Source organism: Gossypium hirsutum, chromosome A06 (assembly GCF_007990345.1).
Source record: "Gossypium hirsutum isolate 1008001.06 chromosome A06, Gossypium_hirsutum_v2.1, whole genome shotgun sequence".
Classification (NCBI taxonomy): domain Eukaryota; kingdom Viridiplantae; phylum Streptophyta; class Magnoliopsida; order Malvales; family Malvaceae; genus Gossypium; species Gossypium hirsutum.
In genome coordinates, this window is record NC_053429.1 from 69,453,491 (window position 1) to 69,525,579 (window position 72,089).

At 35.1% G+C, this 72,089-nt stretch overlaps 1 protein-coding gene and 1 non-coding gene across 2 annotated transcripts; one reads left to right on the top strand and one right to left on the bottom strand.

Moving 5' to 3' along the window:
• Window positions 1-334: 334 nt before the first annotated feature.
• Window positions 335-441, bottom strand: LOC121231094 (small nucleolar RNA R71). The gene has a single exon (XR_005929162.1). It is a non-coding gene; the product is annotated as a small nucleolar RNA R71 (small nucleolar RNA).
• Window positions 442-30,781: 30,340 nt separating this feature from the next.
• On the top strand, window positions 30,782-51,794 carry LOC107963040 (uncharacterized). The gene is made up of 3 exons (XM_016899639.1): window positions 30,782-31,057; window positions 31,189-31,521; window positions 51,483-51,794. Exons 1-3 carry the CDS (start codon window positions 30,782-30,784, stop codon window positions 51,792-51,794), a joined length of 921 nt encoding a protein of 306 aa, XP_016755128.1.
• Window positions 51,795-72,089: the final 20,295 nt, after the last annotated feature.

Sequence of the window (72,089 nt, forward strand, 5' to 3'; positions counted from 1 at the left end):
TAACAGTAACTGAATCTAGCATAGTTAGACCGGCTGTAGCTGTAAATACTTTTGAACTGAAACCTAACACAATTCAAATGATACAACAGTTTGTTCAGTTTGATGGTTTGCAGGATGAACATCCCAACGCTCACTTAGCAAACTTTCTGGAATTTGCGATACATTTAAAACCAATGGCGTTTCTAATGATGCCATTCGTCTTCAGTTATTTCCTTTTTCATTAAGGAACAAAGCTAAACAGTGGTTGAACTCGTTAACACGAGGGTCAATTACTACTTAGGAACAAATGACCAAAAAATTTCTACTAAAATATTATCCGCCGGCTAAAACGGCTAAGTTACGTAATGATATTTCTTCTTTTGTGTGGATGGACTTAGAAACACTTTATGATGCATGAGAGAGATATAAGGATCTATTACGAAATTGCCCTCATCATGGGTTACCGCTTTGGCTTCAAGTACAAACATTCCACAATGGTCTGAATCCCTCGACTCGGTAAATGGTTGACATAGCTGCTGGAGAAACCATTAACAACAAAACACCTGAAGAGGCTTATGAATTCATTGAAGAAATGTCACTGAATAATTATCAGTGGCAAGTCATGAGGACTAAGCCACCAAAAATAGCCAGCGTTTATAACGTCGACTCAGTTACTATACTGTCAAATCAGGTAGAACTTCTCAACAAAAAAGATTGATGGTTTACTTGGTTCTACGCAGGTATATCCAGTAATGAGGTTTGACTCAAGTGGAGGAGGTGTGCATACAGAATATCAATCCTTCAATCCTACAACCAAAGAGGAACAAGTCAATTATATGGGTAACAATAACTTTAGATCTCAAAATAACCCATACAGTAATTGATACGGGGTTGCGCGCGGACCAAGATCGAGTTGCCAAGTCACGGGAAACTCCTACGAAAATCCTAAACAATCAGATCCGAAACGAAACAGAAAATTAAAAGATTAGATTTTTGAATTTTCAGATCTGAAATAAAATCCCCAAAACAGTAAAGAATCAAATAGAGAATAGAAATAAGTGTTAATAAGGAATCTTGAAACCCTAGAAGAGATTGCGATTCTGCCCAATTGAACACCCAGATAGTTTTCCCCAAATTTCGGCAATCTAATTTCTCCCAAAAGAGTATGGATGAATCGGCAAGAACCCTAGAAATTGGGGATTTTTGGGCTAATTCCTTAAGATAGAAAAAGGCTGAAAACACAATAAGAACAGAAAATAAATTAGATAAAGATTCGGCACAAGCAGAAATAAAGAAAGAATTGACAGTAAGAAATTAAAAGATAAGTCCTAAGAAGCCTTGAAATCTTGAAAGATCTCACAACTCCCTTCAAACGGCTCTAATCTCCCCTCCAAAGAATATCAATGGCAAGAAGAAGGTTGAAGATGGCTCCCACAATCAAAAAGATTGTTAAAACAACTTCTAAAGAAAACTCAAGAGAAAATCCTTGAAGAACTCAAAGAAAATTCTGCTCTCAACAAATCTGAAATTTTAATAATAATGATAAGTGTTTAACAAGGTGGATAGCCATGCCTTTAAATAGGCCTTATAACTAGTCCTAATCTAATTAGAAAACTAAAATAAAAAAAACTCCTAATTATTTTAATATGGAAATTCGGTCAAAGGTCATTTTATCTGGGACTCTTGGACTGAATATTGACATAAAAATTTAAACTAAGTAAATAAATAAATAAAAATAAAATAAAACTTTACAACTTGGGCCACTTTGACAATTTGGCCTGATTTTCAACTAAGTATGGATGGATTTCTTGATTGGGCTGGGAATTTGCTTATTGGGCCTCGCCTTCAAGAATTTGGGCTTTTGTGACTCGTATCATTCCCCTTCCTCAAAAAGATTCGTCCTCGAATCTGAAAAATCAAATGAACTCGACTTTCCTCTATCGAACGGGACTAATGGCAATTGAGTCCACTGAGAAGAATAGCCATGAGATAGTAAATAGTAACGAAAATAAGCTTGTAGTCCAATCATAAGCATAATAGAACAGGTATAATGCATGTGAATGGACAGATTCAGATTGCCATGCAAACAATCTAATTTACTCACCACTGCCTCGTCAAATATTTGAAACAAAGATGGAAATGTTTTAAGGCATTCAGTCGTCTCACATTGTTCCCACAAACCATGAATAAATTGCGAGTAATAAATCAAATGGTAAACATAATCGTCACAAGTAGGTATTTGAAAAGATTCACATGGTTCACAGAGTTGCATAATCATACCATGCATTAATCGACGGTCTATAGATTCACTCACACATGCATTATCAAAAACAAGAATCTTTTTATCAACCATCAAAACAGATAGATCATCAATAAATAAAATAGGACAGTCAAGCACGTTTCGATCTAAGTGTTCATCAACACGATCTTTATCACTATCCGAGGAGTACAAAAGTGTTTCAAAGGTTTCAAGCATCTTACCTCGATAAGCAGAAGAATAAGGGTCGATTTTACCTTTTTCATTTAAAACAAACCTTCGCTCATCGGGGGCATAGTGTAATCGAATCTCCGTTGTTGAGTTAACCTTTGTCAAATGGAACTCAAACTTCATGTACAACCACATAAACTGTTTAATGCACGAATATAAATTGAAAACAAATTTGGAAAATTTCGTTACTTTATTCTCCAAAACAGATTTGGACAAATTCAAGGATTTTACACAAGGTAAATCAAGAGAATAACAAATCACGCTTCTTTTCGTAATGACTTTATCAACCACAATCGAAGAGTAACAATTAATCGGATCAAAATGATGGGATCTTTTAAGAACTAAGTCACCAAAAGTTTTATCAATAATTTTCAAATCTGCACTGGACTCGGTTTCTAAAATTTCCTTACCTCGCTTACCTTCGGGATCATGTAGTGTGATTTCATCTTTGCTTAAGTTGATCGTATGAAAGCGTCTTTCATTTGAGAGGTATTGAAGTTGAAAGTTATCTTTCGATCTTTCGGGAACCTGAACAGTAGCAACACAAGAAAAATTCATATCTTGGTTAGTGGAAACATTCCTCACTAGCCTTTCCTCGTCTTTTTCTTTTGTTTCTTTTTCTAACTCATTTTCTCTTCTTTCTTCAACTTCTTTTTCAATTTTCTTTTCTGTTTCACATTCCTTTTCACTCTCAATCTCTTTTTGCTCTTTTTCATTCTCTTTTTCTTTTTCCTCACTTGTTTTAACAGAATTTCTCAGTTTGATTTGGTCCTCATGGACTTGTTCCGGAGTGAGCGGCACTAAGGTAAGTTTCTTTCCTTGATGCTTGAAAGAATACCTATTGGTACGACCATCGTGAGTGACTTTTCGATCCAGTTGCCATGGTTCTCCTAGCAACAAATGGCAGGCTTGAATAGGCATTACGTCGCACACAACTTCGTCTTGATACTTACCGATAGAAAAGGCAATGCGCACTTGTTGAGTGACCCTAAATTGGCCTTCGTTGCTAAGCCCTTGTAGTTGATAAGGTTGTGGATGCTTGGTAGTGGTTAAGCAAAGCTTTTCCACCATCGTCGTGCTGGCTATGTTCGAGCAACTTTCACCATCAATAATAACTCTACAAAGCTTACCTTGTACATGGCAGCGAGTATGAAAGAGATGTTCTCGTTGCTGCTCGCTCCTTGGTTTTGCCAAAGATGATTGTCCACGATCATGAAAATCATCATCCATTCTAGTGACACGTCGAGGGCCGCGCCTTTGGGGTTGGTTATCCCTATCTTCCTTAATTGGATCTCGATATTGATGTTTTTGATTCACTCGTACCTCATTCAAAGTAGTATTCAATGCTTGAAGTGTAGCATTTATTTGTGTGATTGCAGCAGTATGTCCATCTAACTGTTGTTGGACTTTCATAAGTGCATCATTATTATCACCTTTAGACATCTTCAAAACCTGTAAAAAATAAACACTCATCACTCAAAAATAAAAGTTAGCAAACCTCACCATTAATCACTCAAAAAGAAAAATCAAATTCTCAATGAGGTCGAATTCAATCTTGTGAGTTCTTTATCAGAGTTTATATCAACCAATTAGAGAGTGTGAACCAAACTACCAAAGAATCCTAATTTGCACTAGGATGCCAAAAACTGACGAGACACCAATTGATTCGTGTTGCACCGAGGAAGAAGTTGTGCACACGTTTAAATCCTACTAACACAAGAAACAAGAAGGTGTTAGATAACGTAAAGGAAGAATAAAGGTAAACAAATGAAAACCTACAGCTAAGAATCAATAAAAATTGCTGAAAACAGAAAACCCGAAAAACTGCGGAGTAACTTGACAACTTCGTTCGAGGTGTTCCTGATCTCCAAAAATCAAGAAATTAAATCTGGAGTGTCCTTATATATTGAATTTTGATCTGGAAATTTTGGGCACCAAATTCAACCCGCTGAATCTTTTTTTAAAATTTTTATTGAATTTCGTCTTTTTTTATTTTTTTGACTTTTTTGACTGATTTTTTTGCGGGAATAATTTTTTTATATTCAATCACAGTGCCAAAAACATGTATGTAAAATTTCAGATCAATCGGACAACGTTTACCCACTCAAATGATTTTTTTTTGAACAATTTTTCTGGGTAAAACTGCTGTTTATGCTTTAAAAAAAATAGAGATCAGTTTAGAAATCAACCAAGAACACCCAAAACGCCCAAAATCTGATACCAAATGATACGGGGTTGCGCGCGGACCAAGATCGAGTTGCCAAGTCACGGGAAACTCCTACGAAAATCCTAAACAATCAGATCCGAAACGAAACAGAAAATTAAAAGATTAGATTTTTGAATTTTCAGATCTGAAATAAAATCCCCAAAACAGTAAAGAATCAAATAGAGAATAGAAATAAGTGTTAATAAGGAATCTTGAAACCCTAGAAGAGATTGCGATTCTGCCCAATTGAACACCCAGATAGTTTTCCCCAAATTTCGGCAATCTAATTTCTCCCAAAAAGAGTATGGATGAATCGGCAAGAACCCTAGAAATTGGGGATTTTTGGGCTAATTCCTTAAGATAGAAAAAGGCTGAAAACACAATAAGAACAGAAAATAAATTAGATAAAGATTCGGCACAAGCAGAAATAAAGAAAGAATTGACAGTAAGAAATTAAAAGATAAGTCCTAAGAAGCCTTGAAATCTTGAAAGATCTCACAACTCCCTTCAAACGGCTCTAATCTCCCCTCCAAAGAATATCAATGGCAAGAAGAAGGTTGAAGATGGCTCCCACAATCAAAAAGATTGTTAAAACAACTTCTAAAGAAAACTCAAGAGAAAATCCTTGAAGAACTCAAAGAAAATTCTGCTCTCAACAAATCTGAAATTTTAATAATAATGATAAGTGTTTAACAAGGTGGATAGCCATGCCTTTAAATAGGCCTTATAACTAGTCCTAATCTAATTAGAAAACTAAAATAAAAAAACTCCTAATTATTTTAATATGGAAATTCGGTCAAAGGTCATTTTATCTGGGACTCTTGGACTGAATATTGACATAAAAATTTAAACTAAGTAAATAAATAAATAAAAATAAAATAAAACTTTACAACTTGGGCCACTTTGACAATTTGGCCTGATTTTCAACTAAGTATGGATGGATTTCTTGATTGGGCTGGGAATTTGCTTATTGGGCCTCGCCTTCAAGAATTTGGGCTTTTGTGACTTGTATCAGTAATACTTATAATGCAGGTTGGAGGAACCACCCAAATTTCTCCCGGGGTGGTCAAGGGAATCAAAAGCCACAAAATCCTCAGGGTTTTCAACAGCCACCGTATCAACAAGAGAAGAAATCGAACCTTGAAGAGATGCTCTCTAAATTTATCTCGGTATCAGAAACCCATTTCCAAAATACCGAGACAGCACTTAAGAATTAACAAGCATCGATCCAAGGGCTCAAAACTCAGATAGTCCAACTATCCAAACTAATCTCTGAACGACCACAAGGTAGCTTACCAAGCGATACTGAACCTAACCCAAGGGAACACCTCAACACAATTAGTACTTAAGATAAGGAAGGATTCATTGCGCCTGAGCCAGAATTGATGCAAGAAACTGTGGTGAGCAAAGGTAAAAGTGAGGTAAGTCATAACAAAACGGTGAATGAAGAATATAAACCTCATGTCCTATATCCTAACGCGACAAGGAAAGACCGCTCAGATGAACAATTCAGTAAATTCCTTAAACTTTTTAAAAAATTACATATTAACTTACCATTTATTGAAGTTCTGTCGCGGATGCTGAATGCAATGAAATTTTTAAAAGAGCTTTTAGTAAATAAGAGGAAGTTGGATGAAGCATTGCATGTGGAGCAAAACGCAGTCTGCTCAGCTATTCTACAGAATAAGCTACCCCACAAATTGAAAGATCTAGGGAGTTTTACAATTCCCTGCTTAATTGGTAGTCTAGATATAAATCATGCATTAGCTGATTTAGGGGCTAGTATTAACGTTATGCCTTACAAAATATTTTAAGCAACTAGGTCTTGGGAAACCTAAACAAACTAGGATAAGCATTCAATTGGAAGATAAAACTATAAGTTTCTCTAGGGGTATTATTGAAGATATACTAGTGAAAGTAGATAAGTTTATATTTACCGTTGATTTCGTTGTTCTAGACATAGAGGAGGATAATAACACCCCTTTGATTTTTGGGAGGCCTTTTTAGCAACTGCTAAAACAATTATTGATGTTGGCACAGGTGAGCTTACACTTCGTGTGGGAGACGACACGATCACCCTTCAAGCTCATAATTCTGGCATCACATCGAACATTGAAGGTAATAGTCCACACCAATCTACTAAAACTGACAATATGACTTTGCAGAAATTGAGCTTCAAAGAAGTTCACGAGCTATGTTCCAGAAATGATAGAGGACACACTCATGAAGAAAGAAGGCTACAGATAGAGGAGCTGGACGAATGGCGAGCACACAAACTGAGAACACATGATAAACCAAAACTACGTCAAAACAAGGCCGATACCTCTCCAAATCAACTTAAGGTTGGAGATAAAGTCTTACTAGATGATGCAGATCCTCACATTGTCACTACCACACCGAATGAGGAAATCCCTCTTACGATACTTAGTATTTTTCCATTCGGTACGGTGGAGGTGAGCCACTCCAAGTTCGGCACTTTTAAGGTAAACAACACCCGATTAAAACCCTATTTTGATGAGGTTGATAGCAGGAATGAGGAGTATAAACTCCTCGAACCACCCTGACCATTCACTAGAGAGGTAAGTTGAGCTTAGACTATAAATAAGCGCTTCTCGGGAGGCAACCCGAGCACTAACATATTTTGATTTCTTTATTTTTAATTTCTAACACTTTAAATCATTAACTTTATCTTTGAATTGCAAAGTTTTTCAACACACATGGCCAGGCACACGGGCGTACCTAAAGTCGTGGCCAAACAGGGAAAGAGACACGACCGTGTGGAAGCAAGACATGATTTCCCTAAAACACGGGCTGCGATAAAACGCCACGGCCGTGTGAAATGGCCGTGGTCGAATCTGTCTCATGCCCGTGTCTAGCACCCGTGGACAACACTATGAAATAACACTGGCGTGCGAAAACCTACACGACCGTGGAAGAAGCAAATCACGCCAGACACGGCCGTACGATACGGTCACGTTGTGACACAGCCTAGACACACGGGCGTGCAATAAGATGGTGTGGCGACATCTTAATTTGCGACAAACACGGCCGAGCCACGGCCCACACGGGCGTGTGCTATGACCGTGCCACTTAAAAAAATTAGATTTTTATTTTATTTTGTTTTATTTTTATTTTATTAAGTTTTTAAGATTCATTCGTTTTTAAGATTCATTTGTTCTCCTTTTCAAAAAAAAATGGCTTACCTTTAGAATCCAGCTTGCCATCCAAAGTATCTCCAATACTCGATCTCGCCAATCCAAGGATATCATCCGTTCTTATCACCCTCCCCTTATCTTATTTTTATACTCTAAACATTCAATCACATGCATAACGTCCCTTACACGAGCTACTGAGGCTCTAAACATGCATTAAAGGTGGTTTGGAACTAAATCGAGAACTTTAGAAAGTTTTGGGGAAACTTAGAAAAATTTTCCTGAAATAGGGTCACACACTCGTGTGGACACAGGGACACGCCCGTGTCCTCAGGTCGTGTAACTCTTTGTTTATGACATCAGCAAAACAAATTTAACCACACGGCCAGGCCACACGCCCGTGTGCTAGGCCGTGTCTTCTAAACGGTTGAGACACATGGTCGTGTCTCTGCTCGTGTGACTAGTACTTAGGCTATTTTCCAAGCCTTTTGTTACCATTAATCCCTCACATCTTTACACACATCAAAGATATACATCATTGCATCATTTTAATGATTTAACATACTTCACTAAGGTATATTCTTATCTTTAACATGCTATCATTCACTTATTACTCGTACTCATATAATATCAAATCTAGACACAACAATTCTATATTCATTGTCCTTATCATTTGATGACCATTTTTACCAAAATTTCATAACCATCAATTTATCAAGTAGCTTCAATCAACATCAAGTATTCATGTTCAAACATTATCAACTTATTTCTATATTATACATTTACCACGTGGCTATGATCATTTCGATCAGTCAAGGAGCACCCATCATGCATATATGTCATAATACCAACCATACATATCCCACAAGCATAAACACATCATCGTATCACAAGCATTAGAAATTATCATGGATAATTAGGCTTACAAACCAGAATCATTACAAGCCACACCTCATGGCTATATACAATGAATCAATATATACAATACATATGGCTAATCATAACAGCATCTATCATAAAACTAAGTCCCTATACATGCCAATCACTTGAAAACATTAAGATTTCATCAATACTCCAAATGAGGTAGCTTGATAGTGTGAGGTTGCCTCCGACGATCTCCAACCCTGAGCTAACCTGTCAACACTAAAGAAATGAAAAGGAGGGAGTAAGCTTAAAGCTTAGTAAGTCCATATGAAAATAATAAGCAAATTATCAACATGATTCCATGGAAATAAAATCATAACTACACTTTTACTTATTTTATGGTCATGTTGTTTTCTCGAGTCATAGTTACTAAATTATTTATATCTAGAGCTACAGAACTCCAAATTAAGATCCATAAAATTTTCCTGAAACTAGACTCGTATATCTTTTTACCATAAAATTTCCAAAATTTTTGGTCTATCCAATAAGTACATTTTATTCTTTAAAGTTACACCTATTTCACTATCTGATAGTTCCGACCTTTCTTTACTAAAAATTGATTATCTCATAGTACGGGTTTTGATTAATGTTCCCGTCTATTTCTTTTTAAAATAGACTCATTAAGGATTTAGTCATATAAATCCTAGCCCATAATCATTTTTTTACAAGTTTTAGTGATTTTCCAAATTTGAGACAGGGGTGCCCGAAATCACTCTAACTCTGTCTCACGAAAGTTCAAATATCTCATAATATGAAACTCTTTTGCTTACACCGTTTCTTCTATGTGAAACTAAATTCAATTTCCACAATTTCTGGTAGATTTTCAAAGTTACACAATTGCTACTGTCCAAAACTGTTTTATTACAAATTTCACTCTTAAATAATTTCACTTACTCCATTCCATCTTACCGAAAGTTCGCTCAACTATCAAGCACATTGCTCATAAATTTCCACAAACATATACCTAGACTTATTCATCACATGGTCATGTTCACATGTATTTTCACTTAGTTGATTTCCCGTTGAATTTATCAGAATAATAGCAGATACACAGTTGCCTGCACATATTACCACCCTTATAACCGAAGCTATTTGGTACGCATAGTAGCCTGCACTTAGTACTACACATGCGACCAACAATCCGGTACACTTAGTAGCCTGCACTTAGTACTACACACGTGACCTAACCATCTGATACACGTAGTAGCCTACACTTAGTACTACACACGTTATCGAAGTTGTCGGGTATGCATAGTAGCCTGCACTTAGTACTACACATGCGACCTAACTATCTGGTACACGTAGTAGCCTGCACTTAGTATTACACACGCGACCTAAAACTATCTTAAACACATAGTAGCCTGCACATAGTACTACACATGTGTTCTCACAATGGATCATTCGTATCATTTTTATTTGAAGGTTCAATTGGGAAATTCCTCACTTTTCAACAGTTAACAAATTCATTCATAGTCTATTTCGATTCGTAATTTACATCAAATGATCATTCTATAGGAAGCCACATCTCATATAATAAGAAATATAATAACATAAAAAGAATCGATATATTATTTACATACAAACTTACCTCGAATGCGAGCACAACTATTTATTCCGATTTAGTCCATAATCTCATTCATTTCCAATCTATGCCCGAATCTCATTTACCTTTATCTATAATATCACATTTAGCTTACTAAATAGTCACATTATTCATATGGGTCCAAAAATCATATTTTTACAAATTTGCATTTCGACCCCTAAACTTTCACATATTTTCACTTTTGCCCCAAGGCTCGTAAAATGAGTTTTATCCAATTTTCTTGCATTTTAAGCCTAGCAAAATCATTTTCATGACTATAGCAGCCCCTAATTTCCACTAAATTACACTTTTATGACAAATTTTGTAACTTTTGCAAAACAGTCATTTTTAATAATTTCACCGAAAATCACTTAGTAAAAGTCGTTTATTACACACCAAGCATTCATTTTCTACCATTAGACATCAAAACACGTGCATTTAATCCATGGGTAAATTTTTAAACACAAACCCTAGCTCAAAATATGGGTAGAAATGAGTAGATCTTGTTACGAGGATTTCAAAAACGTAAAAATCATTAAAAATGGGGCTAGAACAGACTTACAATCGAGCTTGGAAGCTTGAAAAACCCTAGCTATGTCTTTTCCATGCAAGTTTTGGCCATGGGGTAGAAGATGGACAAAAATTAGGTTTTAATTTTGTTTTTAATTCATTTTAATTACTAGATTACCAAAATGCCCCTAACTTAAAAATATTCTATGTCACCCATTTCATGTCCGTTTTTGCCCAAAAATTATCCAATGGTCTAATTACCATTTAAGGGCCTTCAATTTAAAATTTCATAATAATTAGACACCTATAACATGTAGAACTCAACTTTTGCACTTTTTACAATTTAGTCCTTTTGACCAAATTGAATGCCCAAACATCAAAATTTTCGAATGAAATTTTCACAAAATTATCCCGTGAAATTGTAGACCATAAAAATATAATAAAAACAAATTTTACTGTATCGAATTTGTGGTCCCGATACCACTGTTCTAACTAGGCCCTAATTCGGGATGTTACACACACATACACCATAATACCATCACAAAGCACCCTATACGTGCCATTATAAACCTTATTCACTTTACTCAAAAACCACCGAATTGTCCATTGGATAGTGTTATAGATCTCCGACGAACTTCCAACCGATTGAGCTTCCAATAATCTTTAAAGTAAAGGAAAATAACTACATAAGCAATGAATGCTTAGTAAGCTCATATAAACTTTAAACATAATATACCATTTCAGTAATTAACTTTATAAAATAATTATAAACCTTTACCAATGCCATAAGATTAATAAAGCCTATATAACACCATCAAACTCCCAAGTTAGCATACTTGTTCATGGTACATTTGAAATCAACCATATATATAATCATAACATTTAATTCATCATCGTTACTATATGATCGTGTTTCATTCCATTAGCTTACTTACTATTTCCAAATGCTTAGTATAAGCCTAAACAACATCATCAAATCACAAGTTAGTGCACTTGTCTATAATATAAATATGTACATCCATAACATAGGTAGATTTCCCATATATAAGTACATCATTTAATTCATCAATCGTTTTATAAAGTCATGTTACATTTCAATTGTGAACTTACCATTTCACTCCCTTTTCAATTGTGCCTTTACATATAACCATAACCTTTCCTTTACATCAATGCTCACACGAGCTGTGAAATGGGTCTGCTCACATGAGCTGTGGGTCGAAACGTAAGCTACACGATACTACTCACACGAGCTATGGAGAATTCGCAACAAATACAGGACCTCAGTCATCGGTAGGACATTCAAGACTAGCAACCAAAACATGAAATCCCTAATGACATGTCATTTGTATCCTAAGAATTCTTAAGGTTCAATCATTACTCAATATCCATCAAATCGTCATAATATAGATACATTCTGTAACACCCCGAACCCGAGTCCGACACCGGAGTCGAACACGAGGTGTTAACAAACTTTGAAAAATTTCCAGACACTGCCCAATCTGTGTACTAGTCGCTTTAAAAATCATATCTTGAGCTTCACAACTCGAAAATAAGTTTTGTGATTTTTCCCTGAAACTAGACTCATATGCCCATCTACATATTTTTTTCTAGAATTTTTGATCGGGCCAATTAGTACAGTTTATTAGTTAAAGTCTCCCATGTTACAGGAATCGACTACCCTGACCTTTGCGCATTACGACTTGGATATCTCCTTGTACAGGGATCCAATACTGATGCTGTTTGTTTCTATAGAAACTAGACTCAGAGAGGAATCTATACATATATGTTATGACTCCTAATTATCTCTGGTTAATTTATAATCAATTTCCAAAGTCGGAACAAGGAACCCAGAACCCGTTCTGACCCTGTCTCACGAGAACCTTAATATCTCTTAACATACTGTCCGTATGATTGTTTCGTTACTTTCCTATGTAAGTAGATTCTTCAAGGTTTGTTTATATAATTTATTCACTATTTAATTCCATTCCTACTATTTTTAGTGATTTTCCAAATATACATCACTGATGCTGTCAGCATCTACCTTTAAGGTAGGCTTTACCTATTTCATGGTTCAACTAGCCCTTTTTGCATACATAGCACAATTTATGAAAGTGATTAACCATCCCCGTGGCCAATCCTTGTCAAGCATATCCACACTAAACGATTATAACATTATACTTAAACACATATAAGCCATTTTCACATGGCTATCCAAAACTTATACATCACATAAAGTACTCGAAAAACAACAATGGGTCGTCCTAAACATGCCATATCAAAATTCAACCAAAAGAGTACCCAAAAGAGCCTTTGATAGTGTGGGCGACTTCGACTTCAAGATCCCGAGTCCGATAGCTGGAGAACCAAAAATCTATAAAACAGAGGAGCAATGGAACGAAGTAAGCAATTTATGCTTAGTAAGTTTTGAGCAAGGAATTCCAGCATAACGAAAGAATAGCACACATTTAGCTAAACGGAATATTTCATAATACACAATTTTCCGATATCAAACTTACTTCACAACGTTAACCCTTATGTACATACACAAAAGACCAACTTAGCCGAAGGTCGGTAGCTCGTTCATCAACTGAGCGAATATTTATTTGTAAGGGCTCGATTAAATTCAACACATACGTAACATATCCCAATATTGGGATGTTTTTCGAGTATTAGCAGAAATTTTACAGCAAGCTCATTCATTACCAAAATCACGTACCTTCGGAATTTAACCGGATATAGCTCCTCGTTCAAGTGCCTTCGGGACATAGCCCGGTTATAGTAACTCATACAATGCCTTCGGGACTTAACCCGGATTTTAAAACTCGCACGAATGCCTTCGGGACTTAACCCGGAATTAGTATCTCGCACAAAGGCCTTCGGGACTTAACCCGGAATTAATAACTCGCACAAATGCCTTCGGATCTTAGTCCGGATATAGTCACTTAGCACAAAGCCTTCGGGACTTAGCCCGGACAGCATTCAATTAATCATGCACATCTAACAATAATTCATGGCACATTCGTATTTCATTTTCATTTGCAAAACTCAAACACAAGGCACATATCATCCTTGCACATTCGGCTCAATAGCCACACATAGAGCATGATTTTCATTTGCTTAAAACATGATTTAATCACATCGTAATTTAAGCTCTCTTACTCAAGAACTTACCTCGGGTGTTGTCGAACGATTCCGCTAACTATTCGACCACTTTTTCCTTCCCTTTATCGGATCTATTTCCCCTTTGCTCTTGAGCTTAATTAAACAAATAAATTGATTTCATCATTTAGGCATCGAAAAGATGAACACAAGGCACTTAGCCCATATTTATACATTAGACATTAAAGTCACATACATGTGAAATCATGCATCAACACAACATATTAGCTAATTTTCCCCCCTTGGCCGAATATGCATGTCTATTTTTGGGGTCGATTTCAACACTTAATACACACATATACACACTAGTAAAGCATCCTCCCCCTTTCCATCAATTTAACACATGCATTGCTCATTAACATGCAAAGTTACATTCGGCCTTAGCACACAACTTGCTAGCCGATTCTTCTCCATTTAGCAACCAATGCACATATGTGCTCACACAAAAATGCTAAAAAGGAGGTTCAAGAATCATCAAGTCATCATCACATGCATCATTAACAAACTTCATATTTAGCATGCAATGGCATTAACACAACCTCCACCTAGGCCGAATTTTAACTCATCCTCTTGCCTCATCACCACCACATCAAACATCAACCAAGAATGATGCATCCATGGTCAAATGTCATTTCCATCACATAGCAAGATTTAGACCATGGGCTAGGTAGAACTCAAGCTAACAACTAAAACATGCATGCATCTCATGGAACATCATCAAACATACCTTAGCCTAGCTACATGCATGGCCGAACCTCTTCACCTTTCTTCTTCCTTCCTCCTTAAAATTATTGGCCAAGGATGAACCAAAGGATGAGAAATTTTTTTTTCTTTGTTTTTCTTTCTAGTTTCGGCAAGTATGAAGATGAGAAAAGGATGAACAAAATTCTCTCCTTTCTTTTCTTTAGCTCACGGCAATGGGGGGGGGACAAACAACTACACACACATTTTTTTTTTTGTATTCACCATACTCCTTTTCATTATTTTATGCCCATGCCCCTTATTTTATTTGTTTTATCCCAACATTTTATGACACAAATTAACATATTTTATTTGTGCCATACTTATGCCACAATTTCCATAAAAAAAAATTGCACAATTGCTCATCATGCCCATCATGGCCGGCCACCTTGTTTTAAGGTGGGAAATTTGACATGCAAATCCACCTATTTCATACTATAAGTTATTTGGCCACTACAAATTAGCCTATAGCATTTGCAAAAATTTTCACATGAGTCACATTTCAAAATTTCACTCACAATTGGCAAAATCAAAGCATGAAATTTTCACACATGCACTTTCACATGAAATAAACATAGGATATAACATCTAATTATTATTGTGACTCGGTTTAGCGGTCCCGAAACCACTTCCCGACTAGGGTCAATTTTGGGCTGTCACACATTCACATATATATATTGATTCATTTACATTAAAAAAAACATAGTAAACATTTAATTTAATTAACATTGTAATGATTACAGTTCATACGAACTTATCTGACTAAATTGCAATAATGACTAAGTATAGGGGTTATATGGTAATTTTCTCTTCTTCTCGATTTTCCACTCATTCTTGATCTAAAATAATAATTTCATTCAATTCACTAATTCTAACAGAAAAATCAATTCATTTTATGCAATTAAGTCCTTCTTAACATTTTACAAAATTACCCTCAACATTTTACTTTTATACAATTTAGTCCCTAAGCACAAAACATGCAAATTAGCAATTTTTATTCAATTAATCCCATTACAAAATTTAAAATAATTAATTTAGCTTATAACCTATAATAATGAAAATTTTAAAAATTACCCTCATAGTATACCTTTTTTTACAATTTAGTCCCTAAACCCAAAACTTGCAATTTCATCACTTTTAATCATAAATCATGCTAGCCGATTTTTACCCAATCTTATAATAGCCCATATTTATCCATAATTTACAATATTTTCCTTAAATTTTACCATTTGCATAAATCAATCCCTAAACTTGAAAATCATCAATATTACTTAACAAAATACTTATATTTAACAACCAACCTTAATAATCTATCATAAAATTTCAAGAACACTTCAATATCATCCATGGCAAGATTCTAACCATTTAACAATTTAACAAATTGACCCCCGGGTTAACTAGATTAAGTTAATACGATAACATAAACATAAAAACAATTAAAAATAGATGCAAAATGGACTTACATGCATACATTGAAGTTTGGCTGAAATGTAAGAAGTACAAAAATGGTGTTTTATTCAACACAATGGTGATAAAGGCATTGAAGATGATAACTCATTTATCATCTTTTTATTAATTTTAATTTATTTATTAATTAACCATTAGAACCTTTATAACTTACCTAAAATTGTTTAAATTTGCGCCTTGAAACTGTCCACTAATATAAACAAGGTATATTTATCTTTTAAAACCCTTAATTTATGGTTATTTAGCCAATTAATACAATTAAGCTAATAGCGATTGACTTTTGTATCTTTTACAAATTAGTCCTTTTTATTAACTATCTAAACATTAAAATTTCTTAACCAAAATTTAATACGACCTTAATAACATTTCATAAATATTTAATAAAATATTTATAACACAGTTTATAGAAACGAGGTCCCGATACATCATTTTCTAAAACCACTTAACTATAGGGTCATACCACTTGAACCTAATTAGTCATTCAAATAGCATAAATTGCCAATTCAAAATTTATTTTAATACCATATTTGACTCGTAAATATTAAATAATAACATTTACGAACTTACTCGCAGAATTTATGGCCCTACTATTTCTGACACCACTGAAAATGGGTTGTTACAAAATGACTTTAATCAAACTTATCTTTGGCATTGTCGTTTGAGTCATATAAGTGAGAAGTGCATATCAAAGCTCTATAAAGATGAATTTTTAGATTCTTTTGTTTTCGGACAATTTGATATATGTGACTTTGCTTGTTAGGTAAAATGACTAAAGCTCCTTTTAATAGCAAAAGTGAGGGAGCTAGTGATTTATTGGGCTTAATACATAGTGATGTGTATGGGCCAATGAATACACAAGCAAGAGGGGGTTTTCAATACTTCATTACTTTCACTGATGACTTTAGTAGATATGGGTATATTTATCTTATACGCCGTAAATCTGAAGCCCTTGAAAAGTTCAAGGAATTTAATAATGAAGTACAAAACCAACTAGGCAAAAGTATTAAGCCACTTCGATCAGATCGAGGAGGAGAATACTTAAGCTTAGAGTTTGATGAGCTTTTGAAGGAGTGTGGGATTGTCTTAGAAATTACATCTCCCAGTAAATACAATTAGACACAGTTCATATGCTATTTGATTCAGGGTTACCAAGGTATAAATAGGGCACGTATGTGCATTCGGGGGTACCAAAGTACAAAAAAGGGCATATATGTGCACTCAGGGGTACCGAAGTACAAACAGGGCCACGTATGTGCATTCAGGGGCATTGAAGTACAAACATGGGCACGTATGTGCATTCAGTAATAGTTATTTATAAACATATTAACTAAAGAACAATAATATAAGATTACAAGTTGAACTTTATTGACCTATTGAAATACTATGGACTTACCTATGATTTAACTCTGATCAACACGCATGGACTATTCCGCTATTTTCCCTTTTCCTCGATTATTGTCTTTTTTCTTCAAATCTTGATCTATATAATAATAAAACACAATATGACCCTTAATTTTTTATTAATTACACATTTTCCCTAAGCTTTTATAGATTTTGTAATTTAGTCCCCTAACCCAAAAATAATCAAATTGACCATTTTCTAGGAATCAAATTACAACCAAATATTCTAGGCCCTTTAACAGTCCCTATTATACATCAAATTCACTATCAAACCTTGAAATTTTAACATTTTAACAATTCAATTCTTAAATCAAAATCTAACAAAAATCACTTCACAAAACAACCAAATACCACAATCAAAGTTTCAAACACATAGTTATCATAAAAAACACTCAAGATTCATCAATGACAACTTCTAAAATTTTTAGCAAATTCAAAAATGATCTCAAAAACATAAAAATTATAAGAAATAGATGAGAATTTAGCTCACATGCAAAAGGAGAATGCAACCGAAGCTTGAAGCTCTTTCAATGGTGATTTCGACACCCAAAATGAAAAAAATTATGAAGAAAATGTTTTTCTTCCTTTAATTTTGTTTTAATTTTGCTTTTTTTACAATTTTGCCATTAAATCACATGTTATTTTTTTCATTTTCACTCTAATGATCGTTCAACACTAATGACTAAGGGTTAATTGCTACATAGGTCCTTCCTTATTTAATAATTAAGTTATTTGATCACCTAATGCAATGATTACTAAGTTTTGCACCTTTTAAAATTTAGTCCTTTTCTTTAATTAGTTATCTAAACGCTAAAATTTCTTAAACAAATTTTAATACGTCTCTAAGGACCCCGTATATATTCTATAAATAATATTTACAAGTCGACATGATAGAAATTTGTGGTCTCAAAACCACTATTCCGTCACCACTAAAAAATAGGCTGTTACAATTCTCCCCATTATGAAATTTTATCCTCGAAATTGTTACTTGAGAATAGATCCGAATATTGTAATTTCATCAATTCCTTGGTTACCCAGGTAGCTTCCTCGGTACCATGCCAATGCCACAAGACTTTCACCAACGGTACTTGTTTATTCTGAAGTTCTTTGACTTCTCGTGCCATAATTTTCACCGGTTCTTCAGAATACGTCAAATCTATCTATAATTCAATTTTACTATAAGGAATCACGTGTGAAGGATCAGATTTGTACCGTCTTAACATTGAAACGTGGAAAACATTATGAATTTTCTCAAGTTCAGGAGGTAAAACTAATTTGTAAGCTATAGGACCAATTCTTTCAGTAATCTTGTATGGCCCGATAAATCTCAGACTAACTTTCCTTTTCTGCCGAATTGTAGCACTTTCTTCCACGGAGAAACTTTTAAAGATACCTGATTGCAAATAGGAAATTTTATACCTTTTCTTTTCAAATCCGCGTATGACTTCTAACGATCAGATGCAACTTTCAAACAATCTCGAATAATTCAAACCTTTTTTCAATTTCTCGAATCAAATCAATTCCTACCATTTTGGACTCGCTCAGCTCGGACCAATACAACTGCATTTTACATTTTCTTTCATATAAAGCTTCAAACGATGCCATTTTAATACTAGATTGATAATTTTTATTATAAGCGAACTCAGCTAACGGTAGATATTTTTCCCAGCTAGCCTCGAACTCAAGTATACAACATAGTAGCATGTCTTCTAGAATCTGTATTACTCATTCTGACTGCCCATCCGTCTGAAGATGAAACGCTATACTGAAATTAAGTTTAATGCCCAAAGCCTTGTGGATTTTACTCCAAAATTTAGATGTAAACCCCATACCACGATCAGAAATAATAGATGTCAAAACTTTGTGCAATCTCACAATCTCTGACACATATAATTCTGCTAGCCTCCCAAGTAAGTAATCAGTTCTGACTGAAATAAAATGGGCTGACTTAGTCAATCTATTGTCAACAATCACCCAGATTGAATCTTTCTTATTTGAAGTTAAAGGCAAACCAGATACAAAATCTATCGTGACTCGCTCCCACTTTTACTCAGGAATCATAATAGGCCGTAATAATCCTGACAGTAATTTTGTCTCTGATGATGCCACAACTTGAGCCGTAAATTTTGTGGACAAACAATTAATTCCCGATCATGGATTCGATTTTTCCACCCAATTATTTCATGATCTGATCATAACCAGGTTTGATCGCTTAAGGTGGTCCCAATGTTGTCGACAACATCTAAAACTGGTTGTGATATCGATTGTATAAGAATTCTAAGCGAATTTCCTAGAGGCACAAGACAACAAAGTCTTTTTGTGAAGCATTTTTGTAGATGCCTCCTCAGCCACAACTGAAACATTTCATGGGACACCTCACTATGCCGTAGACTTTTACAAAAAATTACAAGATAGTGAAGTGGACTATGATAAAATAATAAACTTTTTAACCATAGGTAGAGGTACTTAAGTTTGGGAAGAAGTGACTAGAGAACCTCTAAGGTTCCAACAGTTAATTATGAATCCAGAAGCCAAATTGTGGATGCCCTTTATTAGCTCTAAATTCTTTCCCACTCAATACATCACGAAAGTTACCGGTAATTGAGCCCTGCTCTTGTAAGATATTTTGTAGGGTTGGCAGATAAATGTGGGAGACCAGATTCTCTACAACATGCAAAAATGTGCCGGAGAGCACAAACGAGGACTCTCATATCTGCACCTAGTTATGAAGATGTGTAAAAGGGTCGATGTAGAAATTGATCCCAAAGAATTGAATTTCCCACCAAAAGGAGAGTTAAATGACATTATTTACGAGCATTTCTGTAACTAACATGTTGATTGGGTAGAGAGGCAAAATGAATAGGTGGCTTCACATAGGAAGTACTCTAGAGTTGACGAGCTCTCGGAACTGATGGAAGTGCCCCAACCCATACCACCACTGGTACACCAAACTTAGGGGATTCTAGTGAATCCAATGAATAAGGAAATTCTAATTCAACCTGAAACCTCCTAAACCCAACGTAAATGTTAGGGCCGAATCTTGAAGATTACATAGGCCATTATGTTGGCACGAAAAACATTTAATTTCTTTCTTTTAAAATTAATACGCGTTGTGATTTGTTTGGAAAAGAAACTAATAATAATCTTGTTGAACTTCTTTGGAGTAATAAGATCAAAATTGAATATCTTTGAAAAGACTAAGTTTCAACATTTTGAAGAAAATATCTTGATTTAAAAATATCACAGCAGAAATTTGATAAAAATAATTATTTATTATATTCCATTAAAATATCACTTATTTGAATAAAATAGATTTAAGTCTTGTAAAAAATGTACTCTTAAATTTATAATCAAGTTATTATGTTACATTTATATTGGCGTTGAAAAAAATAGTTTTTCACATTAAATCTCTAAATCATTTTAACACTTGTTTTAAACTTTACATCAAGCAAAGTTAACCAAAATTCTGAAATTAGTGTCCCATGCCATAGTCCAAAAAGTAATAATTAAACAGTCCAAATACCAAAATAACAGAGAATAAAACATTTATTGAGAATTCATCTGAGTACATCTCCAATAGTCGCATCCATGTCCTCACCTCGAGGGTTATCTTAAATGTCAAAAATATTATAGAGTGAGCTATTTAAGCCCAATGTGAGTACTAACTAAAGTAAAAAAATAATTGAAGTAATACATTTCATAAAATTTGCAGAAATCATATATCAACACAATTTCATAGATGAAAGCATGCATGATGATGTCAATGCAAACCTTTTTAGAAATCAATGCAAAGTTTTCAGAAAACGTTCCTACCCAACTCCACTACACAACATAAAAGAGTTCCCTATAACTTATCCATCCAATAACACAAAAAAATGTGGACAAGCCACCAGATAATGCAGACAAGCTGCCAGATACAGATATATGTGTACAAGTCACCAGAATTACAGATAAACTGCTAAAAGATATGGTTAAACCACTAGAATGTGCAAATCATTAAACTACCAGAACCTTCCTCCATAAAATATTATTCCAACCTCATACACGTGTAATGGTATACAGAAACAAATATTTTAGTGGGTATGTTTAATGTGCGAATCAGATTTTTACTACGAAACAGTACAATGGGCATGGTTAACATGTGGACTAGATCTTTCATTAACATAAACGGTGGCACAATTTATTATTCATGCTTATCAGATAATGTCATTAAATCACATAACATAAGTGTCATAAACATTAACATACTACCTCAGCCCTTAATAAAAAGAATGGGAAAGAAGTGATGATCTACCCAAATCATCATATACTTATGTTAATAAGATTAGATTAGAAGGATCGAAGATTCACCAGAGTCTTGATTCAAAGAGGGAGTGGAAACTATGGAAAAATCATCATTAAAAATAAAAGGATGAATTGAGGATTTAATAACGATTTAAGAAAAATAAGAAAAGAAGAGTAGAATTTCGATTATAACCAGAAAGTTAAAAGAAAATGGAAAACAAATAAGAATGGTGACTAACGACGGTGGTGGTGTGATAACGGTGGCAATGACGGTGGAGGTCTAGCGGTGGTGTGGTAGTGGTGCAGTCAACTATCGGTGGTGGAAAAGTGGAAAAAAATGGAGCAAAAGAGGTGTTTTAAGGCTAAAAATGAAAGAAAAGGATGATAAATGGAGGATCAAGGAGGAGGAATGACCAAAAAGGGAGGAGGAGAAAAAAATGAAAGAAAAAAGTGAATAGTGGTTACTTTTGGTGGGATGGATGGTTTAAGCTAGAAAATTGAGAGGAAATGGAAGTTTTGGGGGACAAAGGCTTCAAAACTAGATCATGAGGGACATGTGGAGTGAAAAGGGGGTTAAAGATGGAAGATTTATTCTCAAAAGGAGGAAAAAATCTCTTCCTATATGGAAACCATAGGGAATAGCGACATATGGGGAGTTGACCAAGGTTTTATAATCCATTTTTTTAAAATGAAATATAAGGGTGTAGGAAATTGAACATAGGACCTTAGGAAACTAATCAAGCTCTTAACCACTAGGCTACTTCACTTACCTATTCAAAATATAATAGAAATTAAATATAAATTATGGGGTGTGACAACTCTACCCTCTTTAAAAGAAATTTCGTCCTCAAAATGTACCTTACCAAAAAGATGGGGATATTGTCATCACATCGAGTCTTTGGGTTCCTAATTGGTTTCCTTAGTTCCATGATTTCACTATAAGACTTTAACTAGTGGAATCTCCTTTTTAAACTTACCTCAATCTCTTTAATAAGAGCCACATGAGATGGGTTGATCGATATTGCCTCAGCATAGAAACATGAAAACGCCGTGGATACAGTCTAATTCCAGAGGCAATTCCAACGTATAGGCCATTGGTCCAATCCTTTTAAGGATCCTAAAAAGTCCAATAAATCTCAGGCTTAGCTTACCCTTACAATCAAATCTCAGTATCTTCTTCCACGGTGATATCTTAAGAAATACCTGGTTCCCAACACTAAACACTATATCTTTCGTCCTCAAATCAACATTGGATTTCTATCAATTCGTTGATGCTTTGAAATGACCTTGAATTAGCTTAACAGTGTTCTCGAACTCCTATATTAAATCCAAGCCCAATACCTTCTTTTCCTCCAAGTCTGTCCAACACAGAGGTGTTCAACATTTGTGACCATACAGTGCTTCGTAAGGAGCCTTCTGAATGCTCCACTAAAAATTTTTGCTACACACAAACTGTACTAGTGGCAAATGCTCTTCCTAGCTACATCAAAAGTCAATTACACAACCCCTCCACATGTCCTCGAGAATTTTAATAACTCGCTCTAACTACCCATCAGATTGTGGATGAAAAGTCGTGCTAAAATTCAACCGAATACCTAGAGCCTAATGTAATTTTTCAAAAACCAATATGTAAATTGAGGATCTCGATAAAAAATGATAGATACCGAAACTCCATGACGTCTCACTTTCTCAGATATGTACAACTTTGCTAACTTCTGCAATGAATAATACGTACAGACAAGTAGAAAATGGGTTGACTTAGTCCATTTATCCACAATCACCCAGACTGAATCCTTCTCAATAGGTGTCAAACCCAACCCACTAACGAAGTCCATAGTCACACGTTCCCACTTCCACTGAGGAATCTGAATAGGTTGCAACCAGCTATAAGGAAATCAATGCTCAACCTTAACTTGTTGTCATGTCAAGCATTTTACCACAAACTCAGTTACCTCATGCTTAAGGCCCAACCACTAAGATGGTTCCCTCAGATCTCAGTACATCGTACTCCCTCCAAGATGTATAGCATAAGGGCTACTATGTGCTTCCAAAAGGATGGACTATCTCAAATCTCTATCATCATGAACACAATATCTCCCATGATAACACAAGACTCCTTTGGAATGAAACCCAAAGTTTATAGTCTTACCCTTTTCAATTAGTCCAAATCAAGGCACAAGAGATGCATTAAGAGATTGCTTCAACTTAATCTCATCCACTAAGGTAGGCCTCACTTGCAACTCCGCAAGCAAACCTCCATCTAAAGACAAACTCAACTTAGTGAATAGTGCTCTCAAATCGGTCATCGACCTCCTACTCAATGCATCAACTGTGATATTCACTTTTCACACGTGGTACTCAATGGTACAATCATAATCCTTAAGTAACTCTATCCATCTTTATTGCCTTAAGTTTAACTTCTTTTGGGTAAGAAGATAGTGTAAACTCTAAAATAAATAGATTTTTATAGCTATTTATATCACATTTTTACTTCAAATTTATGCTAATCCCGAGTATTTATATAAAATTGGATGATTTCTATTCATATCGAGACAATAGGCATAATTTTAGTAAAGTATGCAATTTTATAATTTTTTTGTATTAATTTTGCATAGTTTCACTACTTTATTTTACATATTAATTTATATATATTTTATTTGTTGTAGTAGGACCATTGAATTAATAAGTAGGGAAGCTTATTCAATTCATGCATGGATATTAGTTGAATTCCACCTCATTTGGATGGAAAAGACAACAAATTGAGCATTCAATTTTATCCAGTTGGAGTTGTCTTGATTAAGAAGAACAAGCCTGATTAATTGGATCACAAAATCATCCAAGTAAGGGGAGAAGAGCCCAAATTTAGCTAAGGTATGAAGAGGAACCCATAATTAGCTTTGCGATAATTAATTTGGAGGTCCCTAAACTTGTAAACAAATCAAAAATCAACTCTCAACTTTTACCTAAAAAATTGTCCACCTCCTTGAATGATTCATGCATGAAATCAAGCATGAATCAAGCAACCATAAACTCCTTCCTCCACAATTTATGGTTGGCCAAGCAAAGGAGAAACCCAAGGGACATTCAAGTTATTTTTAGTAAATTCTTTAGTCATCCCTTAACTATAAATACCACCCCTTACTTTGCATTTATGCATCATCATCAATAAATAAATCATTCTTCATTCTTCACTTGTTCATTTCCTCTCATCATTCACGCATAAATCTATTCATTCTCCCCATTTCCCTTGCTAGCAATTCCTTTAAAAAATTCTCTCTTACTCGGCCACCTTGAGGAGTACTTTGCGAAGGAGGGAACACAATGATCGAAGGATGCCTCTACAACTGATTTTCTTAGGACTATGAAAATCATTCAAATTTTTTTTCTTTCTTATCTTTAATTTGTTCTTAGTAATTCAACATGTTCGCAAATTTTTTTACTATTTTTTTCATTAACAATGATAGCTTATTTTTTTCGGCTAGAATGATTACATTAATTTGACAAAGTTCATTTGATTCATGTTTATGATGTTTGTGCCTCAGTCGTTCATGCTTTCAATTAGACTCATGCATGTATTTCATTCACTAAAATGTGATTGAATGCAATAGAATTAGTTGGTAAATTCTAGCTAGATAACGATTAATGGACGCAATAATTGAAAGGTGCATGCTTAATTTATATCCTAACCCGATTAAATTAAAGGTTCGTAATAACTTGAGAGGGCTCTATTACCTTGTATAACTTTTAGATTTTTGTGATTAAATTATTTCAAACCTAATATGTTATTGTTACTTCACATAAACTCTAAGAAACCTAATCTTAATTATTCATCACACTTATGTTAATTTGCATTTAGGATAATTTTGCATCAAGTTATTTATTTTTATCAATAACTCAAAATTATTGTTTTTCTCACCAATTTGTAAAATTTTAATTTTGCAAAATATTGATTAACATATACAGTCCTTGTGGAGATGATAACTCTTATTCTTACTTTTTATTTGATAATGACTATGTACACTTCAAGAAACCCCAGTGTTACAAGTTTTTGGTGTCGTTGCTGGGAACTGTTAATTTAATCATTATTTTTTAAATTATTTGTTGCAATTTTTTTATTTATTTTTATTTTTAATTAATTTTTTATTTGTTATTCTTTATTTTTTGTGATTTTCTTTTCAGGTCTTCATGAGCATAAATCGAATCATCAATTTACTCCCTATAGAATCATCAGTTTACTCCCTATAGACCTTGAAATTGAGAAGGCATTTAGACAAAGAAGATGAGAAAGATTTGCCCAAAGACAAGCCGCAGAAATGAACGTTGAGAATCAAAATGATGTTCAAGGGAATGGAGTCGCTAATGTTTGTAATCCAACCCTTATTGCTAATAATAGGGATCGTGCTATAAGGCAATATGCTATGCCACTTTTTAATGAGTTAAATCCAAGAAATAGGAGACCAGAGATTGAGACACCATAGTTTGAATTAAAGATTGTGATGTTTCAGATGCTTCGAACAATAGGCGAATTTAGTGGAATGCACAGAGAAGATCCACATCTTCACCTTCGATTATTTATATGCTTGTAAATAACTAATGCAATTGTGCAAGTGTACACGTCATTCAAGTAATAAAGTGATAAGTAAGTATCGTCCCCATAGGGATAAAAAATTGGTAAGAAATTGATTTAAGTTATTATAATCCTATTAAATATACTAAATAGCAGGAAATACTATTAAACTGAATAAAAAGTGGATATAATGTAATTTACTGCTAATATACTAAATAGCAGGAAATGCTATTAAGCTGAATAAGAAGTTGATATAATGAATTAATGTAATTTAATGCTAAAAACTGAAAATTGATATGGTAAATAAAATGTAGTGGCAAATTACAGAGAAAAGCAAGAGTAATTTTGTTGTTGAATGAACAAGGCTAGAATTATTCAGGTGAAATGCTTATATCAAAATAATGTCATGGAAAAATATTGTCTAATCAGCTGCTTAGAGAATTACTACTGTAACCTGCCTCTTTCGGTAGCTAGATTTAAGCTAGAAATCTAAGTTACAATATGTCTACAGAACTCTAGATTAATAACTACAATGAATGATTTTCTCTACACAATTCGTAACATCAATGTCTAGAGTGCTACGAGTATTCTATCGAATATTCTCTTACAGCACATTATTCTAGATCTAGTATATTTAACCTTTTCAAAATTGAAAAAAACATTTATGAACAAAACATACAATCAGCTATGTCTAGAGCTTGCATGCATGTATTTAAAATAGGCATAAATTGAAAAAAAATGTCATTGACATATAAGACCAGAAATGCAACTACGCTCTCACTAATTTTCTTGTAAACAAAAGGTTCATTTTCATTTTTGATAAATCCAAACTCTTTGACTGATTCATCAAAATGAAGATTCCAACTACGTGAAGCCTACTTCAAACCATAAATGGATCATTGAAGCTTGCATACTTTACCAGAACTCTATAATTATACAAAACCCTCGGGTTGTGTCATGTACACATCCTCAAGTAAGTTTTCATTAAGAAACATAGTTGATAGTACTAGAAAGAATATCTGTTTTCTCCTTACTTATTGCTTAATTTTCCCCATTTAGTTATCTTTAGCACATATTTTAGCATTTTCAATTTAGTAAATTGCATTTTATAACTCAGTGGATCTTAACCTATTTATCCTTAATTTCATCATGTTTTGGTACTAATGTCGTTGCATGAGTATTTCCATATTGCGCCCAGAATTGTCGCTGCACCTGACAGTTGTCCGGATAAAAACAAAAAGGTGTGGGCTAGCCAGTTTGGTACAACCAACTTGTATGTACAGAGGCAGCATGATTTTGATGAAAAGACACATATGCTATTTGAATAAATATGAATATTCATAAAAAGAAAAGGGGAGAGGTTTTTTTTAAGGAGATTATCTTCTTCAAACTATCTTTTGAAGTTTTTCAGCTATGGTGGCTTAAACCTCCTATGGGTGAACCAATGTGAAAGGGATGCAGATTAGCTCTTACGAGGAGCCCTGAATGTGACACAATAGGGAGTTGAGGGATCAAGTTGAGATTTTCTAGGAATAGTACTCTCCACTTGTTTCTTTTATATTTCTTTTCTAAACACTGGTGATTACTTTCTATTTCATGTTTGTACGAAAGTATACATGATTTCTAAGTTAAACGTTATTTTATTCAATCTTGCTTCTACTATTTAATCTTTTGGTTTGAATGTTTTTAGCATGGAAGTGTTATTGCAGTCACTAACACTGGAAAGTGCAGCGATAATTCAAGCTAACAAGCCTGACAATGGAAGTTGCTTAAGGATTAGAGGAATTTAATCCACTTGTTCTTAATCGTGTTCCATTGCCATCATCAGAATGTGTGGCTAATGTGCATGTTTAAGTCTTAAATTAAATATAGAAGTTAAGCTTGGTAAAATATTCATTGCAATTTAATGCATCGATAATCACCTATCTTGTTATACCTTGTGAGCACTTAGTATTCTATTGAATATTCATGTTGGGGATCCCAGTTTATCATTATCATATTTTATCTTATTGTTTTCAAGTTAGTGCTTCGAGAACTACTTTCAACTCATTTCTATATATTTATTGCACTCACTTGATAGATAAAAGACAACCATCCTTGTGGGATAGATATCCGACAAACTCATATCTATCTACTATACTTGCATCCATAGTGTATGCTTGCACATTATTGCTGTGATGTTAAACAGCTGATCAAGTTTTGGCTCCGTTATCGGGGATGGCGTTTGTTTGGTGTTTGTTTTTATTTCATAATATTTAGCTGTTACTAACTTGTTTTCTTTTTGTCTCTATTTTCACATTTTATTTTAGGTGTTGTATGACCTGAAGCAATTCAGAGTTTATTGTCGATTTTGACCCAAAAATTGAAAGAAACGTTTGGAGGAGACTTCGAGAACAAAGGAATATGGCTTTACTAATAAACTATGAAGTCATACCCTCGATGCAGCACCAAAATGCTAATGAACCATCGTTACTGCAAGATGCTCAAATACAAAACAGGACTATGCGAGATTTTGTAGTACCTGTCTTAGATGACTTACAATCGGGAGTTGTTAGTCCAACAATCTAAGCTGGAAATTTTGAACTCAGGCCAATAATGTTTCAAATGTTGAATTCTAATGGGCACTATGCTGGACTACCACATGAAGATGCATGAGAACATCTTAAATTATTTTTACTAATTTATGCTTCATTTAGTCAACAAGGCATTCCTGATGACGCTTTGAAAATACAGTTATTTCCTTATTCCTTGCAGGGAAGAGCTCGTACTTAGTTCCTTGGGCTACCTGTTGAATCAATTACTTCTTGGAATGCCTAGGAACACAGTTTTTTTTGCAATTTAACCCGCCGACAATGAATGCTTGTCTCCGAAATAATATTACAGCTTATCATCAGTTGGATGATGAGAATCTTCACACCACATAGGAACGATATAAATCTTTACTTTGACGTTGTCCCATACATGACATTCAATAGGAAACACAAATTGAGATTTTCTATAATGGGCTGAATTCACACACAAGGAATCTTATCGATGCATCAACCCATGGTCCTTTGTTGGATTGTGCTTATAATGATGCTATTGGAATTCTTGAGAGAATTGCTCAGAATGATTATCAATATCATATCTCTAGAGTTGCACAAGCAAAAGCTACTCCGGGAGTTATTGAATTGGACGCAATATCTGCACTTAGTGCTCAAGTTTTTTCTCTTGCAAATATGATAAAAGTATGCAAGGGACTAGTGTCGTTCCAGCTATACAACTCGCTCAACAAGTTGATGTTCCTACATTATGTTGTGAGATTTACAGTGACAACCACAGCTATGAAGATTGTCCACCACATGCAGAGAATGCCTTTTATGTCAGTAACATCTACAAAAATTCTTATGGCACCTCTTATAATAATTCTGCATGCAATCAACAGTCTTGAGGAACTAAGAATACTGGACAAAATGTTGCAACATTTCGATATGGAAATATATCTACTCAAGGCAATTGTAATTCAAGACAAGGGAATTACAATCAACAACAACAGACTACAATCAGCACAACAGATGCATCCACAACAAAGCCAGATGCATCCACACCAGAATCAGATACAGCCACAACACTCTTAAATGTCGAATCAGCATGTTCCAAAACATCAATGACAACAGTACACGAAAGCTTCTCCTTCTAACCCATTATCAGCTCTTGAAGCTTTAATGCTGGAGCATATGACTATCATAGAAGCTATTGTGCAAGGGAATTTATCATCTATTCAGGTGTTGGAGGCACAATTAGGGGAACTTGCTTCAAATATGAATACTCGATCGTCGGGCACACTACTTAGTGATACGAAAAATCTCAGACCGAGGAGGAAAGAACACTGCATGGTTATCACTCTCAAGAGTGGTAACAAATTAGCGAGCCAATTACAGGCTCTACTATAGCACCGCAAGATACTAGTGAAGTGATCCCTAGTGAGAAGGTTGAATCTGAAGAGCTTGCCGATGTACCAGACAAAAAAGTTCCACAAATTGTTACTCATATGCCTAATGTCTGACCCTCGAAACTGTTGGCAGAATCAGATGTATCTCCACCTTTACCTTTTCCACAAAGATTTAGAGAGAATGAGCAGGATCAGTAGTACAAATAGTTCCTGAACACACTAAAGCAATTTTAGGTTAATATTCCTTTAGTAGACACTCTTGTGCAAATTCTGAATTATAGGAAATTTATGAATGAGCTCTTTCCCAAAAAGATGAAGCTCAGTGATATAGAAACTATTGCACTCACAGAAGGCTGTAGTGCTATTTTGAAAAATAAGTTGCCACCCACAATGAAAGATCCTGAGAGCTTTACTATCCCATGTTCAATTGACAACCATTATTTGGGCAAGGCTTTATTCAACTTGGGAGCTAACATCAACTTAATGCTACTATCTACTTTCATAAAGTTGGGAATTGGTCACATGAAACCTACTGCAGTGACATTGCAACTAGTTGATCAGTCCTTAGCTCAACCTGAAGGGAAAATTAAAGATATCTTAGTTCATGTGGATAAATTCATTTTTCTGACTAATTTTATCATACTTGACTGTGAGGCAGACAAGGAGGTACCCATAATCTTCGGACGACCATTTTTAGCCACTAGATGAACTCTTATTGATGTTCACAAAGGTGAACTGACCATGCAACTTAATGATAAGCACGTTACCATCAGTATTTTCGAATCTATTTAATGTAGGATAAAGAAGAATGTCATACTGTCGATGTGCTAGATGATCTAATTAAGGAAGAATTCAATTACCGAAGCACAATACTTTCTGAGGAGTTTGCAATGACATCTAATGATGAATTCTTAGATAATTGTGAGAGCATGATTGAAGCTAATAATATTGAACTCAGGAATGGATGGCAGATTGAATCTTTAGACTTAGCCAACAGAACAGCTCCAATTTTCAAGCCATCTATTGATAAAGCTCTTGCTCTGGAATTGAAACCACTATCTATTCATTTTAAATACGTCTTTCTTGGTGCTAACAATACTCTCCTAGTTATTGTCTCCACAACACTAGATGTAACTCAAGAAGAGAAATTGGTCCATATTCTTAAGCAACATAAACAAGCTATTTCTTCGAGTATTGTTGATATTCGAGGCATTAGTCCATCTTTTTGTGTGCACAAGATCAAGTTGGAATATGAAGGCAAGCAATCAATTAAGCAACAAAGAAGATTAAACGAGAAGATGAAGGAAGTTGTTAAGAAAGAAATTATAAATTGGCTTGATGCTGGAACTATTTACCCTATTTTTCATAGCAATTGGGTGAGTCCAGTGTAATGCATTCCTAAAAAGAGTGGCATCACTATGGTTAGCAACGATAGAGATGAATTAATTCCAACACGCATTCCTACTAGATGGTGAGTCTGTATGGATTATCGCAAACTTAATGCTACCACAAGGAAGGACCACTTCCCACTTCCTTTCATTGATTAAATGTTGGACAAGCTTGCTGGAAGAGCCTATTACTGCTTCTTAGACGGCTATTTTGGGTACAATCAAATTGCTATTGCACCAAAGGATCAAGAGAAAACAACTTTCACCTGTCCCTTTAGTACTTTTGCTTTTCTTCGTATGCCTTTTGGTCTTTGCAACGCACCAGCCACATTTCAAAGGTGCACGATGGCAATATTCTGAAATATGATTGAAGATTCTTTAGAGGTTTTTATGGATGATTTCTCAGTCTATGTGAATGATTTTGATAATTGCGATGACAATTTGGATAAAGTATTGTAGCTATGTGAAGACATACATCTTGTTCAAAATTGGGGAAAATGCCATTTCATGGCAACTGAAGGTGTTGTGTTAGGCCATCGCATCTCTAGTTTAGGTGTAATATCCCAAAATTAGGCCTAGTTGGAATAATGGTTTCGGGACCACAAATCTGACATTAAAATATTTTTTTATGATTATTATGAGGTCTAGGATATGAAAGTAAGCATGTGTTAAAGTTTCATGAAGAAATTTTAAGTATAAGGTGTCCAATTGGAAATTAGGGACCAAATTGAATAAATTGCAAAACTTGGGTTCTAGAAGAAATTAATATGAAATTGCTATGGATTATTAATTAGGAGGCCTTAAATAGAAATTTACCTAATTTCTAAGTTTTTAGACAAAAATGGGTATGCATGGAAAATTTTGAAAGGTTATTATTAAGGAAAGACATTTTGGTCATTTCGTAATAAATGAAATAAAAAGGGAAAAAGATAGCTAAAATCAGCCATCATCTTTCTTGTGGTTGTTAAAATTCTCTATAGCCATAGCTAGGGTTTTGGTTCAACATTTCAAGCTTGATAGCAAGTATTCTCTAGCCCCGTTTTTATGTTCTTTATGTTTTTGAGATCCTCGTAACATGTTTTCTCTATTTCTACCCATATTTTGAGCTAGGGTTCATGTTAAAAAATTTACCAATGCATGAGATGCTTGTGTTTTGATGATTTATGGAGGAATATGAGAGTTTAAAGGATAGTAAACAACTTTTACTAAGTAGTTTTTCATGGAAATCACTTAAGGGACCATTTTGTAAAAGTTGTGCAAATGGGTAGAAAAATGTGAAATGAAAGAAAATGTGGGATACTATAAGCAAGAAAAATATTCAGTGCTTGGGTAACTTAGAAATTTCATGAATTTCAGTATACGAGCCTTAGGACTAAATTGTAAAAAGTGTGAAAGGTTAGGGGCAAATTGGTCATTTTGCCCGAGGGTCAGTCTTAAGCCGAAAATGAACAATATGAGGTATTAATAATTTATTTTTACTGATATAGACACCGAGGAACCAATTCTGGAAGTCGGCCGTGGAAAACAAAAGGTTTCAGAATATCCGAAATACGAACCCGAAGCAATTACTAGGTAAGTTCGTGTAACTCGAAGTAAACTCTTAATATACACAAAATGTATATATTTGAATGTATGACAATTTAGACATTCATTGCATGATAATCCATGAAATGTCGTAGTATAGATTAAAAGAGAATTGAAGTTTCTCGATTGAAATAAAAGGATATCTGATGGATTTCTGGAAATGAATTGACGGTAAAAAGGATCTAGCCCGAACAGGTGTTCCTTTAGTGATCGAGCCTCCCGAAAAATAAGTGTGCTGAAATGGATTTAGCCTAGACGGGCAATCCTATTAGGGTCTGAATTTAGCCTGGACTAGTAATTCTAATCTGAGCTCATTAAAGTACATGTCATTGTAAGGGATTTAGCCTAGACTGGTAATCCCGACATTACTCTATTAGTTTACATTTCAGGGGATTTAGGTTAGACTGGTAATCTCGCCGTAAAAGCAAGGTTCACGGGAGTGCATATTTAAAATGACCACTCACACGATTTGACGGTAAATGAGTTATCCATTGAGATTCTGAGAAGTTCAATGGGATGAAATTGAGGAACGAAAATAAAAATGCTTGGAAATGATGAGCTCATCTAAGATTAATGCTTAAATGTATTGACATGAGACTAACATTATAACACCCCTAACCCGTATCCGTCGCCAGATTGAGATTACAAGGTATTACTTGAACAAAATATCTTTTAGTTTTAAAAAATATATATATACATGCACACACTTGGACTAACTTTTAAACCAAACAATTTATTAATATCACATAGTCGATTGAAACTTAGACACATTCTAGTATAATATTAAAACATATAAATTTTATAAGTCAATATCTAAAATTATATTACACAAAAAGTACACACCGAATATACCTCATATAATAACATGCATTTATATTTATTAGTGCATAACATTTTATATCACAAAACACATCGTTATTTAATATATAACCGAAATACATTATCATAAACCATTTCCTCATATACATAAGATTTATATAAGTAAATATTGAATCGTAGATTTACCATACCCACTCCACATAGATTTATCTTATATCCGAATCTATAGTATATGATTATGTAACTTTCAAACAATCTCACATTACAATTTATACTTCATAAGGGTATGTCCTTAACTACTAACATATATATATTCGAAAACATGAATCACCCATACCAAGCCGTGAACATGTTAAAACAAACATATACATGTTCGGATATAACTAAACTACTTTCAATGCCATATCACATATAACACATTAACCAATACAACAATCGAAATTCAAATAATCCATTCAATATGCAAAACAAAAATCGAATCAACCCACTTCACATATTCAAAATCATTAAACAAATTTGACACTCATAATAAATATCAAATACACCACTCCCCCATAACACATTGCCAATTAACCACAAAGAACTTAATCATAATCCAACAAAATCGAATTTAAGCATGAAAGTTAAGCCATTTTCTCATGGCCTTTATGTACAATACTATCAAAACAACAAAATCTACCAAAATGCTATCCTATACATGCCATAATGTTAACTTAGAATTAACTAAGAAGGGATACCAAAACATTGCAGGTAGGTGTGATGACTTCGAGGATGGTCCCGAGCATGAAACGGATCAAAAAGAAATCTAAATAAGAGACAAGCAAACAGACCAAATGAGTTTTCAACCCAGTAAGTCGTAAGCCATGTAATGCAAACAATTAACTGAATATGTCGATCTAGAAACTAGAAAGTTCCTTAGATTATCGAAATTATCAATTCAACTACTAGTCAAGTCATACTATTAACTCAAAGTATCATATAATCGGATACCTTAATTCCTTCCTAGAATATTTAACAATGATGAAATAGATGCATTCATGTACCTATGTTTCAATTTTCATGTCTCCAATTTTTTATTCGGACAATAGTTTTTGCCCTTCATTTAGTTCCTGCATTTATTTTATCAACAACCAATTTCGCACACGTAGTGCTCAAGCAAGGAAATTCGCACCCATAGTGCCATGTTAACCCACACACATAGTGCCTTAGTAATTCACATACATATTGACATTCAAATCCGCACACATAGTGCCATATAAATCTGCACAGATAGTGCCATACAAATTCGCACACATAGTGCCTTAGTAATTCACATACATATTGACATTCAAATCCGCACACATAGTGCCATATAAACCCGCACATATAGTGCCATACAAATTCGCACACATAGTGCCTTAGTAATTCACATACATATTGACATTCAAATCTGCACACATAGTGCCATACAAATTCGCACACATAGTACCATTCAAATTAGCACACATAGTGCCAAAGTCATTTCATTTTAACAAAGTGATTTATTTAATTAACTAAGTATAATCGGTCACATGCCTTTCAATCAAAAGAATACATGAACGAGAGAAATTTCTTCACGATATGCATACACCAATTATGTATAGAATAACCAAGCTTAGTTGCTTATAGACTTACTTTGTGTTGGATGAAATAGTTCCAATTGGCTACTCGATATTCTTTGCTTTGCCCTTGCTTGATTCCCCTCCTTTGGGTTCTTGAGCTAAAATAAATAAATTAACTAATTTAATCACCTTGCTAGTTATTTATATCCCATAATATTAATGATTTTTTATCACAAGAACCACACGGTAAAATGTGATCTTTCTACCTTATGTGTTTAAGCTATTCGGCTATTGACCACCTAGGATCACGTTACTATTATTAATCCAATCATTACTTCAAATAAACACACATATATATAAACACATATATATTTTTGTACATACGGCAACCACCCTTGCTCATTTCTCACATATATAATTTAATGATTTCCACTACATCTTACAACCATCATTGTTCAAGACATTAGAACTTTAACAAATGTTTATCTAATGCCTCAAGGCCGAATACATTATCACTATCAAAATAGAAATTACTCACCATTTTTCATTTAACACATAGTTTCATCTCATGAACACTTTGACCAAATTTTTCTAAACTAGCATAAGTTTCACATCTATTCATAACATCATCTAATTTCACATATATCCATTTATCTAGCTCATTTTTCACCTTTCTACTATTTCTATCTAAAACATCAAAAACACCATCCTCCTAGCATTCATCCAATTTAACCGTATGCTCATTTTGTCACCTAATTAAGTAAAATATCAACATATGTGTTATAATAAAACATGGACTACTAACTATATTTTTATTTAATTTAATGGAATTAACATGAAACCCTACCTTAATCAACCCTTAGGATGGCTGAATGTCCTTAAGAGTTTCCCTCCTATTTCATTTAAGTTACGGCTTGCAAGAGGAAGAAGATGAATACTCTCTCTCTCCTTTCTTCTTTTATTCATCTTTTCCTATTAATTCATTTTTTATTTAGATTATTTTAACCATTTGCCAACATAAAATTATAATAAATTTAACTTAGTGGGAGAAACATCATTACTTGGCCGGCCATTAATGAATTTTGGGCATTTTGACATGCAAACCCAAGCTTTCCCACTTTGCAATTATTTGATCCTTACAATTTACCTATCATATTTTCTAAGTTTCTCAACTAAGTCTTTCAAGTAAAATTCACATTCATAAGACTAAATTAAAACATCAAATTTTCACACATGCACTATCACACATAGAAGATATGCAAATATATTTTAAATAAATTTTATGACTCAGTTTTGGGGTCCCGAGACCACATTCCGACTGGGGTCAAATTAGGGCTGTCACAAACATGATGATTGACTGTATATGATAAGGAAATTATACTATGCAAATAGGCATTATGGTTGTATGCTAAACAGCCAGTAAGTTTACCTTCTTGTTATCTGGACTTACTAAACATGTAAATGCTTACCCCCTCTCTTTTTCCTTGTCTTACAGAGCTCGCAGACTCGTGAAGGTTGGAAGACAGTTGGAGTATCGATCACACTATCAACTTGTCTTGTCTTGGTATATAGAAACTTTTATTTTGTTATAATGGCATGTATAGGATTTTTGGTCATTTTTTATATGTGTCATTTGGCTATCCAATGTAAGGGCTTAAATGATATGCTTATTCATTTTATATATGGCCATGAGATATGGCTCATGTTGATGTAGGTTGTAAACCTACTAATTGTGCATGTTTATGCTTGAATGTTTCATGAGATGGTTAATGTGATATACCATGAATGGATATGTATAATGTGGCCAAATCACTTGAAGATGGCTTAGGTCATAATTGGCATGATGTATAAAATGAGCTAAGTATATAATATGATTTGTAAAACGGTAACCCTAAAATAAATAGGGTAATACCAATATAGGTTAAGAAGATTCTTGAAGCAACATGCATGACCTTGGCTAAAAAGGTTTTAAGGGTACATTTATACCATGATAGACGTCCAAGGAACATATCAGTGTGTATGGATGTTTGAGGGTGACCAAAAGCTTGGAATATAGCCTACAAAAAGGTCCATATGGGTAGACACACAGTCATGTGCCTAGGCCATGTGTGACACACGGTTAGTCCATATGGGCGTGTTGTATGGCCGTGTGTCCGCTGCACTTAAAGTTTTAGGTCAGTATGCATGGTAGTAAACACACAGGCAGAGACATGGCCATGTGTCTCAACTGTGTGGAGGACACGGCCTAGCACATGGGCGTATGCCTTAGCCGTGTGCCCTTAAATGAATGATGACATCATAAACAGAATGTCTAGGTTTTTGTACACGGGTTGTGACACAGGCGTGTCGTGGCTGTGTTGGGGACACGGGCGTGTGCTCGATCATGTGAAAACCCCTGTAGGTTCAAAATGAAAAATAATTCAACACAGGTATGAGACACGAGTGTGTCTCAATGCACACTGGCGTGTACATTGCCTCCACACGGGCATGTGCATTGCCTCCACACGGGTGTGTGAGGCTTAAACCTAGAATTTCTCTAAAGTTTCATTCTTATCTTGTCGGTGCAAAGGTTACCGTATTTACTGATTACTTGGCATTGAGATATCTTTTTGTGAAGAAGGATGCAAAACCAAGACTGGTACATTGGATCTTAATGTTGCAAGAATTTAACATCGAGATAAAAGGCCACAAGGGTTCAGAGAGTCAAGTTGTAGACCATCTATCTCGATTGGAAGTTGGCAATGAAGATGGAAACATACTTTAAATTGTCGACAAATTCCCAGATGAGAAGTTATTTGCGGTAGATACAAGCCATTGGTATGTAGATTTTGTTAATTATCTAGTGTGTAGAAAACTCCCATTGGGTGTCACAAGCCATTAAAAAGAAAGGTTTCTTCGTGAAGTAGTGAAGTATCATTGCAACAAGCCGTATTTATTCAAGGTATGCAATGACAACATTATTTGGCGTTGTGTTCTGAAAGTGTAACGCCCTAAATTTTGGCCTAGAAGGAATGGGCCTTAAGTGTGGGAACGCATAAAAGTTTAGGGGTGCAAGAAATATAACATGTGTAGCTTTAATGGCTAAGTATTTGGGCATATTTGGGAGTGCTTGAGAAGCCTGGGTTCAAGTCTGGGTGTTTGCACAATTTTAATTTTTGGGCTCTTAAGTGAACCTGGATGTTAGCTTATAGGATTTATAATAATTAGTGTTTGTTTTATGACACAAAGAGAGAAGGGATCTAGTGGCAAGGTGGCACTACATGTGTGGCAAAGAGTTTGAGGTTCGAGGCATGGCGTGCGCAATTGTATGTTTATTTTGCTGCTTGAGCTGGGGAGGTGTTAGAACTAGACTGGAACTCTATGGTTGAATTGGTTATAAGAATTTGAATTGAATTTGAATGGGGAGTTGGAGTAAATCAAGGAGAAAATTCGATGGAGGGATTGGTGGAGCTTTTGAAGGATTTTGAAATGGGAGAAGTTAGAGTAGTTTTCCATTTTGTTTCCGGAGCATTTCTTTTGGAGTTTTGTCATTCTTGTTACTGTGTGTTTTGTGTTTTGACCATTCGGGTCTTTCCCCTTCTCTAGTTAGTAATCTTAAAATTTCCATTTGTCACTTTGCCAAAACCCAAGTCATAAGGTAACGATTTCCTTTCCTCCTTGTTCTCAATATTGCTTCTCTCGTTAATTTATTCTTTCCTAGCCAAATTGTCTTTCTTTTCGTGCACTTCTTCTTATTTTCTTCCTTTACCTAAACTGGTTTCTTCCCATTGGTTTTCATTATTCTCTTCTCCCTATTTCCTATTCTTCTTAATGTGAGCTGAATTCAACCTCCTTTCTCTGCCTTCATTCTTTTTTTTCCCTTTTCTATCGATCAAACATTTCGACCTACAAGCTTTTTGATGAATCGGTATTACTGAAGATTGAAGGGCACAGAATGTTCTCGAAGCATCGAAGCCCGGTCTTCCAATATTTGGTTAAGGTAATTTCGATACCTTGTTGGTTTCGGTATAGATCGATTACTCTTAGTTCCTTAAGTATTATCTTTATGGGTTTTAGGCTATTTCTTAACGGGTTCTATCTATTAATCTTTTATGCGTGCAGTTAAGTATCAGGGTATGTGTGATCAGCTTTAACCAATCTAGGTGTAGTTAGCCACACTCCTTCCGGTCAAGGCTTTAGGTGTGAGCAGTTCCCTCGACTTCACGAAGAGGTGTGTGACCGTATGCCTTGTTTTGATAATTGGCTGAAAAGCCGAAAATGTGTGTGTTGTTTACTCTGCTATGACTGTAGATCGGTAAAATACCGAAAAGCCAGAAATATGGCATATAATGCCACACGAGTGTACGATCGTGCGTGTAGTGAACCGAGCTCACGGAACGTGGGCGTACGAAGATGAAGGCCACCATGAGCGAATTCGTGGGCTTAAGCCGTAGTAGGCCACTTGGGCCACGAAATAGGCCCGTGGGCTCGCTTGTGTCAAATTAGTTACTAGGTGGAATATGGTTGGGCTTGTCATCTCGTGTACATGGCATAGGCCATTCTGGGCCACGTTGGGTCAGACTGGGCCGTGTGGGCCGAATGGGCTTATGGGCCTACAAGGATAAAATGTATGTTATGTGGTAAGTTTTGGACTGGGTTATGTCGTTCGTACAACTGTGAATAGTTCTAGGTTAAATGGGTCGTATGGGCCCAATTGGCCTGTGGGCCCGTGTAGGTAAATTTCGCTGTTAAGCGGGAAGTAGATAGACTGGTCATGTCGCGCACATGACTTAGGTTGTTTTAGTCCTCGATGGGCCAAAATGGGCCATTTGGGCCCAATAAGCTCGTGGCCCCACACAAATAAAATTTGCAGTAATTGACTATTAATGAACCGTGCTATGGCACACACATAGCCGTATCTAAAATTGGGCTAAATGGGCCACACGAGCGTGTGGGCCCACTTGGGTCGAGTAATAGGCCTTAGGCCCACTTGCACCGTTATGTCTGTTTAGGTTATTTAGGTCGCTCAAGGTGACAACGGACCCTCGTTTGGGTCATTAAGACCCCCCGATTTGTAAAATTACTGAAATACCCCCGGCTTGTAAAATTATTGAAATACCCTCGATATGTAAAATTACCGAAATACCCCCAATTTGTAAGGTTATTAAAATAGCCCCGGGTTATAAAATTATCGAAATACCCTCGATTTGTAAAATTACTAAAATACCCCTATAGGGTAGGATTATCGAAATACCCTTATAGGGTAAAATGACCATTTTGCCCTAAAGAGTAAAATGATTATTTTGCCCTTGTAGGTAAATGACGGACTTGGGCTATAATTGATTTGACTGTGAATGTATGACTGCGTTTTAATTGATTTGGCTGTGGTTGTATGACTGATATGCTTTTAATATATTTTTAAATGGCTGTTACTGAGTATGGCCATTCTGCATACATGTGTGATGATTAAGCATGACATACATGTCATATTGCATGGGGTTGAGACATTGATATGGAGGAAGTTCTGTTCTAATAGGGTCACACGGGTCGCACGAGACAACTATGGACCCAATATTGATCTGTTAAGCTCGTACGGGTCGCACAAGATGACTATGGACTAACGGACGACTTAAAGCTGCGTAATCTGATTATGGCTCTGTGCCAACCTAAAAATGGCTTTGTGCCAAATGTATTTACCCATAGCAATGTGCCTAACATAATTATTGATGACTCTGTGTCGATCATATTTACCCAAGGCTGTGTGTCGATTATATTACCGTTGCTGATGGCTATGTGCCAAACATAATACAGTTACCGATGGCTTTGTGCTAATTATAATACCGCTACTGAAGGCTTAGAGCCGCATATATACTAGCAGCTTTGCTGCGATTTCGATTAGTGTCGCAACCGGTGCTAACATTGGTGTGCTGGTTGGGTGGGTCCATTTTATCCCCACGTAAGTGTAGGGTTGGTACGGGTGGTGTGTTGGCTAGATCGAGGTGGGATACATCATCATACTTTGCATATCTGTTTAGGAGATCTGTCACTGTATTGGGCTTAGGCCCACTTGTTCTGTTATTGGTTTGGGCTAGGCCCAATTGATTCTATTATGGGTTGTGACCCAAATGATATAGTAGTGGGCTTTGGCCCACGTATGCTCTGAACTGGACTGTACTGTTACTGTTAAAATGGCTTTGGCCTAGACTGTTCCAGTTTTTATTTCTGTATACTAACTGCTACTCTAGTAAGGGGATTACACACTGAGTTTTCATAAGCTCACCCGTTTATTAACTATGCAGGTGATCCCCAGCATTAGGAGGATCGGTGCTATGAGGGACTCGGAGATGGCCACATGACTGCCTTTGGACTTTATTTATGTTTTAGATTCCGTTTTGGGTTTTCAAATTTTGTAATAAAGCCTCTTAAAGTTTCTGGATTTTAACTTTGGGTTTTATTTACTTTGATTTATAACTATTTTTAAACAACATTACGTTTCTGCAACATTCTCGGAACGATTTCACAACTTAGTTTTTAACATCATGTTTTCATAAATCATTTACTTTTAAAATTAGCTTATGTAACTTAAAAGAAATTTTGAGAATAGAATTAATAACATTTCAATGTTCCACTTTATAAAATAAACTAATGTAAATGGGATTTTACTCAAGTTTTCAAATAAGAAGGGTTTTCAATGAAAACATGGTTTTCAAAAAACACTTTAATGTGACACGTCAGACTCGAGCCTAACTTTTAGGTTTGGTTTGGGGTTTACATTTAGTGGTATCAAAGACAGGTTGTAAAACTCGACTGTGGATTGCGAAATTGAATTGTCGAAAGAATTGTTTCAAAGAATTTGAAAAGATTTGGTGTATTCAAAATATTTTTCTGAATGTTTTCCTAAAAGTGTGGCACACCGAGTCTCCGGCACCGAATCTGTAAGTTTCTAAAACTATTGTTTATTTCATTAAAAAGTAGTAGATAGAAATACTATGATTTCTTAGATATTAGACAGTATTGCTGCACGTAAAGCTAGAGTTTGTATTTTTCTATATATGTTCTAGAAATGGTATGCATGTGTTATTTATCCGCTCCGATAGATAGATGGTTTGGTGCGTGCTTGTATTGTTAGTATCAGTGTGTGCTTGTATTGCTAGGTTGTGCGACTATTCTAATAGTTGGAAATTTCGAGGACGAAATTTCTTTAAGGGGGTAAAGTGTAACACCCCAAATTTGGGGAACGGATAAAAGTTTAGGCGTGCGAGAAATATCACAAATTATGTGTAGCTTTAGTTGCTAAGTATTTGGGCATATTTGAGAGTGCTTGAGAAGCCTAGGTTCAAGTTTGGGTGTTTGCAAAATTTTAATTTTTGGGCTCTTAAGTGTACCTGGATGTTAGCTTGTAGGACTTATAATAATTAGTGTTTATTTTATGACACAAAGAGAGAAGGGATCTAGTGGCAAGGTGGCACTACATGTGTGGCAAGGGGTCTAAGGTTTGAGGCATGGCATGCGCAATTGTATGTTTATTTTACTGATTGAGCTGGAGAGGTGTTGGAACTAGACTGGAACTCTGTGGTTGAATTGGTCATAAGAATTTGAATTGAATTTGAATGGAGAGTTGGAGTAAATCAGGGAGAAAATTCGGTGGAAGGATTGGTGGAGCTTTTGAAAGATTTTGAAATGGGAGAAGTTAGAGTAGTTTTCCATTTCATTTCCAGAGCATTTCTTTTGGGGTTTTGTCATTCTTGTTATTGTGTATTTTGCATTTTGACCATCCAGGTCTTTCTCCTTCTCTGGTTAGTAATCTTTAAATTTCCATTGGTCACTTTGCCGAAACCCAAGTCATAAGGTGCCAATTTCCTTTCCTCTTTGTTCTCAATATTGCTTCTCTCGTTGCTTTATTCTTGCCTAGCCGAATTGTCTTTCTTTTCGTGCACTTCTTCTTCTTTTCTTCCTTTACCTAAACTGATTTCTTCCTATTGGTTTTCTTTATTCTCTTCTCCTTGTTTCCTATTCTTCTTAATGTGAGCCGAATTCAACCTCTCTTTCTCTACCTTCATTCTTTTTTTCCCTTTTCTATCGATCAAACGTTCCTACTTACAAGCGTTCTGAAGAATCGGTATTACTGAGGAGTGAAGGGCACAGAACGTTCCCGAAGCATCGAAACTCGGTCTTCCAATATTAGGTTAAGGTAATTTCGATACCTTGTTGGTTTGGGTATAGGTCGATTACTCTTAGTTTGTTGAGTATTATCTTTATGGGTTTTAGGCTATTTCTTAACAAGTTCTATCTATTAATCTCTTATGTGTGCAATTAAGTGTCAGGGTACATGTGATCAACTTCAAGAAATCTAGGTGTAGTTAGCCACACTTCTTCTGGTCAAGGCTTTAGGTGTAAGCAGTTCCCTCGACTTTACAAAGAGGTGTGTAACCATATGCTTGTTTTGATAATCGACTGAAAAGCCAAAAATGTGTGTGTTGTTTACTCTGCTATGACTGTAGATCGGTAAAATGCCGAAAAGCTGTAAATATGGCGTATGATGCCACACGAGCATGCGATCGCACGTGTGATGAACCAAGCTCACGGAACGTAGGTGTACAACGAGGAAGGCCACTATGAGCTAATACGTGGGCTTAGGCACTTGGGCCACAAAATGGGCGAATAGGCCCAATGGGCTCATGGGCCCGCTTGTTTCAAATCAGTTACAAGGTGGAATATGGTTGGGCTTGTCCTGTCCCGTACATGGAATAGGCCATTTTGGGCCACGTTGGGCCAAACTGGGCTGTGTGGGCCAAATTGGCTTGTGGGCCCACACGGATAAAATGTATGTTGTGGTAAGTTTTGGACTAGGCTACGTCATTCGTACAGCTGTGAATAGTTCTTGGTTAAATGGGCCGTATGGCGTGGGCCTTCGTGGGTAAATTTTGGAGTAAGCGGGAAGTAGATAGACTTGTCATGTCGCGCACATGACTTAAGTTTTTTTGGGCCTCGATGGGCCAAAATGGGTCGTGTGGGCCTACTGGGATCGTGGGCCGACACAGATAAAATTTGCGATAAGTGACTATTAATGAATCGGGCTATGGTTCACACATAGTGGTATCTAAAATTGGACTAAATTGGCCACACAAGTGTGTGGCCCACTTGAGTCGAGTAATGGGCCTTAGGCCCACTTACACCGTTATGTTTGTTTAAGTTACTTAGGTCTCTCGAGGCGATAATGGACCTCAATTGGGTCGTTAAGACCCATGATCTGTAAAATTACTTAAATACCTTCGGCTTGTAAAATTACAGAAATCCCCCAATTTGTAAAATTACCAAAATACCCTTGATTTGTAAAATTATTGAAATACCCTTAGGTTGTAAAATTACTGAAATACCCTCGATTTATGAAATTACCGAATACCTCTATAGGGTAGGATTACCAAAATACCCTTGTAGGGTAAAATAACCGTTTTTCCTTAAAGAGTAAAATGATTTTTTTGCTCTTGTGGGTAAATGACTGACTTGGGCTATGAATGACTTGACTGTGAATGTATGGCTGCGTTTTAATTGACTTGACTATGGTTGTATGATTTATATGCTTTTAATATATGTTTAAATGACTGTTACTAAGTATAGCCATTCTGCATACACGTGTGATGATTAAGCATGACATACAAGACATATTACATGGGGTTGGGACATTGGTATGGAGGATGTTCTGTTCTGATAGGGTCGCACGGGTCACACGAGACAACTGTGGACCTAGTATTGATCTGTTAAGCTTACACGAGTCACACAAGATGACTGTGGACTAACAGACGGCTTAAAGCCGCGTAATCTAATTATGGCTCTATGCCAACCTAAATATGGTTTTGTGCCAAACATATTTACCTGTGGCTATGTGCCTAACAGACTTATTGATGACTCTATGTCAATCATATTTACCCAAGGCTGTGTGCCAATTATTTTACCGTCGCTGATGCCTATGTACCAAACATAATACAGTTACCAATGGATTTGTGCTAATTATAACACTGCTACTGAAGGCTTAGAGCTGCATATATACTAGCAGCTTTGCTGCGATTTTGGTTAGTGCCACAACTAGTGCTAACATTGGTGTCCTGGCTGGGTGGGTCGATTTTATCCCCACGTAAGTGTAGGGTTGGTACAGGTAGTGTGTTAGCTGTATCGGGGTGGGATGCATCATCATATTGTTGCATATATGTTTATGAGATTTGTCACTGTATTAGGCTTAGGCCAACTTGTTCTATTATTGGTTTGGGTTAGGCCCAATTGATTCTATTATGGGCTGTGACCCAAATGATATAGTAGTGGCCTTCGGCCCACGTATGTTCTGAACTGGACTGTACTGTTACTGTTAAAAGGGCTTTGGCCCAGACTGTTCCGGTTTCTATTTCTGTATACTAACTGCTACTCTAGTAAGGGGATTACACACTGAGTTTATGAAAACTCACCCTGTTTGTTAACATGCAGGTAATCCCCAGCATTAGGAGGATCGGTGCTGCAAGGGACTCGGAGATGGCCACACGACTGCCTTTGGACTTTATTTATGTTTTAAATTCCATTTTGGGTTTTCAACTTTTGTAATAAGGCCACTTAAAGTTTCTGGATTTTAACTTTGGGTTTTATTTACTTCGATTTATAACTATTTTTAAACAACACTACGTTTCCTTAACCTTCTCGGAATGGTTTCGTAACTTAATTTTTAACATCACGTTTTTGTAAATCAAATACTTTTAAAATTAGCTTCTGCAACTTAAAAGAAATTTTGAGAATAGAATTAAAACTTTTCAATGTACCACTTTATAAAATAAACTAACATAACTGGGATTTTACTTAAGTTTTCAAATAGGAAGGATTTTCAATGAAAACATGGTTTTCAAAAAACACTTTAATATGACACGTCAAACTCAGGCCTAACTTTTAGGCCGGGTTTAGGTGTTATATTTAGTGGTATCAAAGCCAGGTTGCAAAACTCGGCTGTGGATTGGGTTTTAAAATTGAATTGACGAAAGAATTGTTTCAAAGGATTTGAAAAGATTTGGTGCATTCAAAATATTTTTTAAAATGTTTTCCTGAAAATGTGGCACACCGAGTCTCCGGCACGAATCTGTAAGTTTCTAAAACTGTAGTTTATTTCATTGAAAAGTAGTAGATAGAAATACTGCGATTTCTTAGATATTAGACCGTATTGTTGTACGTAAATCTAGATTTTCTATTTTTCTGTGTATGTTCTGGAAATGGTATGCATGTGTTATTTATCCGCTCTGATGGATATATGGTTTGGTGCATGCTTGTATTGCTAGGATCAGAGTGTGCAGCGAGAGCGTAGTGTGGTAGGCTAGGTTGTGTGACTATTCTGATAGTTGGAAATTTCGAGGACGAAATTTCTTTAAGGGGTAGAGTTGTAACGCCTCGAATTTAGGCCTAGAAGGAATGGGCCTTAAGTGTGGGAACGCATAAAAGTTTAGGCATGCGAGAAATATCACAAATTATGTGTAGCTTTAGTGGCTAAGTAATTGGGCATATTTGGGAGTGCTTGAGAAGCCTGGGTTCAAGTCTGGGTGTTTGCAAAATTTTAATTTTTGGGCTCTTAAGTGAACCTGGATGTTAGCTTATAGGACTTATAATAATTAGTGTTTATTTTATGACACAAAGAGAGAAGGGATCTAGTGGCAAGGTGGCGCTACATGTGTGGCAAGAGGTCTAAGGTTCGAGGCATGGCGTGCTCAATGGTATGTTTATTTTGCTGTTTGAGCTGGGGAGGTGTTGGAACTGGACTGGAACTCTGTGGTTGTATTGGTCATAAGAATTTGAATTGAATTTGAATGGGGAGTTGGAGTAAATCAAGGAGAAAATTCAGTGGAGAGATTGGTGGAGCTTTTAAAGGATTTTGAAATGGGAGAAGTTGGAGTAGTTTTCCATTTTGTTTTCAAAACATTTCTTTCGGAGTTTTTTCATTCTTGTTATTGTGTGTTTTGCGTTTTGACCATTCAGGTCTTTCTCCTTCTTTGGTTAGTAATCTTCAAATTTCCTTTGGTCACTTTGCCAAAACCCAAGTCATAAGGTGTCGATTTCCTTTCCTCCTTGTTCTCAATATTGCTTCTCTCGTTACTTTATTCTTGCCTAGTGGAATTGTATTTCTTTTCGTGCACTTCTTCTTCTTTTCTTCCTTTACCTAAACCTATTTCTTCCTATTGGTTTTCTTTATTCTCTTCTCCTTGTTTCCTATTCTTCTTAATGTGAGCCGAATTCAACCTCTCTTTCTCTGCCTTCGTTCTTTTTTTCCCTTTTCTATCGATCAAACATTTCTACCTACAAGAGTTCTGACGAATCGATATTACTGAGGAGTGAAGGGCACAGAATGTTCTCGAAGCATCGAAACTCGATCTTTCAATATTGGGTTAAGGTAATTTTGATACCTTGTTGGTTTGGGTATAGGCCGATTACTCTTAGTTCTTTAAGTATTATCTTTATGGGTTTTAGGCTATTGCTTAACGGTTTCGATCTATTAATCTCTTATGTGTGCAGTTAAGTGTTAGGGTACGTGTGATTGGCTTTAAGAAATCTAGGTGTAGTTAGCCACACTCCTTCCGATCAAGGCTTTAGGTGTGAGCAGTTCCCTTGACTTCACAAAAAGGTGTGTAATCGTATGCCTTGTTCTGGCAATCGGTTGAAAAGCTGAAAATGTGTGTGTTGTTTACTCTGCTATGACTGTAGATTAGCAAAATGCCAAAAAGTCGAAAATATGGCGTATGATGCCACACGAGTATGCGATCGTGCGTGTGGTGAACTGAGCTCATGGAACATGGGCGTACGACAAGGAAGGCCACCATGAGCGAATTCATGAGCTTAGGCAGTAGTGGGCCACTTGGGCCACGAAATGGGTCAAATAGGCCCAATAGGCCCGTGGGCCCGCTTGTGTCAAATCAATTACTAGGTGGAATATGGTTGGGCTTGTCATGTCGCGTACATGGCAGAGGCCGTTCTGGGCCATGTTGGGTCGGATTGGGCCGTGTGGGCCTCATGGGCTTATGGGCCAACACAGATAAAATGTATGTTATGTGGTAACTTTTGGACTGGGCTATGTCATTCGTACAGCCATGAATAGTTCTGGGTTAAATAGGCTGTATGGGCCCAATGGGCCTGTGGGCCTGCATGGGTAAATTTCGCTGTTAAGTGGGAAGTAGATAGACTTGTCATGTCGCGCACATAACTTAGGTTGTTTTGAGCCTCGATGGGCCGAAATGGGTCGTGTAGGCCCAATGGGCTCTTGAGCCCATACGGATAAAATCTACGATAAGTGACTATTAATGAACCGGGCTATGGCGTACACATAGTCGTATCTAAAATTGGGCTAAATGGGCCACATGAGTGTGTGGGCCTGCTTGGGTCGAGTAATGGGCCTTAGGCCCACTTACACCGTTATGTTTTTTTAAGTTACTTAGGTCGCTTGAGGCAACAATGGACCCTCGATTGGGTCATTAAGACCCCCGATTTACTGAAATACCCCTGACTTGTAAAATTACTAAAATACCCCCAATTTGTAAAATTACTGAAATACCCCCAATTTGAAAAAATACTAAAACACCCTCAGGTTATAAAATTAATGAAATACCCTCAATTTGTGAAATTACCAAAATACCTTTATAGTGTAAAATGATCGTTTTGTCTGTTTTGCCCTTATGGGTAAATGACTGACTTAGGCTATGACTGATTTGACTGTGAATGTATAACTGCGTTTTAATTGACTTGATTGTGGTTGTATGACTGATATGCTTTTAATATATGTTTAAATGACTGTTACTGAGTATGGCCATTTTGCATACACGTGTGATGATTGAGCATGACATATATGACATATTGCATGGGGTTGGGACATTGATATGGAGGAAGTTTTGTTCTAATAGGGTCGCACATGTCGTACGAGACGACTGTAGACCCTGTATTGATCTATTAAGCTCGCACGGGTTGCACAAGATGACTATGGACCGATGAACGGCTTAAAGCTGCGTAATCTAATTATGGCTCTGTGCCAACCTAAAAATGGCTCTGTGCCATCTTGACTATGGCTTTGTGGCAAACATATTTACTCGTGGCTATGTGCCTAACATACATACTGATGACTCTGTGTCGATCATATTTACCCAAGGCTGTGTGTTGATTATATTAGCGTCGTTGATGGCTATGTGTCAAACATAATACAATTACCAATGGCTTTATGCCAATTATAATACCGCTACTGAAGGCTTAGAGCCGCATATATACTAGCAGCTTTGCTGCGATTTTGGTTAGTGCCACAACCGGTGCTAACATTGGTGTGCTGACTTGGTGGGTCGATTTTATCCCCGCGTAAGTGTAGGGTTGGCACGGGTGGTGTGTTAACTGGATCGAGGTGGGATACATCCTCATACTGTTGCATATCTGTTTATGAGATTTGTCACTGTATTGGGCTTAAGCCCACTTGTTCTATTATTGGTTTGGGCTAGGCCCAATTGATTCTGTTATGGGTGTGACCCAAATGATATAGTAGTGGGCTTTGGCCCACGTATGCTCTTAACTGGACTATACTTTACTATTAAAAGGGCTTTGGCCCAGACTATTTCGGTTTCTGTTTCTGTATACTAACTGCTACTCTAGTAAGGGGATTACACACTGAGTTTTCATAAACTCACCCCATTTATTAAATATGCAGGTAATCTCCAACATTAGGAGGATTGGTGCTGCGAGGGACTCGGAGATGGCCACACGACTGCCTTTGGACTTTATTTATGTTTTAGATTCCGTTTTAGGTTTTTAACTTTTGTAATAAGGCCTCTTAAAGTTTCTGGATTTTAACTTTGGGTTTTATTTACTTTGATTTATAATTGTTTTTAAACAACACTACGTTTTCGCAACATTCTCGGAATTGTTTCACAACTTAGTTTTTAACATTACATTTTCGTTAATTAGTTACTTTTAAAATTAACTTTCGCAACTTAAAAGAAATTTTGGGAATAGAATTACTAACTTTTCAATGTACCACTTTATAAAGTAAACTAACGTAACTGGGATTTTACTTAAGTTTTCAAATAAGAGGGGTTTTCAATGAAAACATGGTTTTCGAAAAACACTTCAATGTGTCACATCAAATTCGGGCCTATCATGATGCTCCTTATGGAGGTCATTTTGGTGGCTTGCGAAATGCTACTAAGGTTCTCCAATTAGGATTCTACTAGCCTTCATTATTCAAAGATGCCCACCATTTTGTGAATCAATGTGATAGGTGTCAGCGCACTGGTTCTATATCCGACGCAATGAAATGTTGTAGCAGCCAATTTTAGAGGTTGAATTGTTCGATGTTCGGGGTATGGATTTTATGGGACTATTTCCAAGTTCATTTGGAAATCTTTATATATTAGTAGTTGTTGATTACGTCTTGAAGTGGATTGAAGCTATTGCAGTCTCAAAGGATAATGCAAAGACTGTGCTTAAATATTTTCACAATCATATTCTCACCCTATTTGGCACACCAAAGGCATTGATTAGTTATTAGGGTACATACTTTCATTGCAACCAAGTGGCAGCCACACTGAAGAGATATGGAGTTAATCATAGAATGGCTACTACTTATCATTCGCAAACTAATGGACAAGCCGAAGTATCAAATTGACAAATTAAAAACATGCTTAGAAGGTTATGAACCCTTCGAGGAAAGATTGGTCTTTCAGACTGGATGATGCTTTATGGGCATTACAGATAGCATACAAAACTCAATTAGGGATTTCGCCGTATCCATTGGTTTTTGGGAAAGCATGTCACTTTCCAGTTGAATTGGAGCACAAAGCAATATGGGCAATTAAGCAAGTGAACATGGACTATGAAGCTGCTAGAAAGAAAAGGCTATTGGATATCACTGAACTAGAGGAGATTAGGCAAAATGCCTATGACAATGCTGCAATTTACAAGGAAAAGACCAAACAAGGGCATGATAGAATTATTTGCAGCGATAATTTATTGCGGTCAACAAGTTTTATTATTCAAATCGAGACTAAAATTGCACCCGGGTAAATTGCGCTCATGTTGGTCTAGACCTTTCAAAGTTGTCGAAGTATTTCCTCATGGTGCAGTCACAATTAGAGATTTACATGATGGACAACAGTCCAAAGTGAATGGACAGTAGTTGAAACACTATTTTGGGAATATTAATCAAAAGCAGGCAAAGACCATTAAATTGGTCGAAAAATTGTAAGTTTTATTAAATTTATCATTATGTGATTTTATTTTATTTTTTCAAGCTTGTTCTACTTTTTTTTTACAGAATAATTAGGTACCATTGTCAACGCACTTGGGCTTTATTGTCAACACATTTTGTACTATTGTACTATCACGTATAACTCACCACGAATGAATGGCAGATCAAAATTTTCAAATCCCACCGTTTGATCAAAAGTGAACTAGCCGTCTGATTTGTCTGAATGGGCGCAATTCCTATTGGACACATTTATTCCTGCTAGCTTTATATCTCTTCACATTAAAAAATCATGCATTTCCATCTTCTTCTTTCACTCGCTATAAACCTCCTTCACTGTGCCGACTGTAATACATACAAAGTAGCCATTTTTATTCACTTTCTCTTCCCCAAGCTCGTACCGTTACAAATTTAAACCATATTCACTCCACAAAACAAACAAAATACGGCAAGAATGAGAGGATCAGTTAAGAGAGCCACCAAGCCTATTGAAGAACACTTATCCTCTGCAACTGCAATTCATGAATCGGAATCCTCCATGCCAATAGAGAAAAAGGAGCAAGTGATCTTTTTAACGAAAGCGGCCAAGCCAGTTTCAAGACAACATTTTGAAGTGAAACTTTCACCCAGAATAGGGGATTCTCCTTTTGCTATAGCAAGACTTAGGCAAACAAGTATACAAAACCATCTCTAAGCTAAAGTGGGAGACTTTCTGCACTCATCCTGGAAGTTACTCTCCTTCCTTGGTACGTGAGTTTTACACTAACCTTTATGACCATGAGTTATAGTTTAGCTTTGTTCGAGAAGGCTTAATCCCATGGGATGTTAAAAAAATAATAAGTTGTACAACACTAAAGTAGATGTAGATGAACACTCCAAGTTTATTGAGGATAACACAGACTACAAAAGGGACCTGTTGATAAAGGATTTATGTGTCGAAGGAGCATTTTGGACGGGTTCACATCAAAAGAATTATATGATGCACCTCCACTTCCTGACACTACAAAAAAAAATCTGGTTTCATTTTGTCAACTGCAGGCTACTACCCTCTACTCACAGCACCACAGTCAACCTCGATAGAATGTGTCTGATACATTCAATTGTCAAGGGTAGAAAGATTGATGTTAGTGCAATACCCCACCAGGAAATTGCTGACTGGGCTGCAAGGCGAACTGGAATTTTGGTTTTCCCATCATTGGTGATACTACTATGCCAGTAAAAAGGGATCATGCCCTGTGATGATGAAGAGGTCCTAGAGAATAAAGGCCCGACAAATGAAGTCTCTATTGAAAGAATGACTCGTGGTAAAGATACACTGACAATGAAAGAGGCAGATACCAGCAAAACAAGGAAGGGTAAAACCAAGGTAGAAAGTAAGGGAACAAACCTGACTGCAAAGACATCATTGTTGCACAAAATGTAGGATATTGAGAAGTTGGCCAATTCCATCAGCAATAAGTAGATCAGTCTTGCTGCTAAAATAGAGGATATGGACAGATCACAAAATTTGTTCTATGCTTATACCAAGGCCTGTAACAACTCTATTCTAGCCGCATTAAGTTAGTTAAGCCCTGCCCCACTCCTAGAATTTCTAGTGTTCCCACTGATCATCCAAGATTATGAACCCTCATCCGAGGAAGATGAATTAGGAGACCGAGAAAGATCGGTGGAATCCCCTCTCATTGTGCATGTAACAGCCCGATTTTGGGCCTAGTCGGAATAGTGGTTTTGGGACCACTATTCTGAGGCCGGAGAAAATTTTTTTTAGTATTATTTTATTTTTATAATATAATTTTATAACTGCATGTAAATTTTAGTAAGTTAATTTTAGCGATTTCGAGTCCAATTTCGAAAAAAGGACTAAATCGCGTAAAAGATAAAAGTTGTATTTTGATGCCTAAAGGTGTTAAGTTGCTTTGTATCTTAAATTGAGGGTCTTTAAAGTGAAATTATGTCATTGAAAGTGTGATGGGCGGCCAAGGGAGACAAATTGGTCAAAAAAGCCAAAATTTGTGTCTTTTAGGTGACTAATTTGACTAAAAATAGAATAAAATAAAGAAAAGAAAGATATCATCTTTTCTTCATCTTCTCTCCATCGAAAATGACAGAAAAGAAAGGGTTTAGAAGCTGGAAATTTTCAGCAAAAAAACTCCCATGCTAGTAAGTGATTTTGAATGTCTTTCTTAATGATTTTTTCATTTTTAGAACCCCTAAAGCTTAAGCTTTCAAATGAGGGGTCTAGTTTGCAAAATGTTAAAGAGTCTAGGGTTTTGCCATGAAATCATATGTGCTGTTTGCTGAGTTTTTATGGAAGAATATGAGTTGTAGGTGTCTAATAAATAACTTTTGTGAAGGAAATTTGCATGAAAATATCTTAAAAAGGTTATTATGCAAAGTTGTAAAATGGGTTGTTAATGTGTGTAGTAATGATTTTTGTGAGTTTCCATAGTTATGAAAATGGTTTATCTAGGCTTAAGGAGTAAAGAAATTGAATAAATATCTTGTTTCGAGCCTAGGGGCAATTTGGTAATTTTGGCAAAATAGAGGGCAAATTTGTAAATTTTTCCAAAGTGTGTCAATGGACTAATTTGATTAGTACATTGTTTTAATTAGCTAAATGTGATGTTTTAGATGTTGAAAAATCCGATTTGGGCCTAGAACGAGGAAAATCGATTTATGGACGATTACGTCTTTTTCACCTTTGTGGTATCGAGGTAAGTTCGTATGTAAACAATACCATGCTATACATGTATTTAAATGTTATCATCACATGAAATGTACGAATATTAATGTGTATGTGATTAATATAAATATGATAAGACAAAGCCTTGATAGGCGAGGAAAAATCCTGTTTGAACCTTAGGAATAAAATAGGATACGAGTGACATGTCACTAGGAATTATGAGTCTAGATGACTAGCTCGAGAGTGAGCATTTAAATGTCATGTGATATGAGGTAGCTTTAGCTACAATTTAGGCACTTATGTGCAAAGGTTTTCCCAGTATCCAATTAGTATTCCAAGTGTTCAACTGGTAATCCGAGGAAAGAGTTGATGATGGTCCCATTAGGGTAAGTCTTTGGTGAGTATGCACTTGAGTTATGTTACGAGTTGTGCAAGTGTGTACACTAAGCTTATGAGAATTCCTTGATATGTGATGATCTATGATGTATAAATATGTGTTCTTACCATGATGGATGAAATGATGTTATATTAATTTTGTGAACAATGATCATGAATGAGTAACTTAGCCTTGACATATTTGGATTACTGCAGTAGTGTAACTTTGAAAACACACTAAAAATAGTGGAAAATGAGTTAGAGGCTGAATAAAATATGGAATTAAATCTTATTGAGTCTAGTTTCTTACCAAATAACTCGTGTAATCAAAATAATTTCCTGTAATGAGATATTTGAATTTGTGTGAGATAGAGTCAGAATGACTCTGAAATCCCCTGTTCTGATTTGATAAAATCATTATAAATTGTAAAAAAATATCTATAGGTTATAATTTATATATTTATAATCTTTAATGAGTCTAGTTTCAAGAAAAATAGACAAAAACATTATTCAAGTCCTGTGCTATGAGATAATTGAACTTTAGTCCAGAAGGGTTGGGACTGTCAGACAGTGAATCAAGGGTAACTTTGAGGAATAAACTGTACTAATTTGCAAAACCAAAAATTTTGTAAATTTTATGGTAGAAAGGTACATGATTATAGTTTCAAGGAAAATTAACGGAACTTAATTTGGAGTTTCATAGCTTCATATATAAATAATTCAGTGACTATTGCTCAGGAAGATAGCTTGTCATGAACTTGAGAATATGTTGTAGACATTGATAAAACATGTTAATAAGTTACTTATTGTTTTCATATGAACTTACTAAGCATAAAGCTTACCCCCCTTTCTTTCTTATGTTCCCTAGGGTTTCCAAGTTAGCTCGGGTTGGAGGCCGTCAGAGATATTATCACACTGTCGAGTTAACGCTATTGACGTAAGTAAATCCTAGTGTTTTGAGTCTATGGCATGTATAGGGTTTTAATTTTGAGTATGTGATATTATGATTTAGCCAAAGGCATTGGCTTGTTATTAAGGTGCTACCAGATATAAAACCAGGCCGTAAAAAAATTTTTGATCAATTTTTAACTTTTCGTACACACGTATATTATCCTATAATCGGGCTTACAAGGCCCCAAAACATTCATGAGGCATTATTAAATATTTACCAATATCTTAGTCTTATATCATTTACTTACTCAACAATAAATCACAATTCAAAATTCTAAATATACATGCTATAAATCACATCATAGGAGATAATAACATACAAGCATATGAATAATCAAACTACCTTAATAACAAGCCAAAGTCTTTGGCTTAATCATAATATTACATACTCAACTTTACAACCCTATACATGCCATAGACTCGAAACACTAAGATTTACTCACGCCATAGCGTAGACTCAACAATGTGATGATATCTCTGACGGCCTCCAACCCGAGCTAACTGGCAACTCTAGGGAATATGGGAAAGAAAATGGGAGTAAGCTTTACCCTTAGTAAGTTCATAAGAAAACAATAAGCAACTCATTAACAAGTTTTATCAATGTTTACAACATAATCACAAATTCACTACAAGTTGTCTTCCTGAGCAACAGTCACTAAATTATTTATAACTGGAGCTACGAAATTCCAAATCAATTGCCGTTAATTTTCCCTAAAAATAGACTCATATATCCATCCATAAAATTTTCAGAATTTTTGGTTTGGCCAATCAATACCAGATTTTTCTTAAAGTTTCCCCTTTTTCACTGTTTGACTAATCTAACCACTTTTCACTACAAATCAAATTTCTCATTGTACAGATTCAAAATATGTTCTCGTTGATTTCATTTGAAACTAGACTCATTAAGGAGTCTAAACATATAAATTTTATCTTATAACCATTTTTGTACAAATTATAATGATTTTCTAAAAACAGAACAGGGGACCCCGAAGTCATTTGACTCTGTCCCCCGCCACTTCAAAATCTCATTATCAGCAATTCTTTTGCTTACAGGTTTCTTTTATAAGAAACTAGACTCATTAAGCTTTAATTACATAATTTATTCAGCTTCTAACTCAACTCCCACAATTTATGGTGATTTTCCAAAATCACGTTACTGCTGCTGTCCCAAGCAGATTTATTACAAATTTACTCTTTCACACATTCTTTGCATTCACATTATTTAAACATGTATATCACCAACCAATTTCATCACATATCTATAATTTCACTTAAGCATAATCTCAATACAATACATCATGCTCAATGGTTCACACACAACCATTCAAATTAGCAATTATAATATGGTTCCGCACATAGCCCACCCTTATCGATAATTTACGATGGTTTTACCCTTACTCATATATATGACATAGGCATTTAAATACTTCAGTGTCACCTTTAATTCAACCGAATTCAACCATTGTACCATTTCGTAACCACAGTTACTTTCGTCATTCATATCTAAATGGTATTTCACATAATTCATATAACCTTTCACCATGACCGAATACACACATACACAATGACATCTTCACCTATGCTTCTCATTTCACATTCATGATTCAATTCCAATCGATCTAACATGCATAAGCATATATCACATACCTGGCCAACTTAATGTATTGAACGAATTCAATTGCCGATTTAACAGAAGGTCTCATAGTCTTAGACTTTTATCAAATCACCGGCATTTAGCCTGCTAGGTTTTAAACCTGAATCCATCACCGGCACGAAGCCTGCTAGACTTTAAGTCTAAACTCATTCACCGACATTTCGCCTGCTAGGCTTGAAGCCCGATATCATTTCATCGGCAATATAGCCTGCTAGGCCCGAAGCCCGATAATATTATTCACCAACTTAAAGCTTGCAGGCCGAGGCCCAAATATCACATTTCGATAAATAATTCACCTGTTCTTTCATACTTTCATAACTTATACTTCAATTACGTATAACTGAAATACATATCTATGAACAAAGATTTTCATTCTTTCAACCACATAGGGTTTAATTTTCACATTGGAACACATATCTTACTACATCATTTAATAGTATCAAAGTCGACTAGATATGCTAGTCACATACGGCTCATAACTTTAATTTACTATTCATTCAACACAAAGAACATATGTATATATATACAATCAAACATCTTCTTAATTATGATTATTCAAGCATATAACATGATCAAACACAAACACTTAAGAACTTACCTTGGATTTAATCGAATAACTACGGATTGACTAATCGACTAGTTTCGCTTTCCCTTTATCCAAAATTGGCTCCTTATGCTCTTAAGCTTGGATTAAACAAATTTAACTTATTGTTAATCAACTAATCAAGCATTGTATTATGAGTATATTCGGCTTTCACACATATTAAACATAGTAATAATCATGCACATTATAATCAAAGTGCAATTAATCCCATACACAAAAATATACGACACTTCATTTCCATCTACTTATATACACATATCACATAAGACCATTTCATACTTTCTATCACCTAAATAAACAACAAATTTTCCAATTAATTTCTTAAGTCCATATTCAGCATCTATATCCACAATAACACATTAGCCGATTACTATAAATCATCTAATTCAACTTTCAATAATCTCACTTTGCAAACAATCACTCATTTCATTCACCAAAATGTCATTCGGTAATTATTCAAACAGAATTATCATTTAAACATTTTTCACCTAAATCACACATACATATCATACTAGCACATAACACCAATACCCGAATAACATTTTAAACACTTATTCAATTCGTTAACTATTTGGTCATTCGGCAATTATATCTCCCATTCAAGCCTTATTTTAAACTACCATGTACAATTCTTGCATTATACTCTAATAGTCGATTACCATCTATCTATCTAACCACAACTATCCTTATTCATCAAGCTCAGCTCATCTATCATCACATTTAATACCAAAAACATCAAACACCTTCAAAGACACTCACACAACCCATATATTTCACAATTTCACATTTTAACCACTAAATTTCCACATTTCACAATTTAATCCAAAATTGACATTTTTGCCAAAATTCACTTAACAAAACTTATTAATCTAACATCAAAGATTTTTTTCTATCATTAAACATCAAGATACTCAAACATGGCATCATCTAAATACTGTAACAATTTTAAAATTAGAGGTATGGGCTAGCTAGATTACGAAATAACAATCTCAAAAACGTAAAAATCACTAAAAACCGAGTCAAAATAGACTTACCAATTTAACATGCAATGGCCGAATACTTTGAAGCTTCAATGGCTTCTTTTTCTTTTAACTTTCGGCAATAGATGATAAGAATGAAGCCAAATTTTTATTTTGTTTTATTTATTAAAACACTTATTAGCTATTTTACAATATTAACCTTCAAAAACATTTAAAACTACTCCAACTACTCTTCCACTATCATCCATTAACTCAAAAATGGTCTAATATTCTTATAAAGACTTTCACTTTAATAAACCATAGCTATTAGACACCTTAATTAATAGCACACAAATTTTAAACTTTACGCGATTTAGTCCTTTTTGCTTAATTTACTATCGAAATGATAAAATTTTTCAACGAAACTTTAATACCATCTTATTGCCACTCTGTAAATATTTATAAAAATATTTACGACTCGGTTTATAGAAACGAGGTTCTGATACCTCATTTTCTAAACCCACTTGACCTTAAGGTCATACCACTTGAACTTAATAAATCGCTTATAAAACAAAAATCACAATATCAAAAACATTTTTAAAATCACAATTAACTCGTAAATATTAAATATAATATTTACAAACCTACTCGTCGGATTTAGTGGCCCCGAAACCACTGTTCTGATTAACCTTAAAAACAGGCTGTTACAACTCTCCCCCCTTAGGGATTTTCGTCCTCGAAAATCTTACCAGGAAATAAATTAGATTACTTTCACAAGCCTCATCAATTTCTCACCTAGCCTCAGATTTCTCAACTTTTCAATCTCATAAGCTAAGATTATGATATGCTCTTTGCTATACATCATAACAAGCTGAGTTTCTACTTCTGTAAAAGATATTATAGATAAAGGATCTTATTTGTATCATCACATCATATATATATAAGAAACACATTACGGGTCTTCTCAAGTTCTGATAATAATCTCATTCAATCCGATGAATTGCGAACTCAACTTCTCTTTATAGCTAAATCGAAAAATTCTATTCCCACTATAATACTTTCACAAATACTAAATTTTCTAATTGAAAATTCAATGCTTTTGCACATCAAGCCCACATATATTTTTTGCCAATCTGAAACTGCTTTTAGACGGTCACGAATTACTTTCATTTCCCCTCACTCTTTCCAATCACATCAACCCCGGAATTCTTTTTATCAAAATTCAATTCAATACAACAAATTAAGTTCAGTAATTGCAACCATACCTCTCTCATACAATGCTATTTGAACATTCATCTCATAACCATTATTATTATACGGAAACTTAACCAACAATAAATGTCTTTCTCAGTTGCTTTTAAGTTCTAGAACACAATGTGACAAAGTAACTCCATACCCAAAGCTCACAGTAGTTTATTTTAGTAACACGATATAATCCTCGTGTCTCTATTTGAACAATGGAAACTGGCATTCTTTTAGTACTCCCCGTACGGATAGATAATTACCATTGTGCTAGATGTCACAATTGTTGTAAAATCTCTGGATTTCTCAATACACGAACTCTATCTCGACACAACGAATGATTGTCGGTTCCAATCTGAAATTCTAAATCAGAAATAAATTTACGTTGTACCCTTTTTAACTTGTAATTCACGACAGACCTCTTAGCCTCACAAATTTGCTGATTAAACATCAATTTAGTTCTAGCTCAGCAATAACTACTCATCATTTGATAGGATTAATCACATGATTATCGGTCGTAAAACACATAAAGATTCTCGCTCAGAACCCTAAAAACTATAATTATTTGCCCAGATTGATAATCAATCGCTGACTCATAATCTTTCAACAGTTCAAACCATCTTTAATTCTTATGTCGAATAACTCTTTACCTGAGAACTGACGCTTCAATTAGCAATTTCTTCAACTATTTACCACTTTATTGATCAATATCACATCATTCAGACTTCCCAATCGGGATCTATAAGAACATTTCTCAATAAAATCGTTCTGATGGATATAATTCTTCTAGAATATGAATCTTGCATTCAGAATATTCATCTATTTATCTGTGAACATTCAAAGTTTATTTCCACCCTGTGGATAGATTCAGATACAAGTAACTCGATTAATCCTTCAAGCAATTAATCTAATCAAACTAGACAACTGAATCGATCTCGACTGTCAAGTAATAACTTTTCAATTATTAATTAACGAAGCTTTGAAACATACTGAAGCCACAACCATCAGATAAATTAAAATCATTCTGCCATAATAAGGCCGACATCTCAACCGTATAGATATATAATGTCCCAGTTATCAATAATGCATTTTGAACACAAGAGAAATTGAAACATAATTACATTCATTCAAAAGATATTTTTCACAGATAACCATATAGAATCATAAGAAAGCAGAGATACTGTAATCTCAAATATATCACTATATTGATCTTTTTAAGAAAGCGCCCATATCAGATGACAGATATCTTAGTGATGTTGTAACACCCCAAACCCGGCCCAGACGTTATGGCCGGATCCGACATGCCACATCGAAGTGTTCAAAACATTTTATATTGTTGATCCAGAAAAACTTACTTAGTGTTTTAAAAGATAATTTCAGTATAGGTTAAAGTGAATGGAAGCTGCGCACTAGGTAGGAAATCGGAAAAGAGGAGGTGAGTCCATCGGACTGCTCAAGTACCAAGCTCCCTTCGGATCCAATCCTAGACATGCACACTGCCATTGCCACACCTTAACGTCATGTATATTTCTAGGAAACCGATTTGATTAAGTCCTTTTTAGGAAAAGTGATTAATTTTGGAAAATATCTTTATTGCGGAAGTTCTGCTTGTTGTTGTGTTATTTTGAAATCAATTACTATTTTTTTTAAAACGCGCCCTAAAGCTATCCAATTCCAATAGTTAATATAAGTAATACCTATCTTAATAAAACATATCAAAACCATCAAAAATAATTAAGCGGTCTTATTACAACTTAAAACCCAAATCATAAAAATAAAAGAAAAGATGTCCAATTCACTGGAAGAAAACAGGAATTTGCAGAACGTGTGGCCACTCCGAATTCCCTCACAGCTCCAAGCCCACTATGGTTGGGGTTTACCTACGTGTATGAAAAATAAAGGGTGAGTTTGGGAAAACTCAGTGTGTAAAATAACCCAACCATAGTCTAAATCAGCTCAAACCACAGAAATAGAATAAGTTGGCCTTAGCCCAGAACAGAATTCAGAATGAAGCCCATGGGCCCATAACAGAACAGAACAGATATATATCATGAATGCAGAAATCCCAACCCAGAGCCATCCATAACACCCCCGTACCAGCCTTACGCCATGTGGGAGACTACTGACCCACCCAACCGCTACACACCACAGAAATCGCAACGAGGCTGCCAGATATTGTGACGAAGTCACCTGATACAGATATTGTGGCAGAGCCACCATAACAGATATATGTGGTAGAGCCACCAGATCAGATAATTGTGGCATAGCCACCAGGACAGATATATGTGGCAGAGCCACCAGATCAGATAATTGTGGCATAGCCACCAGGACGCTTCCTCCATAGTATAACCCAAGTCCCCATGCAACAGATATATAATCATGGCATACATCATACAGAATCAGATCGTCATGCTTTTCAGTCAAAAGTAACCCTAGGGGTATAATGGTAATTTTGCATACATAGGGGTATTCAAGTAATTTAACAATTCTTAAGGTTTTCATACATAACATAGCCATTTACGTACGATCAGAAACACTTACCGCATTTCTTACCAATTTGGGCCCGTTGGCCCATTATCCCGTTTTTGGCCCATTAAGCCCAAAAATATCGAAATGCACAGAATCGCGCACTCTGCAGTCTTATCACTTTAATTTACCATATACATCAAACTATTAATCTCATGAGCATTCACACACTCGCAAGATCTCAAAATACCGACTTTTCGGCATTTCCGCTTTTCGGCTTGTGCCGATCTAGTCTATAAGAGGGTGTTAGTTACACACCTGTTTGCGACGATATGCTGACGAGATCCACACACGAACCGCCTACAATTGGATTACTAACACGTTAATCTAACTATTCAAATACGAACTACGTATTAACCCCTTACAATATTCGGCCAACCACACCTACAGATCAGAGTAAGCTTATAAGAAATCAATAAGCAACTCATTAACAAATTTTTTTTTGTCAATGTTTACCACATAATCATAATTTCACTGCAGGCTGTCTTCCTGAGCAATAGTCACTAAATCATTTATAACTGGAGCTACGAAACTCCAAATCAAGTGCCGTTAATTTTCCATGAAAATAGACTCATATATCTTCTATCCATAAAATTTTCAGAATTTTTGGTTTAGCCAATAAATACCAGATATTTCTCAAAGTTTCCCATGTTTCACTGTTTGACTAATCTGACCACTCTTCATTACGAATCAAATTTCTCATTGTACAGAATTCAAAATATGTTCTTGTTTATTTCATTTGAAACTAGACTCAATAAGCTTTAATTACATAATTTATTCATCTTCTAATTCATCTCCCACAATTTATGGTGATTTTCCAAAGTCAAGTTACTGCTGCTGTCCCAAGCAGATTTATTACCAAATCACTCTTTCACACATACCTTGCATGCATGTTATTTAAACATGTATATCACCAATCAATCATCACATATCTATGATATTACTTAAATATAATCTCCATTTCATCATTTTAAAGCACAACATGTTAGCCGATTTTTCCCTTTAGCATCTAAGGCACATGCATGCTCATTTGTTTGGCTCAACTTCACCTATCTTCCATTTTTCATCAAAAGAACATGAAACAACAACCATTTCCTTCATTTTAATTCATAACTAAATGCTCACAACACAACTAAAAACCAACATATGCTTCAAGAGTTAAGGTAGAATCAAGAAGAACTCATGAACATCAAGATAGAAGCAAACTACCATGAACTTACCTTCAATTTTCTTCCCCAAGTGACCGAATACTCAAGAGCTTTCTCCTCTCCTTTCTCTTCTCTAACTTTCGGATATGATGAACAAAGATGGACAAAACTTTGTTCTTTTCATCCTTTTGTTATTTTATTACCCAACATTTTATGACACAAAATAACCTATATTATTTGTGTCATACCTATACCATAATGTCAATAAAAAAATGCCCATAATGCTTATCATGCCCATCATGGAACATTTACCTAACCCATTATCAATTTTTTATCAATTTGTACCTAAATTATGGATATCAAGTGCACATATTGTCTTCAACAACATGATGGCCGGCCACTTCTTGTAAAATGGAAGGTTTGACATGCAAATCCTCCTATTTTGCACTACTATTTATTTGGCCACTACAAATTAGCCTATAGCATTTTCAAACATTTTCACATAGGTCCTATTTCATAATTTCACTCACAAATGACAAAATCAAAGCATGAAATTTTGCCAACATTCACAGAATTTCCGAAAATTGGGGCGTTACAGATGTCTCAGAGGAAATCCAGAAGTAAAACATCACTCATATGCACCAGAATTAACGGTAACATAAACAATATAATCTTCATGTATACTAAGTAGATCAAAAACTAGTAGGATCAGAATACCAGCATCACCCAGATTCTATCGTCGATTTTTTCTTTCAATAAAATGAAATAGGATACCAGAGAAAGATATAATAATGTCGATTGCAACCCGAACAGCCCAACAATGCTTTCATATATCAATATATATAGATGACGTTCTCATATGATAAAAATTTTCATTTGAAATATACAGTTACACATACCTCTGAGGATAAATGTACACATATAATGCCCGGAAGAAAACGTAGTAACTGCCCGACTATAACCACTGCACTCAGCTATCATTTCAATTCAAACATTATCCCACTATCTAATTCTATCATCACTGATTTCACAATATCCCATTACTAACAGAAATCAATTCAGAAAAACTTCCAGTTAATACGTTCTTTAGACATCATGCCTGAATACTTTCAACTCATCGAATTCAACTTCTTCTTTAACAGTGAATTGGCATATTACGAATGGCCTTCAACATGATCCAATATCTTTTCTGTTACTGCCTTCACTTGCGGACTCATTCTCTTATCTGATCACAATACTACTCTTTCAACCACGAAACTTTGTAATTTCACGCTCGTAAGTGTATTTAATCCATATAGTACGAATCTCATTACAATGCTTTACCGATGAGAGGGTGAGGGTTGTAAAGCCAACAATTTTAACTATTACGTAAGCATGCACATCACACATACTATTATGAACGAACAATTCATTACTAATTCCGCATTCTCAAACATCTAGCAATCATTTACTTATGATCACTTGGTACTTAACACAGCTCATACGCTAAATCAAATCATAAATTCCAAATCAAAATATTCACACAACAATCATATACCCAACATCACAACTAATATACTCATATAATTATAACATTTATCAATAGCAGAATATCATGCATTCTGATTCATACCTTTTATGAGTTTCAACTCATCACCAACACATTTTCACTCAAATGTTTGAGTGTAACATTCTGTACTATCAGAGTTAGCTCGGTTGGAAAGCATATCTGTCTTACAAAACAATTTCGTTAGAGCCGGGAGATGTCACACTATCACAAATAGTAATATGGCATGTATAGCTAGACTCGCATACGCTAGGTTAGTCCGAGAATTGACTAAACCATAGCCCTGATACCACTAAATGTAACACCCTTCACTTGTATCCCTCGCCGAAACAGGGTTCGAGGTGCTACCAGATTTAAACTCAACCATTTATATAAAACCAGGCCATAAAAAAAATTTGATCAATTTTAAACTTTTCGTACACGCGTATATTATCCTATCATCAGGCTTACAAGGCCCCAAAACATTCATTAGGCATTATTAAATATTTACCAATATCTTAGTCTTGTATCATTTACTTACTCAACAATAAATCACAATTCAAAATTCTAAATATACATGCTATAAATCACATCATAGGAGATAATAACATACAAGCATATGAATAATCAAACTACCTTAATAACAAGCCAAAGTCTTTGGCTTAATCATAATATTACATACTTAACTTTACAACCCTATACATGCCATAGACTCGAAACACTAAGATTTACTTACGCTAATAGCGTAGACTCGACAATGTGATGATATCTCTGACAGCCTCGAACCCGAGGGAATATGGGAAAGAAAAGGGGAGTAAGCTTTACGCTTAGTAAGTTCATAAGAAAACAATAAGCAACTCATTAACAAGTTTTATCAATGTTTACAACATAATCACAAATTCACTACAAGTTGTCTTCCTGAGCAACAGTCACTAAATTATTTATAACTGGAGCTACGAAATTCCAAATCAATTGCCGTTAATTTTCCCTGAAAATAGACTCATATATCCATCCATAAAATTTTCAGAATTTTTGGTATGGCCAATCAATACCAGATTTTTCTTAAAGTTTCCCCTGTTTCAATGTTTGACTAATCTGACCACTTTTCACTACGAATCAAATTTCTCATTGTATAGAATTCAAAATATGTTCTCGTTGATTTCATTTGAAACTAGACTCATTAAGGAGTCTAAACATATAAATTTTATCTTATAACCATTTTTGTATAAATTATAATGATTTTCTAAAAACAGAACAGGGACCCCGAAGTCATTTGACTCTATCCCCTGCCACTTCAAAATCTCATTATCAGCAATTCTTTTGCTTACACGGTTTCTTTTATAAAAAACTAGACTCATTAAGCTTTAATTACATAATTTATTCAGCTTCTAACTCAACTCCCACAATTTATGGTGATTTTCCAAAATCACGTTACTGCTACTGTCCCAAGCAATTTATTACAAATTTACTCTTTTACACATTCTTTGCATTCACATTATTTAAACATGTATATCACCAACCAATTTCGTCACATATCTATAATTTCACTTAAGCATAATCTCAATACAATACATCATGCTCAATGATTCACACACAACCGTTCAAATTAGCAATTATAAGATGGTTCCGCACATAGCCCACCCTTATCGATAATTTACGATGGTTTTACCCTTACTCACATATATGACATAGGCATTTAAATACTTCCGTGTCAACTTTAATTCAACCGAATTCAACCATTGTACCATTTCATAACCACAGTTACTTTCGTCATTCATATCTAAATGGTATTTCACAAAATTCATATAACCTTTCACCATGACCGAATACACACATACACATATGACATATTCACCTATGCTTCTCATTTCACATTCATGATTCAATTCCAATCGATCTAACATGCATAAGTATATATCACATACCTGGCCAACTTAATGTATTGAATGAATTCAATTACCGATTTAACACAAGGTCTTATAGTCTTAGACTTTTATCAAATCACCAGCATTTAGCCTACTAGGTTTTAAACCCGAATTCATCACCGGCACGAAGCCTACTAGACTTTAAGTCTAAACTCATTCACTAGCATTTCGCCTGCTAGGCTTGAAGCCCGATATCATTTCATCGGCATTATAGCCTACTAGGCCCGAAGCCCGATAATATTATTCACCAGCTTAAAGCTGGCTAGGCCGAGGCCCAAATATCACATTTCGATAAACAATTCACCTGTTCTTTCATACTTTCATAACTTATACTTCAATTATGTATAACTGAAATACATACCTATGAACAAAGATTTTCATTCTTTCAACCACATAGGGTTTAATTTCCATATTGGAACACATATCTTAGTACATCATTTAATAGTATCAAAGTCGACTAGATATGCTAGTCACATACGGCTCATAACTTTAATTTAATATTCATTCAACACAAAGAACATATGTATATATATACAATCAAACATTTTCTTAATTATGATTATTCAACTCTTAAGCATATAACATGATCAAACACAAACACTTAAGAACTTACCTTGGATTTAATCGAATAACTACGGATTGACTAATCGACTAGTTTCGCTTTCCCTTTATCCAAAATTGGCTCCTTATGCTTTTGAGATTGGATTAAACAAATTTAACTTATTGTTAATCAACTAATCAAGCATTGTATTTTGAGTACATTCGGCTTTCACACATATTAAACTTAGTAATAATCATGCACATTATAATCAAAGTGCAATTAATCCCATACACAAAAATATACGACACTTCATTTCCATCTACTTATATACACGTATCACATAAGACCATTTCATACTTTCTATCACCTAAATAAACAACAAATTTTCCAATTAATTTCTTAAGTCCACATTCGGCATCTATATCCACAATAACACATTAGTCGATTACTATAAATCATCTAATTCAACTTTCAATAATCTCACTTTGCAAACAATCACTCATTTCATTCACCAAAATGTCATTCGGTAATTATTCAAACAGAATTATCATTTAAACATTTTTCACCTAAATCAAACATACATATCATGCTAGCACATAACACCAATACCCGAATAACATTTTAAACACTTATTCAATTCGTTAACTATTTGGTCATTCGGCAATTATATCTCCCATTCAAGCCTTATTTTAAACTACCATGTACAATTCTTGCATTATACTCTAAAAGTCGATTACCATCTATCTATCTAACCACAACTATCCTTATTCATCAAGCTCAACTCATCTATCATCACATTTAATACCAAAAACATCAAACACCTTCAAAGACACTCATACAACCCATATATTTCATAATTTCACATTTTAACCACTAAATTTCCACATTTCACAATTTAATCCAAAATTGACATTTTTACCAAAATTCACTTAACGAAACTTATTAATCTAACATCAAAGATTTATTTTCTATCATTAAACATCAAGATACTCAAACATTCAATAATGGCATCATCCAAATACTTTAACAATTTTAAAATTAGAGGTACGGGCTAGCTAGATTATGAAGTAACGATCTCAAAAATGGAAAAATCACTAAAAATCGAGTCAAAATGGACTTACCAATTTAACATGCAATGGCCGAATACTTTGAAGCTTCAATGGCTTCCTTTTCTTTTAACTTTCGACAATAGATGATGAGAATGAATCCAAATTTTTATTTTGTTTTATTTATTAAAACATTTATTAGCTATTTTACAATATTAACCTTCAAAAACATTTAAAACTACTCCAACTACCCTTCCACTATCATCCATTAACACAAAAATGGTCTAATATTCTTATAAAGACTTTCACTTTAATAAACCATAGCTATTAGACACCTTAATTAATAGCACACAAATTTTAAACTTTACGCGATTTAGTCCTTTTTGCTTAATTTAGTATCGAAATGATAAAATTTTTCAACGAAACTTTAATACCATCTTATTGCCACTCTGTAAATATTTATAAAAATATTTACGACTCGGTTTATAGAAACAAGGTTCCGATACCTCATTTTCTAAGCCCACTTGACCTTAGGCTCATACCATTTGAACTTAATAAATCGCTTATAAAACGAAAATCACAATATCAAAAACATTTTTAAAATCACAATTAACTCGTAAATATTAAATATAATATTTACAAACCTACTCGTAGGATTTAGTGGCCCTGAAACCACTATTCTGATTAACCCTAAAAACGGGCTGTTACAAGACCACTCAAGGTGACCCTTCCTACACAAGAAGCAGTCGATGATGCCGGGGTAGCTCCAAAAACTGAGGAGTGATTGAGGACCGAGCGAAGCCATAGAAAAGAAGAGAAAGCGCTTTAAAGACAAAAGGTGCAAGAAGAAGAAGAAAAAAATGAGGAAAAAGAAACATTGTGTAGCCACATTGATGGCCGAGGAAAATTGAGTTAGTTTATCTTAAGTTTTAGCTGTAGTTTTCATGCATTGCATGTAACTATAAATTTCATTTTGTTACTGCACATTGTCATTGCATTTTTATTGTCATTGCATTTTAATGTTAGTGCATTGGGGACAATGCAAACTTTAAGTTTGGGGGAATGTGTAACGCCCCGTACCCGAGACCGTCGCCGGAGTCGAACACGAGGTGTTAACAGACTTAATTCATTACTTAAACAGCTCAAACAATTTATTTTTAAAATTTCCAGTCAAGTTAGCAATTTGCATCACAGTCGCTTAAAAATTCATATCTCGAGTTCCGAAACTCGAAATCCAATTTTGTAAATTTTCCCTGAAACTAGACTCATATATATATTTAATAATTTTTTTTTCTAGAATTTTTGGTCAAGCCAATGAGTACAGTTTATTAGTTAAAGTCTCCCTTGTTTCAGGGTTCGACTGCTCTGACCTCTGTATATTACGAATCAGATATATCTCTGTACAGAATTTCAATGACTTCTAATTATTTTTGTACAATTTATGATGAATTTTTAAAGACAGAACAAGGGATCCAGAAATCACTCTAGCCCTGTTTCACAAAAATTCAAATATCTTATAAAATATAATTTATATACCTGTTTTGTTCAATCCATATAAAAATAGACTAATTAAACTTCAATTTCATAACTTACTCATCATTTAATTCCATTTCTACTATTTTTAGTGATTTTTCAAATTTACATCACTGCTGCTGTCAGATTCTGTTTTATGGCAAATTTCACTTAACTAAGGATTTTCATGGACTAAATAGCATTTTAAACATACATAACATCAACTATGACTTAGATTGGCCATTCTAATGGCTAATCATTTACAAACCCTTTTCTTACCAAACCATAGCCATATCATAAGATCAATTACACAAAGTGAGTGTTTTGCCATACATGCCACATTCAAAATACACAAGCCATTTTACCAATTTAAGCCTTTGGATAGTGTGAACGAGTCTTCGACCTATCCTAATTCTCAAGCTGGGTTTTCAAAACTACAATGAAAAAAAAGGAAGGAGTAAGCACAAATGCTTAGTAAGTTCACATGCAAATAGCAAGTAACATAATCACACAATCTCACATAAAACATCATTTGCATAAACAACACGAAGACATTCATGTTTCATTTACATTTAATATCTTTCTACAATTTCATCATACCAAGTTTTCAACCTGAGGGTTTAAGCACATACCTGTCAAATTTTCTCATTTACCACACTTACCAACATGTCACCTTTAACGCCCCCACGCCCGAGACCATCGCCGGAGTCGAGTATGAGGTGTTACTAAGCTTAGTTTAACATTTTTAGAACTTTGGATTATTTGTTTCTACATTCACAGCTTTTAAGCTACTTGCGTCACAGTCACAAGAAAAATTATATCTCGAGTTACAAAACTCGAAATCAAGATCCGTAAATTTTCCCTGAATCTAGACTCATATACCTATCTACTAATTTTTTTATAAAATTTTTGGTTGGGCCAATTAGTACAGTTTATTAGTTAAAGTTACCCCTGTTTCAGGACTTGGCTGGTCTGACCTCTGTTTACTACGAACCACATTTCTCTCTGTACAAAATTCATATGACTATGAGGTTTGTTTCTCATAAAACTAGACTCAATAATGATTCTGAGGATATAAAATACACCACCTAATTATATCTTTAAAATTTATGGTGAATTTATAAAGTAGGAACAGGGGATTCAGAAACTGCTATGACCCTATTTCACTAAAATTCAAATATCTTCTAACATATAATTCCTTTACCTGTTTCATTTGTTTCATGTGAAACTAGACATAATAATATTCAATTTGATATGTAATCCATCATCAAATTCAATTGCTATGATTTTTAGTAAATTTTCAGACTCGCGTCAGTGTTGCTGCAGTATTCTGTTTATGGCAAATTTCATCCCTCTTATGAGTTTTTATGCACTAAGTATCTTAATAATTTTCCTTAACATCAAACATAATCTAAACTTACCA

What these genes read in the sequence shown, in the direction of transcription:
- LOC107963040 (XM_016899639.1), top strand. Translation starts at nt 30,782, where the DNA reads ATGAAAGATCCTGAGAGCTTTACTATCCCATGTTCAATTGACAACCAT. An exon ending in ACTGTGAGGCAGACAAGGAG is followed by an intron (nt 31,058 to 31,188) that starts GTACCCATAATC and finishes TATTTAATGTAG; the next exon opens with GATAAAGAAGAATGTCATAC. An exon ending in TTGTCTCCACAACACTAGAT is followed by an intron (nt 31,522 to 51,482) that starts GTAACTCAAGAA and finishes TGGGCATTACAG; the next exon opens with ATAGCATACAAAACTCAATT.